The sequence below is a fragment of the Staurois parvus genome, unplaced genomic scaffold (genome assembly GCF_062004578.1).
Source record: "Staurois parvus isolate SC_StPar_1 unplaced genomic scaffold, SC_StPar_1.0 ptg000095l, whole genome shotgun sequence".
Taxonomy (NCBI): Eukaryota; Metazoa; Chordata; class Amphibia; order Anura; family Ranidae; genus Staurois; species Staurois parvus.
In genome coordinates, this window is record NW_028317891.1 from 307875 (window position 1) to 379963 (window position 72089).

Sequence of the window (72089 nt, forward strand, 5' to 3'; positions counted from 1 at the left end):
CGGGCTTTCAATGGGTTAAAAATATCTAGTAGCTAACGACACTCCCTACGAAGACCAGCACCAGATGGACGTTGCCAAAAAGTTTCAGTCGGAACTTTGCTGATTTTGGTCAACTTCCAAACTGCTTAAATATTATTTTATTTTATTTTTTTATATTTGTTGCAAGAAACAAATAACTACATATTCCCCGTGTTTTACAAAGGGAAAAAGTGCAATGCCTTATTATTAGCACACAAATAAAAAAATTAAAGGAGACGCCGACAAGCTAATAACTCACGTAAAAAAAAAAAAAAAGACTTCCCCGCTCGAGAAGACCGAGAAGGGGAGATGTAAACGACAGCAAGCAGTAAGCTGGAGCCGTGTTTGGGTAAGTTTTGTATGATTTTTCCGGTTTTTTAAGTCAGATACTGGCCAGATGGTGGGTGCAAAAATGGAAATTATACGGTGGGGGAGGGGCGTGGCAAAATCGGAACCTCTCACTCCCCCCCAACATCACTGATCTACTTCTTTTTTGCCACTCGATCCAGTTTGTGTGCGTTCTCGTTATCGTCAGCTCCAGGCGAAAGTAAATTTTTTTTATTTTTTTTTAAATTTCTCAGTCTAGTGCAAATATAAACTAATCACAGCATTGCGGGCGTGTAAACCCCACCTCTTCAGGCTTGTACGTTTTTTGTTTTTTTTGTTTTTTTAGCCTGAATTTCAGTAGGATTTTGCAGCAAGCAGGCATTGAATAACTGAATATGTGAGTTTAACGTTCCAAGAAAAGCGTAAGGCTGAGACAATTCTACTTCATCGTCCTCATCACTTGCAGCCTGGACTTCTCATGGTTCAAGGACCAGCTTGTTCGTCCTTTTTTTTTTTTTTTTTCCAGAACCGGTGGAAAAATATTCTACGACAAGACGTGACCGATGTCCCCTTCCACAGGCACAACTCAACCGTGAAAAAAAAAGCCTATCATAGACTACCCACTGCGGAGTGACTTGTCCGGCTATGCTGGACAGACCATTAATTATTGGCTATTTAGTCTCTGGATCCGCCCCCTTGCCCCTAATCCAACTGACCAATGAGTTACAGTATTGGACAGACATCATTTATCACTGACCACATCATTTTCAGGAAGCACAGTTGCAGTTTCGTATCCTAGAATACAATTTTTTCTCTTTTTCTTTTTTTAATCAGTCTCCATCTGAAGAGTTTGGTGTAGTTGTACATGCGAGTACGCAAGTTGTAAACGGTCACTTTTTTTTTTTTTTAATTCAGCCCTTGGGCTGAACGTCATTAGTGGTAGCGACACCTCAATAAACACCCTTTAAAGTCTTCTGACTGGATGATGTGTTGTAATATCTAGCTGGCTCTATTGTTCACAAAGTACAGACCCAACAAGTAGGGAGAAAGGTAGGAAGGCAATCAACTGTGGTTACATCTAGGAAGATCAACTTATTAAAAGTGGGTTAGACCCATTCCAGCTTTCTTTATATTTTTTTTTTATTTTTAGCTAGTTCTCACCGCCATCGAACTTGGTTCTGCTTTCTATCTCTCCGCCTGTGCAATGACTTGTCAGTAGTGCAATGCAGTGCAGTCAAACTTAGTGCAATAATTAACAACACAAAGCAACAAAGGCAAAAGAGCAAGACTTTGCAATCCAGGACGAAAACGTGACGGAAGAAAGTTGGCTGCAATACTCAAAAGAAAAAAAGAAAAGAAAAAAACAAAAAAAAAAAAACATAAATCACAAGTGCTCCCCCGTTCCCCTCCCCTCCCAGAACAAAAATCCAGAACAGTTGTTCCATGCACAGCGTCTCGAATTGTTTTAAACAAGGGACACTGATCCTTAGGACTGTGCTTGGACCATATTCAGCTTGCTCACCTCTATTTGCAATGGGGTTCGTATGTACGGGAAGCAGTCTAAATCGATTTGCAGATAGGGCTAACTTAGGAAACGCGTTCACAAATGCTCCCCCCGACCCCCATCCCCCCCGCAGAACAAAAATCCAAGACAGTTGTTCCATGAACAACATCTCAAAAAGGTCTTCAACAAGGGACAGTGATCCTTACAACTGTGCTTTGGACCATATTCAGCTTGCTCACCTCCAAATGCAATGGGGTTCGAATGAACAGGAAGCAGTTTTAATCAATTTGCAGATAGGACTTACCTACAAAATGCGTTTCACAAGTGCTCCCCCCCACAGAACAAAAATCCAGGACAGTTGTTCCATGCACAACATCTCAAAAAGGTCTTAAACAAGGGACAGTGATCCTTACAACTGTGCTTTGGACCATATTCAGCTTGCTCACCTCTACATGCAATGGGGTTCGTATGTACAGGAAGCAGTTTTAATCAATTTGCAGATAGGACTTACCTACGAAACGCGTTTCACAAGTGCTCCCCCCCACAGAACAAAAATCCAAGACAGTTGTTCTATGAACAACATCTCAAAAAGTCTTCAACAAGGGACAGCGATCCTTACAACTGTGCTTGGACCATATTCAGCTTGCTCACTTCTAAATGCAATGGGGTTCATATGTACAGGAAGCAGTCTAAATCGATTTGCAGATAGGACCTACTTAAGAAACGTGTTTCACAAGTGCTCCCCCCCACAGAACAAAAATCCAAGACAGTTGTTCCATGAACAACATCTCAAAAAGTCTTAAACAAGGGACAGTGATCCTTACAACTGTGCTTTGGACCATATTCAGCTTGCTCACCTCCAAATGCAATGGGGTTCGTATGTACAGGAAGCAGTCTAAATCAATTTTCAGATAGGACCTACCTACGAAACGCGTTTCACAAGCTCTCCTTTTTGTAAATACTATTGCCTAAATAAGAAGTAAGGTCAGGTGACTAAACTGGCATTGTATTCAGTGATGTCCTGGGGGTTTTTTTCGTCATGCCCCTGCACCATCCCTTTCGGACATTTACTCCTAGGTGACTATTTACGCAATACTCTTTTTTTCGTGGGTAATATGCAATATTGATCGCGGTAAAGATATCAGCTTTCATATTAACTGCATGCTGGGTGAAGCAAGGCCATCTTGGGAATTAAAATGCCTTTACAGAGGCAAGGCAAATACAGAAGCCTGGGTACGTCTATCTCTGCTACACCGGCCTAGATGTGGAAAGACAATGTAAGCAAAGAAAGGATAGAGATGTCGGGGTGGGGGATAATTTCTAGTTGATTATATGCTGTGCTCATGTGTCAGAAATTAATTCTCCTTTCTTCTTATTGCAAACGTGAGACAATGGAATAATTCAGTCTGAACTGTCACATTTAAAGCAGAGATAAAGGTCTGTACCGAAGCCCGCACCTGCTCCACGGTGGAAGACGCGCACACATCTTAATATTCTTTTCTATTAAAGTGAATCTCAAATGCCAAGCTCAGAAGAAACCGGAGACAGTATGCATTCAATATCTGCTATTGGGATTTAGCGTAGTATAGGTGATGCTTTTCGATGCTAGTGTTGGGCTGGCCAAACACAGGGGCATGGGGTTGTCCAACACATCTCCTACATGACACAATTTGCAACATTAAGGCGTCCAAAATGATGTCCAGTTTTGGATGCTCAAAGAGGGTTCTCAATGTTCATGTTATATGGAGGATAATGGAGGATAAATAGGCAACCGTGTAGCCTTCATGGGATCCCATCTTGAATGAAAGGAATTTGATTTCCAAGAGAATATCTGTGGACCTTGAAAGTGGGAAGTGGTCCATACATAGGCCAGTTATGCTAGTGTTGGGCTGGCCAAACACAGGGGCATGGGGTTGTCCAACACATCTCCTACATGACACAATTTGCAACATTAAGGCATCCAAAATGATGTACAGTTTTGGATGCTCAAAGAGGGTTCCCAATGTTCATATTATATGGAGGATTTAGCGTAGTATAGGTGATGCCTTTCAATGCTAGTGTTGGGCTGGCCAAACACAGGGGCATGGGGTTGTCCAACACATCTCCTACATGACACAATCTGTAACATTAAGGCGTCAAAAATGATGTCCAGTTTTGGATGCTCAAAGAGGGTTCCCAATGTTCATATTATATGGAGGATAATGGAAGCAAGAAATAGGCAACCATGTAGCCTTCATGGGATCCCATCTTGAATGAAAGGAATTTGATTTCCAAGAGAATATCTGTAGACCTTGAAAGTGGGCAGTGGTCCATACATAGGCCAGTTATCAGCAGAGGAGGTTGAAAAAAAGAGCTTCAGGACAGGCACCTTTACAACTAAGGCAAAGCTAGACAGCCATGCCAAGACTAACCTTGGTCAAGTGTCAAGCGAAAGCCTTAACAGACTCAGAAGAAACCAGACACAGTATGCATTAAATATCTGCTATTGGGATTTAGCGTAGTATAGGTGATGCTTTTCAATGCTAGTGTTGGGCTGGCCAAACACAGGGGCATGGGGTTGTCCAACACATCTCCTACATGACACAATTTGTAACATTAAGGCGCCCAAAATCATGTCCAGTTTTGGATGATCAAAGAGGGTTCTCAATGTTCATGTTATATGGAGGATAATGGAGTATAAATAGGCAAACGTGTAGCCTTCATGGGATCCCATCTTGAATGAAAGGAATTTGATTTCCAAGAGAATATCTGTGGACCTTGAAAGTGGGAAGTGGTCCATACATAGGCCAGTTATGCTAGTGTTGGGTTGGACAAACACAGGAGCATGGGGTTGTCCAACACATCTCCTACATGACACAATTTGTAACATTAAGGCGTCCAAAATGATGTCCAGTTTTGGATGCTCAAAGAGGGTTCCCAATGTTCATATTATATGGAGGATAATGGAAGCAAGAAATAGGCAACAGTGTAGCCTTCATGGGATCCCATCTTGAATGAAAGGAATTTGATTTCCAAGAGAATATCTGTAGACCTTGAAAGTGGGCAGTGGTCCATACATAGGCCAGTTATCAGCAGAGGAGTTTGAAAAAAAGAGCTTCAGGACAGGCACCTTTACAACAAAGGCAAAGCTAGACAGCCATGCCAAGACTAGCCTTGGTCAAGTGTCAAGTGAAAGCCTTAACAGACTCAGAAGAAACCAGACACAGTATGCATTAATTATCTGCTATTGGGATTTAGCGTAGTATAGGTGATGCTTTTCAATGCTAGTGTTGGGCTGACCAAACACAGGAGCATGGGGTTGTCCAACACATCTCCTACATGACACAATTTGTAACATTAAGGCGTCCAAAATGATGTCCAGTTTTGGATGCTCAAAGAGGGTTCTCAATGTTCATATTATATGGAGGATAATGGAAGCAAGAAATAGGCAACAGTGTAGCCTTCATGGGATCCCATCTTGGATGAAAGGAATTTGATTTCCAAGAGAATATCTGTAGACCTTGAAAGTGGGAAGTGGTCCATACATAGGCCAGTTATCAGCAGAGGAGGTCAAAAAAAGAGCTTAAGGACAGGCACCTTTATAACAAAGGCAAAGCTAGACAGCCACGCCAAGACTAGCCTTGGTCATGTGTCAAGCGAAAGCCTAACAGACTCCTTAGAATTGTCACCAACAGTTAACAGCCCAGTTAGGCAAATGTAAATTAGCAACTACGACCTTAAACTGGTGTAGATGTCTGCATTTCTCAGAATGTTCCTCACAAGGTGTTTGCCAGGTAAAAGCGGAATGATAAATGATCAAAGTAATCTACTCTAAAACAATTGTGGGTTGCTGTTGATTAATCTGGTGGATAAGTCAAAATGGAGCAAAGCTCTACCAGGCATAGACAGGATTTTATTCAATAGAAAGGTAGCCTAAGGTTTAATTTACAGGAAGAGTTCTCATAGAAAAAAAAAACATTCTTGTGTGACTACAGCAAGACAAAAATCTTGTATGCAAACAATAAAAACATATAAAAAGGGAAGGCTGCACCTTGTATGCTCGGCTCATGGTTGCTGTGCTCCCCTTGAACTCAACAGGTGAGTTTGGTTTGGTGCCCAAGTTACAAATGCAGTGGCATTTGTACAGCCCTGTCAGGATGTAATGTTAACATTTAGGTGGGTGGCCGGAGGGGGGAATTTGGTAAAACCACAGCTCAGCCACTTGTTTTTTTTTCTACCACCCCTTCGCCATCCATGTGAAAGAGCCCTGATAGTGTAAAGTGCAGCCTTCCTATGTAGTTAGGGTATGTGTACACATTTTTGAATTTTTTTGTCGTGTTGTAGATACATAAGGAGGGGTTTGATTTATTTTGACTGAATAAGTGACTTTTTTTTAAATGTGTTAGCCTCTCTTTTCTTGTGTATTTGTGTAATCCAGGAAGGCAATACCCACATAAAATAAATCAGCCTAGGGTTGAATTTGCAGCAGAGAATGAAAAACCTCAGACAGCCTATGTTTTATTTTACAGGAAGGAAATAAAAGGCTCATTTAGCACAGGCTTTACTTTGATATCACAAATGAACACTTTTTGTGCCTATGCTTAGATATTTATCTATGATATAAGAATTTATGAGGGTTCAATTCCTCTTTAAAGGCATATCAGGGATTTTTTGGCCTCCTGGCCAATGAGGAGAGAGCGGGGGGTGAGGCTGAGACCTGCTGTGTGTGTCTTAGGAAGCAAACATGCACTAGTGCCCCCATAGCAAGCGGCTTGTTATGGGGTCACTCAGCAGCGGGGAGGAGCCAGGAGCGCTGGCGGGGGACCTGAGAACAGAAGGATCGGGACTGCTTTGTGAAAAACCATTACACAGAGCAGGTAAGTATGACGTGTTTGTTATTAAAAAAAAAAGAATTGACTTTAATATCTTTTTAAGGGTGCAATTCCTTGCTAAAGGCATATCAGGGATTTTTTGGCCTCCTGGCCAGTGAGGAGGGAACGGGGGGCGAGGCTGAGACCTGCTGTGTGTGTCTTAGAAAGTGAACACGCACTAGTGCCCCCATAGCAAGCGGCTTGTTATGGGGTCACTCAGCAGCGGGGAGGAGCCAGGAGCGCTGGCGGGGGACCTGAGAAGAGAAGGATCGGGACTGCTCTGTGAAAAACCATTACACAGAGCAGGTAAGTATGATATGTTTGTTATTAAAAAAAAAGAATTGCCTTTAATATAATTTTAAGGGTACAATTCCTTGCTAAAGGCATATCAGGGATTTTTTGGCCTCTTGGCCAATGAGGAGAAAGTGGGGAGCAGGGCGGAGCCACGCTCTGTGTGTCATAGCGACTTGCTATGTGGGCATTCAGCAGGGGGAAGAAGCCAGGAGCACTGGCGGGGGACCTGAGAAGAGGAGGAGCAGATCCTGCTTTCTCTGTTCCCTGTGTGGCTGCCTGACACCCAACCCTGATAACACCTGAGAGCCATGAGATTACATAGCCCTGCTGGACTGTGAAAAAGAGAAAAACACAAAGTCGCAAAGACCCCATAGTGTAGTATTAAATAAAATCTTTCAAATTTTTGGAATAAAGAAATGTACTTACAAGGGTGGACCCAGGGGCGGACTGACAACTCATAGGGCCCCCGGGCAATAGGGGATCATGGGGCCCCTGTGTATTTGCCCCCACACCCAAAAAAGCCTATGAAAAAGCCAATGAAAGGTACCAGAGGCATCTTATAGGGCCCCCTACTGACCCCGGGCCCTTGGGAAGTGCCCGAGTGCTCGAATGGTCAGTCCGCCCTTGGATGGACCATAGATAGGGATCAAGGAAGCATGCACAGATCGAGGGCCTGATAAAGGGGCAAGCATGCCTGGAAATGCGTACCAGCTGCGCAAGCTCAGGAAATGTGGACGTAGCTTGGTTTCCTTCACACTGGTACCCAGCGCCTTGTTCCATTCACTGTGACCCAGTCCTGCTATCCACCACCAGGGACTTCCAGTCTGTGTATGCCTCCTTGATCCACGCTCTATGGTCCACCCTTGTGAGTGCATGTCTTCATTCAATAAATGTGCACGATTTTCTTCAATACTACACTACGGGGGGGTCTTTGAACCTTTGTGTTCTTCTCTTGTTTGCACTATAGATGGAGTGCCCTCTCCTAGTCCCATTGGCTGCATCACCTTTTTTTTTAGTCCGCCTAGATAGATTTTAATGAGTTTTGGCTCCCCACGCATTTTATGAGACATTGTTCATTCATTCATCCCTCCTTATTCTATTTGTTTATTGCATTTTATTTCTATGGACACAATACATATTGTGACCTTGTTGCTACATTTATGGGATTGGGAAACTGAGCGTTGTTGCTCCTAGTGGTGAGCCAAACGTGGCTCTTCTGGTGTCTCCAACCATTTTAAAAAAACGTGGCCACTCTGCAGCATTAGGGTTCCACTGAACCCTAATGTTAGGTCAGGCCATTCAGGTCAATGATACATTGAAAAAAAATCCAAATCATATATATATATATATATATATATATATATACGGGCGGCACAGTGGCTTAGCGGTTAGGACGTTTGCCTTGCAATAATTGGGTCATGGGCTTGATTGCTGACCATGGTGCCTCCTGCATGGAGTTTGCATGTTCTCCCTGTGTTCGCATGGGTTTCCTCTGGGTACTCTGGGTTCCTCCTACACTCCAAAGACATGCTGGTAGGTTAATTGGCTCTTGTCTAAATTGTCCTAGATTCATCCCTGGCCATGTGGGATCTCCTGCATGGTGGGGGTTGGGGAAAGACCTGGCAACCTACCCGGTAAAAATAATTGCTAAGAGAATTCATGGAAAAAGTCGCTTACGAGTGACATTCCATGCAATCACCAAGGGTTGAATACGACTGAATATATATATATATATATATATATCAGTATATTTATGTGTGATATATTGTATGGTTTCGCTTTCTGTTGACACCACCAAGCCTACGCTATGTTATTTCCTATTCAAATATTATCTGTTTCTCTGACACTGAAATACGCCACCACTGTTGCAAACATTATGATTTTTGGGCAAAGCTCACCATAGTCTCCTTGAACATAATTTGCAGTTAGCTGGTGGATTCTAATGGGTAATGATGGCGGGCTGATGGCCAGCAGGCAGCAGTTCAGAATACATTATTTTATCATTACAGCCAATGATTCCGAATCTGTAATAGTGGAAAAGTCTGAGAAATGCAGAGACATCTAGCGGAGAAAAACCAGAAGGCAGCCTGGGATATTTTGGTAAAGTTACACAGGGGGAGATTTAGTAAAACTGGAGCACTCAGAATCTGGGAGCCAATCAGCTTCTAGCATCAGCATGTTCAATTAAGCTTTGACAATAAAACCTGGAAGCTGATTGGTTTCTGTGCAGAGCTGCATCAGAATTTGCACTTGCCATTTTTAGTAAATAATCGCCATTATGTCCTTACGTAAAATAAAATGGTGTGTAGATCTTCCTGTCCCCCTTGCGTCAGCTTTGCTCCATATTGGGCAACTGACAGCTCAGAGTCCGAGAAGCTCAGGATGCCCCACTTCTTCTGGTTGGCTGCTGCCATTTTGCCAGGATTTGTCAAACTCCTTAGCAAACTGGTGGGATGGGCACATGCTGCAGCCTTCAGGGCAGGGGCGGACTGACCGTTTGGAAACTCGGGCACTGCCCGAGGGCCCAGGGTCAGTAGGGGGCCCCATGAGATGACCCTGGTACCTTTTTCATAGGCTTTTTTGAGTTTGAGCAAGGACACAGGGGCCCCATTATCCCCAATTGCCCGGGGGCCCCATGAGTTGTCAGTCCGCCCTTGCTCCAGGGATCCCCTTCTGTGGCAAACAAGGGAGGGTAAGGGTTCCTGCAAGTGGCTTAGAAATACATCACTTAATATTAAGGGTATAGTGTTCTTCTAAAGTGTTTCTCCAGGAAACTAGTCAAAATGGATGACTTATATCTTCCAGGTCAGGAACTTCTGAGGACTGTGTGGGGTCTGAGCCTGTATCTGAAATCAGCCAATGATGCGAATGGGAGGTGTAGAAGGACCAGGAGGATAAAGTCCTAGAGGGGGAGTTGGACTTTACCAACTGCGACACATCTGGCTTCAGGTAAGGGTTCCTGCTTATCATAGTCTTAATATCTCCTGTGGAAATGAAGAAATAATTTTACTCTATGCTAGAGCTCCTGGTTTACACTGTATGCCCTTATCCCCTTTTCACTTTCATTAAGATGGTGTACCGGAAGATATTACAAGGATGGGTGCTGCCGATATTGATTAATTTGATTTGGCAGATTGATAATTTAGCTGTTAACAAATTGTGTCACATTAGTAAATCCCAAGGAAGTCCTAGTAGGTCCAGATGAAGGGGATATTACAAAGCCATATGATGGTGTCACTCTGGCCCTATGAATCTTCCATAACATGGATGGAGTAAGGCTGTGAGAGAGCGAAACTGTTTTTATGGCCTTGTGATTTGGCAGATTGATAATTTAGCTGTTAACAAATTGTGTCACATTGGTAAATCCCAAGGAAGTCCTAGTAGGTCCATATGAAGGGGATATTACAAAGCGATATGATGGTGTCACACTGGCCCTATGAATCCTCCATAACATGGATGGAGTAAGGTTGTTGGAGGGCAAAACTGTTATTATGACCTTGTGATTTGGCAGATTGATAATTTAGCTGTTAACAAATTGTGTCACATTGGTAAATCCCAAGGAAGTCCTAGTAGGTCCAGATGAAGGGGATATTACAAAGCCATATGATGGTGTCACACTGGCCCAATGAATCTTCCATAACATGGATGGAGTAAGATTGTGAGAGAGCGAAACTGTTAATATGGCCTTGTGATTTGGCAGATTGATAATTTAGCTGTTAACAAATTGTGTCACGTTGGTAAATCCCAAGGAAGTTCTAGTAGGTCCATATGAAGGGGATATTACAAAGCCATATGATGGTGTCACTCTGGCCCTATGAATCCTCCATAACATGGATGGAGTAAGGTTGTGAAAGAGCGAAAGTGTTTTTATGACCTTGTGATTTGGCAGATTGATAATTTAGCTGTTAACAAATTGTGTCACGTTGGTAAATCCAAAGGAAGTCCTAGTAGGTCCAGATGAAGGGGATATTACAAAGCCATATGATGGTGTCACTCTGGCCCTATGAATCCTCCATAACATGGATGGAGTAAGGTTGTGAGAGAGCGAAATAGTTATTATGGCCTTGTGGAAGGGTTGGACAAAAAAACTACAGCAGGAAAACCTCAACCTCATCTCTGAAGGATATCTCTGAAGGATAAGTATCTGGAGGGAAGGGGGACGCAAGCTACCTGTGCCCATCCAAAACTGAAATCTCCATCTTGGGTTGGAATTTACAGAAAGTCACAGACATTTAAACACAATCTTGTAGAGGTTTAATTAATGGCCATCAGGTGTTGGGAAGCATCGGTAACACGGACTTAGACTGCCAATACCGGTACTCAGTAGCGGGACAGGTTCATCCAACACCCAAAGCAAGGATGTGTAACTGCCCCACACTCCTCCACTGCTAATGCATGATACAGAATGGGTTTACCGCCTTGTACCCATTCTCTTTGCTCTGGATCCCCATGTTTGGCATAGAGTGTGCCAATTGCTTGCTCTCTAGCAGTTAGATGGTAGCAGCTCATGTACAGTATGTTTCATGTCAGCTGTGGGTGGATGGGGTGGAGAGTGGGCATGTTGGAGCATGGCGTGGCAGCAGATCTGCAGCATGCAGTGAGGGTGCACCCTCTCTACCACTACGCCCTGGGCGGCTGACCCTCTCGCCCACCCCTTGTCCCGGCCCTGCCGGTACTTCTGTATCATGACTGGAGTGCAGGTTTGCTTAGTTGTTAGCAATTTAATTATTGGGCTCTGCCATCCTGAACTCTATTTCGAAAGCTTTGGTACATTTGGCTAGCTCAGAACCAGCATTGGGGATGTTTTAATCCGTCCTGTAGTGCAAACTCCAATGATACTGACACTTGGCTACATCTTCAATGGCACTTTCACATTACACGTACTTGCGCAAAATTATACAGCAAGTTCAAGAGTTTGTATTTCTGCAAATTTAGCATATAGGAACACTAAGTAGATCAGACATTTAGAATTAAAGCAGAGCTCCAGCCAAACAGCTAAACGCACAGCTGAAATACAAACATACATGTACTGTTTTACCTGCTGAAATATATTAAGTTCTATTCAGCCAGTCTTGTGATTCATACTTCCCACTCAATACATAGGCCAGGACACCACTATCCTCGAATGCCGCACTGACTCCCTGCTAGGTGACAGTCCAATGAGCAGGTAGGTGACAAAGGAAGCTGCAACAGTGAATGGTGTCACTAACCTCCTGCCATTGCCGTGTGGCGGATATATATCACAGGACTGGCTGAATGGAATTATACAAAATTAGGTTCAATATGACTGCATTTCATATGTGGATGTCGCAGCGGCTGAAGTTCTTCTTTAAGATCCAATCTGGCTTATGATTTAGCCAGCATTGCCCAAGATGGGGATTTTAGTGCCCAACATTAATGATCCTTCCTATTCCCGTTACAAAATGCAAACCAGTGCAAGCAGGGGCGGACTGACAACTCATGGGGCCCCCGGGCAATCGGAGATCATGGGGCCCCTGTGTCCTCGCCCACATTTAAACCAAACCCAAAAAAGCCTATGAAAGGTACCAGGGGCATTTCATGGGGCCCCCCACTGACCCCGGGCCCTCGGGCAGCGCCCGAATGGTCAGTCCGCCCCTGAGTGCAAGAACGGCTGTATATTGGAGCTGCATTTCACAATTCAATGCTCAAGGCTGCCTCCACCACCAATCTATAGGCCTTGATATTGCCACGTGTGGGGGTGGGCCTATGCTCTAATGCTTTTAGGGGGTTTGTAATGGATCAGCATTTTGGGAGCCCCTGACAGGTCTCTAGGGGTCAGAATGTAAGACTAAAGTTATGTCCTGACACTGTTGCCTGTTTTCCTGGTGATGCCTATTTTGGATTAAAGTGGACCTGTCACCTTTCACGGGCTGCTTATTCAAGTTGCCTTTTCTCACCCCCTCCAAACCCCTGCACTTGGGGGGGGGGGTAAAATATAGATCAAACATTTATCTTTCCTTGACTCCCTCTCCGCCCTTCCGTCCCGAGAGCGCAGAGAATGTTGAGTAGCCCAAATAACGCAAGCAGGTGATCTTGCAATGTGCATCTTCTCTTCTTGGGCTACTGAGCATTCCCAGGATCTTGTTGGCAGAAGGATGATGTCACCCACTGCACTATGGACTTTGGGAAAAGGTGAATAGGTGACTATATTATCTAACCCCCCAACCCCCCCCCAGATATTTATGCAGCATTTTAGGGAGGGGGAGGGAGGCTCCTTGAATAAGTGGGGAAAGGTGAATAGGTGAATCTATTATTTAACCCCCCAAACCCCCCCATAGATGCTTATGCAGAATTTTAGGGAGGGGGAGGGAGGCTCCTTGAATAAGTGGGGAACGCTGAATCTATTATTTAACCCCCCAAACCCCCCCATAGATACTTAAGCAGCTTTTTAGAGAGGGGGAAGGAGGCTCCTTGAATAAGTGGGGAAAGGTGAATAGGTGAATCTATTATTTAACCCCCCAAACCCCCCCATAGATACTTATGCAGCATTTTAGGGAGGGGGAGGGAGGCTCCTTGAATAAGTAGGGAAAGGTGAATAGGTAAATCTATTATTTAACCCCCAAACCCCCCCCCCATAGATACTTAAGCAGCATTTTAGGGAGGGGGAGGGAGGCTGCTTGAATAAGTGGGGAATGGTGAATCTATTATTTAACCCCCCAAACCCCCCCCCCATACATACTTAAGCAGCATTTTAGGGAGGGGGAGGGAGGCTCCTTGAATAAGTGGGAAAAGGTGAATAGGTGAATCTATTATTTAACCCCTCATCCCCCCCCCCCAGATATTTATGCAGCATTTTAGGGAGGGGGAAGGAGGCTCTTTGAATAAGTGGGGAAAGGTGAATAGGTGAATCTATTATTTAACCCCCCCCACAGATACTTATGCAGCATTTTAGGGAGGGGGAGGGGGAGAGAGGCTCCTTGAATAAGTGGACCTTGCAACTAAGGTGGAAGGTCCGCTTTATTGAGCTTAGACTTAAAGGGTAACTCTGGTTATATTTGAGGAACAGTGTAAAAGATTCTTGGCCTCGCCTATTTTTCCACTCCCCACCCAGCACAGCCTATCCAATCAGCTCATTAATTATTTTTATTTGAATATGAAGCATATTGAATTTGCCTTGTTAATTCCCATGTATATTCCATCAATGCCTTGGAGCAGCCATGTGCTTCTTGGTCAATTCCAATATTCAGTGCATATGGTGTTGTACAGATGAGAGCGCCATACTAGTTGGATAAGCCCAGTATGAATGTTTACTTGACACAGTACAAAGGTGGTCAAACATTCATAATGGACTTGCCCAACTAGTGTGGCGCTCTCATCCTTACAACACCCTATGGACTGTTTCTGGGGACCCCATGTGATACCCCTGCTGATACATATTAGCCTATATAGATCTTACCCATCAGATCTCAGATTCCCAATCATTCTGAAGTTCAGTGCTCCTACAGCACACATTGGAATCCAGTATTCAGTCCATAGGGTTTTGTACAGATGAGAGCGCCACACTAGTTGGATTAGTCCAGTACAATTGTTTACTTGACACAATACAAAGGCAGTCAAACATTTATATTGGACTTGACCAACTAGTGTGGCGTCCTCATCCTTATAACACCCAATAGATTGTATCTGGGGACCCCATGTGTACCCCTGCCGATAAAGAGCAGCCTATAAAGATCTTACCCACCAGATCTCTGATTCCCAAACATTCTGGGGTTCAGTGCTCCTACAGAACACATCGAAATCCAATATTCACTCCATTAGAGTGTTGTAAGGATGAGAGAACCACGCTAGTTGGATCTGTGCAGTACAAATATTTATTTGATACAATACAAAGGTGGTCAAACGTTCATACTGGACTTGCCCAACTAGTTTGGAGCTCTCATCCTTACAACACCCAGTGGATTGTTTCTGGGGATCCCTTGTTATACCCTTGTGAATAAATAGCAGCCTATAAAGATCTTACCCTTCAAATCTATGATTATTATTGAGTTCAGTGCACCTACAGCACACGTTGAAATCCAATATTCAGTCCATAGGGTGTTGTAAGGATGAGAGTGCCACACTAGCTGGATACCTCCTGTACGAATGTTTATTTGACACAATATTCAACGTGGTCAAACATTCATAATGGGCTTGCCCAAGTAGTGTGGCGCTCTCATCCTTACACCTCCTATATCAAAATCCAATATTCAGGGAACAAAAACTTGAAATCCAATATTTGGGAATCAAAAACTTTACAAAAACATCTTCTGATGGTGAACCCCATTACATGGCTCCTCAGGCCCCATTCTACCGAGTCTTCTCAAAGTTTCATAATTTGAACTGTGTAGGAAACAAATATAGTCTACAGCACTGTCCCTTGTTTCTACGGTATAAAATACAGGAGGATTCACTGACTTTCCAATGCATACAAGATAATAACAGTCGAGACACAAAACAGGAACTAAAGACATGACAGGCTGAATACAAAACTAAGCCCTAAAAAGCCACAGAGTGGAGTAGGTGTCTGGACTGTCACCGCTAAATCCACAGACTTCATTTTGTAGCCATTATGCAGGCCATACCCATAACAATATAATTGTTTAATATAAGGATGGTTCGGATGAAAGATTCAGATCTTTCAAGAACGGACTACTCGAAACAATTGTTCCTCTCAAAGGAACGATTGCTCCTGGACGACAATCCAGTAAAGTTGGACCAAATCAAACTTTTTTACTATTGTGTCGAACGATTGATCAAATTTCTATTTAAAATGATTGAATCTATGATTGATAAATAGGTTACAGTGTTGTTACATTTATTGCCAGCATAAAAGGCAAAATGGCCATTGGTTGAAAAGTATTCAGAAGCGGATTCAGACACTTTAGTCTGTTGGAGTAAATTCTCTACAAAGACTATTTAAACTCTTTGAATATCTTGCAGCTCAACAGTCATTAGATGTGGCAGTTGCCTTAGTTTTCTTCTTTTTTTTTTTTTGCAGACTTCAGCATTTATTTTCAATTGGTGCCAGTAACACACATTGAATGGTATATTTACCAGACCAAAAAGGAGAAATTAGCATTAGCAGGTCTGTTTTAATTTTGATGAAGAGGTACATTTTTTTTTGGATGTGGTCGCCAATTTTTAGAAAATCGCATAAGATTTGATGCGAATACATATTTGTATTGTAAAGAGAGGTCCATATATGTTTTCCAATTGAACTACTACCATAACTGCTAGCTGCAGTTGAACTTACGCCAAACACCATCGCAGATGTCAACACCATGCATCACAACCTATAGTGCCAGATGCTTCAAAGATGGCACCAGATCCTAAACCTTGGTTCCCAGGACACCATATCTACCTTCATCCTGCTTGTGTAACAATTCAGTTTTTGACAACAGAACGCCAAACCCTTCCCATTCGTAAACGTTTTTAAATGTCTCCTTAGAATTGAAACTGCAAACCTAACGTACTTGATGAGCTTAGACTTCAGGAGCCGTCACAGATAAAACTATACAATCAACCAATGGTCATTAGCCTTGTTTGGCCATTTAGAATTTCCAGTAATCTGTTAAAGGTCTTCTTTGAAGGGTTGGACAGATTGAACGCAGAACAAAGTATAGTATGAGCACCAAGGACCTAGGAATGGATTCTATACATTGCATTGTTTTCTAAAATTTTAAAAACTACAACAAAATCAGCATGAAGCAGCATCTGGATTCAAATGTTCACTCTGAATTTCACTCACTTATTCCCTTTTGCTCAGAAGACGCATAATAAACTCCCATACCCTTCCATAAACACCAGTCCTAGTTTAATCCCTGTACATTCAGTTTGAGCCTTGCTTATTATTCCTTTAGTCTTCAATAACGATTCGATAATTTACTTCATACCCATTCTACGAAGACAATCGCTCCATAAAACTGTTAAAATGTCATACAGATTAGTAGTGATGTTGGGGCTCCTTTCAGAGAACTGTCACAAACAGAGAGGGATGCTGTTGGTCAGGGCAACCAGTTGTATCCCACTATATTCTTTTCATCTTAGTAAATGCAAGCAAATATTTTGCTTTCTATGTTCATCACCACTATTTTTTTTTTGCTCTAGTTTTCATGAAGGAGCCCCAATTTGCAGAAGTATTCATGTTCTTTTCTGTTGAAATAACAGATTACAATTTTCCAAACCCATACAGAAAATGATCTTCAGGAACATCAAGATCTCTGATAGAGTGTCCCTCAGAACTCAACCACCTGTTATAATTGTAGTTGCCCACTCCGTAGATGGTGCTTACCATCAAACAATGCTTTCGTTCCATCAGTATTTGAGGTTTACTTATCGACTTATAATGATCTCCAAGTGTTTTGTAATACTTTTAGGAGTAATATAACTAGACTTCCTACTGAAACATCTACTTGAAGGATCTGAAGAACTTGTAGTATGGATTTAGAAAATCTTTTCACCCTATCACCTTCCAAAGACATTTTGGAACCTTCACTGAATATGAAACTTTACAACCATTTAAGTGAATAAAAACAGACTGTTCCTTACTTGTGGCTTTCCAAACCCATACAGAAAAAAATGATCTTCATGAACAACAAGATGTCTGATAGATGGTACCTCAGAACTCAACCATCATAAGCTGTGATAATTGTAGTTGCCCACCCCATAGATGGTGCTCACCGTCAAACAATACTTTCTTTCCATCAGTATTTAAGGTCGACTTATCTACTTATAATGATCTCCAAGTGTTTTGTAATTCTTTTATGAATGTTATAGTATTAAACTAGTCTTCCTACTACTTGAAGCACCTGAAGAACTTGTAGTATGGGTTTAGAAAATCCTTTAACCTTACCACCTTCCAAAGACATTTTGGAACCTTCGTTGAATATGAAACTTTACTTGAACAAGTAGACTGAAATGTCTACTTGAAGGACCTGAAGAACTTGTAGTATGGGTTTAGAAGACCTTTTGACTTTACCACCTTCTAAAGACATTTTGGAAACTTCATTGAATATGAAACTTTACAATCATTTAAGTGAATGAAAACAGACTGTTTCTAACTTCAGGGAAAATTGTGGCTTTCCAAACCCATACGGAAAATGATCTTCAGGAACAGCAAGATGTCTGATAGATTGTACCTCAGAACTCAACCATCATGAGCTGTGATAATTGTAGCTGTTCATCCCATAGATGGTGCTTACCATCAAACAATGCATTTTTTTTCATTTGAGGTTGATTTCTACTTATAATGATCTCCAAGTATTTTTGCAATTCTTTTATGAATATTAAATATTAAACTAGACATCCAGTAAACTGAAACAAGTAGACTGAAAAATCTACTTGAACAAGTAGATTGAAATGTCTACTTGAAGGACCTGAAGAACTTGTAGTATGGGTTTAGAAGACCTTTTGACTTTACCACCTTCCAAAGACATTTTGGAAACTTCATTGAATATGAAACTTTACAACCATTTAAGTGAAGTGAAAACAGACTGTTTCTAACTTTGTGGAAAACTGTGGCGTTGAAACTTAGAACAGTGGCTCTAAGACAGACTTGGAAACACAAAGTTTTTGGAAACAACAAACGAGAACCTCAACATTAGAATGTTACCTATGATTCAGAAGCGGTGGCAGCTGCTTTGAAAGACATCCCAAATGGTTAGATCAACACAAGAAGACAATACAACCCTCTTCCCCCCTTTTGGTATGCCCTCTCATACTTCATTGAAGAGTTGTGCCATGCCGCAGGGCGTCACTGTACACTTGATGTTTGAGTGAAGGTGCCGAAATGTAAAGATATTTTTTTCTTCAATATCTCAGGTGTTCGTCTGTGAAATTGGTTCCGTAGACACAGTATTTGTGGGCTGTGCCCGCCTCTCTTAATCCTTGTCCTGTACTGCATCAGGAACTCCGAAAATGACATGAATAAACAAGGTGTGTTGAAGTGCTGATTTCGTCACTGCAGATTTGCTGATTTTCGAGAAAAAAAAATATAACAGCCAAGTATTTTTGCCCTTTTGTATTTCATGTTGCTCTAACAGTTCCTTCTTGTCCTCAAAGCTGCAAAATAAATTCATGGACGGGTAGGAGGTGAAGAGAGGGGGAGTTATGGGTATCCAGGCAGAGCAGAAAACACATTGGACCTTGCTGAACCCAGAACAGGATACTATTCAGTGACGGTACTAAATCCTTCCTTGGGTCCTCTCATCTCAGCTTTTAACAACTGCCATTAACAACTACCCACTTCCCCCCCATCCCACCCTCCAAAAAAAAAAAAGAAAACCAAAATTACATGTTTAATGCCGCAGAAACCAACAAAGAAACAAAAAGAAGTGCTCAGTTTTTATCCTCCAGATACCGTGAAATCTGGGCGGCTAAATGCGGGGAAAAAATGTCCACCAGAATGAAGTTTAAGAAAAATAAAAGCCACAAAGGAACAAAAACACTGTAAGCGGCATGTTAAGAGACAGTAGGCCTTCTGTAATATTTTGTTATATTATTTTCTTTGTAGTGCTCTACACAAGTGGAAAAATGGTTCATGTTTTATTTTTGTAGCTTTTTCATGAACTTTTTTTAAAATTTTTTTTTTACGTGTCTTTTTTGTCATTTTTTTCCTTTTTTTTTAAGAAGGGTTGTATATTTAGAGGCCAGTAGCATGAATTCCAACCAGTGGAATCCAGGTATATCTACCAGGCCTTAAGGCCACCATCTGAGGGAGACTGGATAAAATATATATGCAGGTTATATATCTTGATATATATATATTCACCCACTCTCCGGAAATGTAATGTACCAGCAGGCAATAAAGTTCTTCATGTAGTACAAAATGTCAAAAAAAAAAAAACCTAAAAATAAAAAGAAAACTCTTAAATTCTAGTGCCATAGCTTTTGTTTTTGTTTTTTTAATTTGTTCGTAAGAATGAATGGTATTTATCCGTCTGAAACGTGCATTCTCATGTGGTCGTTAAACTGCTCGATTTGGTCAAACTTAGCTGGACAGACTGAGCAAACGTACGTTGTGCCCTCGGAACATACTGGGCCCACACTATTTGGAGGCCCGGGACGAGGGACTAGAACCGGGCCAGGAGTAGGAGCAGCGCTGGGGGGTGGAGCCAGTGATGGTGCCGGTGCTAAGGCAGAAACCAAAATTGGAGCTGGAACTAAGGCTGGAGTCGGAGCCAAAACTGGAGCAGGTGCCAAGACAGGTGTCGGAGGCAAGACCGGTGCTGGAGCCATGGTGGGAGCTGAAGGCAATCCTTGGCCTGGAGTGGAGGCAGGAGCCTGCGCTGATCCTGGAGCAGAGTTCAGAGGTGGACCGGGGACTGGGATGCTGGCAGTGCCATTGGTGGCGCTATGAAGGGCCACGTGCCTCTCCAGCAGCGTCTTGTGAGAAAACTTCTTCTTGCACATGTAGCACTCATAAGACTTTTCCCCCCGATGCAGGCGCATGTGCACGTTGAGGGAACTCTTTTGGGTGAAACGCTTGTTGCAGATGCTGCATTGGTAAGCCCTGACGCCTGTGTGCGTCACCATGTGTTTGATTAGGTAATCCTTTAATGAAAATGACCTCCAGCAGATGCTACACTGGTGCGGTTTCTCACCTGCGGCACACCAAGGAGAAAAGGAAAGAAAAAGACAAAATGTTAGGAAAGCTTAAACATAGTAACAATGCAGGGTGTTGTTAAAGTCTACCTAAAGCTAAAACTTTTTTAGTTTTAAATAAAGTGTGGATGGCTTAGAGCCCCACTGCGATTTTTACAGCTGTCTATGGTTTCACTCTATGGGGTTGATTGACTAAAGCTATAGAGTGCAAAATCTGGTGCATAGAAACCAATCAGCTTCCAATTTTTTTCTTGTCAATGCCTAACTGAACGAAGGGTTAGCCCAGAGGATGTCACGTGACTAACGTGACGCAATGCGTAGGCACGCGGTGACGCACTTCCGGTTTGGACGCCATCTTTGTACACCCATGCAACTACACCCAGAACATGAGGTTTTTTCTATCAATGCTCTAACCAAGTTGTATTGAAATATAACTGGCCACATCTTACGTATCTGCCTGGAGAGGAGGTTTACCACCACTTAGCCTGTCCTTGAAGGGGAGACCACTACGAAGAGAGGGGCGTGATTCCAGAGGAGTCTCATGCATGGAGGATCCAGTGTAGTGATCCTAAAAGTGTTTTGGCCCTTTGCGGGTCGAGGCAAGGAGGTGAGCGTGCATTACAGCCATTTGTGAATATGGCGGCCAGACTCATGCACCTTACCAACCGCTCCGTTTCCGCCACCCCCCTCTGCCAATCCCTCCACTTGCTTCCGATTGCCCAACGGATCAAATTCAAACTGCTAACACTGACGTACAAAGCTGTTCATAATTCTGCCCCAAACTACATCACCGACCTAATATCCAAATTCCACCCAAAACGCACTCTCCGCTCTTCACAAGACCTCCTTCTCTCTAGTTCCCTGGTCTCCTCCTCCCATGCCCGCCTCCAGGACTTCTCCAGGGCATCACCCATCCTCTGGAACTCCCTGCCCCAATCCATCAGACTATCACCCACTCTCCTCTCCTTTAGGCGCACCCTAAAAACCCACTTCTTCAGGGAAGCCTACCCCACCCTCTGCTAACTGCCGAACACCTCCACTCTTCCTACCACTCCATCCCCCACAGCTTTTCCTCCTGTACCACCATCCCCTCCCTCCTAGATTGTAAGCTCCAAGGAGCAGGGCCCTCGAACCCCACGTGTATCACATTGTATTGTTATTGTACTGTCACATTTACTGGCCTCCATTGTAATGTACAGAGCTGAGCGAACTGTTGGCGCTTTATAAATACTGTATAATAATAATAATAATAAGTTGCATTTATATATCTTCCACTCATATTTGTGTATTTTACATATGCAATTTTGTTATTAGCGCTACATCATTTATTGTGCTAATTGAACGAGCTGCAGTTAGAAGCTGATTGGCTCCCATGCACAGATCCACCAGATTTTGCACTCTCCGGTTTTAGTAAATCAACCCCAATATGTTTGCGGAATCCAAAATTATTAAGCTGCGACCACATTAGGAATACAAGGGAAATCTTCCAATTCAAGCACCTGTTGCAGTGCTAGAGGGATTACGCTCACTTTGGGGGGGTTTCATCTCATTTCCTGTTGTGTCTACATGACTAGTGAACAAGAGATAGGCTAGTCAAGACCCCCTACACCACCATCTCAATCTCTCACATACCCCCTTTAACCTATCATTAAAGAAAAACATAACACCGATTGGAGTAAAATGGCCATCATGGCCTTTTATTAACACTTCAACTTCAATACACAAAACATTCCTTAAAACAGAAACATATAGGAGAAGTTGTTGGTCTTCGAAGGCACCAAACCAGAACCGATATTCACCTGCGGAACCAATACTATAACTAGGCCTCTAGCCACAACGCACCGGCTCGGAGACCAAATATACCATCCACAGTGCAGAACCACCACCTTCCAGTTAAACCTTGGTTAACTGGAATGCCCCCGGGCACACCATACTGCCGATGGGTCCCACACCATTATCTTTAGCTTCAAAATAAGTGCCGCCTCCAAAGACCAACAACCGCCCCCGGAACCTGAACAAAAACCACGGGGAGTGACAAAACACCCACACAACCCAAGGGAGGGTGGGAGGTAAGCTCGCTCTCCACTGTCTGCTCCTGCACTGAATTGACGATCGTCCCAAACCACACCCAAAGGTGTCGAAGACCCCACCCTACAACCCCCCAGTTACCAATCAGGTAACTTTCCCATATCCTAACTCCCAACTTTTCTTTTTTTTTTAACCCTTTCCTGTCTTTTTTAACCGCCTCTTATCTTAGTCATGTCTGCTCAGCGCTGTTTTCTTTTCCTTCCTTTCGCTACGGGCATCTCTGGACAGGAAGTAAAAGCTCACCAATGGGACAAAGATGGCAAAAAAAACCTGACAGGTGTTCTCACCTTTCCCTACTCTATCAAAAACTAACCAAAAGGTGTTGGCTTTGGATATAATCTAAGTGTTATGGCCTGAATCTGAACCCAGGATCTCTGCTGGGTCTAGTATTAACTCTCCTTGCTTAGCCACCTAGAAGACTGGACATTTCCCTGGACAATTCCTTGAATGACCGTTCCTTGAACCTTGTTTGTCTTAAACTTGAACCCTATGCTGCTCCCATGAGCTTCCTATTAAAGCCATGCTTTTGCACTTCCTGTTTGCCAGATTATTGTGCTCTCTCCAGCTAATATCTCGCTCTTATCACTCCTGCTGCCATCTGTGTCCTCGATAAAACTCGAAACCAACCGTTGGCTTGTTCTTTAAATACGGTTCTGCTTGATCCCATTCTGCAGCTACTTGTTACTGACCTTTGACTTGTTTACTGACTACTTTTCTGTTTGATCCCTACTTGCTATATCTCTTACTTGACCCTGGCTTGTTCACCCCCTGGTGGGGCAATCCTGAGGACCACAACCTGATACTAACATGCAGCTAAACCCATCTCCACCATCAGATGAATGCTAGTTAGTGCTTAGAACCCGCACCTTGGGTGAACCCGTGTCATCCGCCAGGGTGACCTTCTTGTATACCTATCCTGCTGGTCATTGGCAGTCTCTCTACTGGTCTCCAAGCCTGACCCCTGACTGTGACACTATGGAAGATCTGCTCCTCAACTCTCTCTGTAGTAACCCAAAACTAGACTGAGATATGGGAGTCTTGTTTTCTAAGTGCAAGCTCTTGGGATCGTATCTTAAAACGTACTTCACTACATAGCGAGCCCCTGCCTATTGTTAGAGGTTAACACTATTCAACACCGTTGGATTATATTATAATGTATTTTACATTATGGAGAAAGTTAAAGGATCAGCTGGGGACAGTCAAAGCTCCCATGTAGGCAGGAAGTTGGGAATTATGGCAGAGAGATCTCACTGTTGGACTATCCATGAAATGTAACAAGACTCGTTTAACTGGACTCCACTCATAGCTTAAATGTCTCCTTTGTTCCTGCCAATACTGTCCTCTCTGTGTCCTCTGTTCCTGCCAATACTGTCCTCTCTGTGTCCTCTGTTCCTGCCAATACTGTCCTCTCTGTGTCCTCTGTTCCTGCCTATACCGTCCTCTCTGTGTCCTCTGTTCCTGCCAATACTGTCCTCTCTGTGTCCTCTGTTCCTGCCTGTACTGTCCTCTCTGTGTGCTCTATTCCTGCCTGTACTGTTCTCTCTGTACTCTGTTCCTGTCTATACTGTCCTCTCTGTGTGCTCTATTCCTGCCTGTACTGTCCTCATTGTGTACTCTGTTCCTGCCTATACTGTCCTCTCTGTGTACACTGTTCCTCCCTCTCTGTGTACTCTGTTCCTGCCTATACTGTCCTCTCTGTGTGCTCTATTCCTGCCTGTACCGTCCTCTCTGTGTCCTCTATTCCTGCCTATACCATCCTCTCTGTGTACTCTGTTCCTGCCTATACCGTCCTCTCTGTGTCCTCTGTTCCTGCCTATACCGTCCTCTCTGTGTCCTCTGTTCCTGCCTGTACCGTCCTCTCTGTGTCCTCTGTTTCTGCCTATACCATCCTCTCTGTGTACTCTGTTCCTGCCTATACCGTCCTCTCTGTGTCCTCTGTTCCTGCCTATACCGTCCTCTCTGTGTGCTCTGTTCCTGCCTATACCGTCCTCTCTGTGTCCTCTGTTCCTGCCTGTACCGTCCTCTCTGTGTACTCTGTTCCTCCCTCTCTGTGTACTCTGTTCCTGCCTATACTGTCCTCTCTGTGTACTCTGTTCCTGCCTATACCGTCCTCTCTGTGTACTCTGTTCCTGCCTATACCGTCCTCTCTGTGTCCTCTGTTCCTGCCTATACCGTCCTCTCTGTGTCCTCTGTTCCTGTCTATACCGTCCTCTCTGTGTGCTCTGTTCCTGCCTATACCGTCCTCTCTGTGTACTCTGTTCCTGCCTATACTGTCCTCTCTGTGTCCTCTGTTCCTGCCTATACTGTCCTCTCTGTGTACACTGTTCCTCCCTCTCTGTGTACTCTGTTCCTGCCTATACTGTCCTCTCTGTGTACTCTGTTCCTGCCTATACCGTCCTCTCTGTGTCCTCTGTGCCTGCCTATACCGTCCTCTCTGTGTGCTCTATTCCTGCCTGTACTGTTCTCTCTGTCCTCTGTTCCTGCCTATACCGTCCTCTCTGTGTCCTCTGTTCCTGTCTATACCGTCCTCTCTGTGTCCTCTGTTCCTGCCTATACCGTCCTCTCTGTGTCCTCTGTTCCTGCCTATACTGTCCTCTCTGTGTACTCTGTTCCTGCCTATACCGTCCTCTCTCTGTGTCCTCTGTTCCTGCCTATACCGTCCTGTCTCTGTACACTGCTCCTGCCTTTGCCATTCTCAGTTTGTGAGAGTACCCCAGCATCTGTTATCTCAGGTAGCCGGAGACAGCTCAGCACTCAAAGTTTGGAGCATGGTGCAAAGGCTGCTAGCTGAGGCCTCAGCAATCTGAAAGCCAATCTGAATGAATGCAAGAAGCAATGCTTTGATGGTCCCACCACATCTTCACCTGTTCATGGTGGGAACTGTGGTGGTGATGTGTAGGAATACACAGCCAATCCCTCTCTTTCCCTTTTCATCATCAACAAAAGATAATACAGGCTTTGTGCATGAGCTGCAAGAACAGATGTTAAATTGTTTAGAGATACCACTCCTTAATAACAGCACCCCAGGGGGACGCAAAAATTATTGTTATAAGAAGGGTGGCTTCCGAAAAAAACACCATTATTCCCTTAAAAAGAATAACACCACATTGTGTATGGGGTATGCTGTGACATCCTGTCTAATTAGACATTTATGGCTGGACTGGGAGCTCGCAGCCTGTTATTACGTCATACAGCCAGCAGTGTGGCATCCCAACACTTGCACAAGATCTGGAAACTAGCCAGATTACTTAAAGGGGAGATACAAGACGTCTTCCAGATACAAAGACAGAAATATTAATTTGGAAAAAAAGGGATAGATAGATAGATAGATAGATAGATAGATAGATAGATAGACAGACAGACAGACAGACAGACAGACAGACAGACAGATAGATAGACAGACAGATAGATAGATAGATAGATAGATAGATAGATAGATAGATAGATAGATAGATAATAGATAGATAGATAGATAGATAGATAGATAATAGATAGATAGATAGATAGATAGATAGATAGATAATAGATAGATAGATAGATAGATAATAGATAGATAGATAGATAGATAGATAGATAGATAGATAGATAGATAGATAGATAGATAATAGATAATAGATAGATAGATAGATAGATAGATAGATAGATAGATAGATAGATAGATAATAGATAGATAGATAGATAGATAGATAGATAATAGATAGATAGATAGATAGATAGATAATGAATAGATAGATAGATAGATAGATAGATAGATAGATAGATGGATAGATAGATGGATAGATAGATATTAGATAGATAGATAGATAGATAGATAGATAGATAGATAGATAATAGATAGATAGATAGATAGATAGATAGATAGATAGATAATAGATAGATAGATAGATAGATAGATAATAGATAGATAGATAGATAGATAGATAGATAGATAGATAGATAGATGGATAGATAATAGATAGATAGATAGATAGATAGATAATAGATAGATAAATAGATAGATAGATAGATAATAGATAGATAGATAGATAATAGATAGATAAATAGATAGATAATGAATAGATAGATAGATAGATAGATAGATAGATAGATAATGAATAGATAGATAATTAATAGATAGATAGATAGATAGATAGATAGATAATGAATAGATAGATAATTAATAGATAGATAGATAGATAGATAGATAGATAGATAGATGGACAGATAGATAATAGATAGATAGATAGATAGATAAATAATAGATAGATAGATAGATAGATAGATAGATAGATAGATAATAGATAGATAGATAGATAGATAGATAATAGATAGATAGATAATAGATAGATAGATAGATAATAGATAGATAGATAGATAGATAGATAGATAGATAGATAATGAATAGATAGGTAATTAATAGATAGATAGATAGATAGATAGATAGATAATAGATAGATAGATAGATAGATAGATAGATAGATAGATAATAGACAGATAGATAGATAGATAGATAGATAGATAGATAGATAGATAATAGATAGATAATTAATAGATAGATAGATAGATAGATAGATAGATAGATAGATAGATGGATAGATAATTAATAGATAGATTATTGATATGAATGAATGACAGACACTTGCATTTGTGCTCAAATGTTTGCATCCCCTGGCAGAATTCGTGAAATGTTGACATTGATATTGAAAATATGACTAATCATGCCAAAAAACTGACTTTTATTTAACTATAGTGAGCTGCAAAAGCCCAGTTACAAAATACCCGACAACACCTTGACACACCTCACAGCTTCTGGCACACTGTAATCTTCAGTGACAAGACCAAAATAGGGCTTTATGGTCACAGCATAAGCGCTATGTTTGGAGAGAGGTCAACAAGGCCTATAGCGACAAGAATACCATCCCCACTGTGAAGCATGGTGGTGACTCACTGATGTTTTGGGGTTGTGTGAGCTCTAAAGGCACAGGGAATCTTGTGAAAATTGATTGGAAGATGAATGCAATATGTTATCATAAAAAATAGTGGCAGACAATTTGCACTCTTCTGCACGAAAGCTGCGCATGGGACTCTCTTGAGCTTTCCAGCGCAGCAATAACTCTATGCACAAGGCCAAGTTGACCCTCCAGCGGTTACAGCAGAAAGAGGTGAAGGTTCTGGAGCAGGAGTGGACTGACATCTCATGGGGCCCCCAGGCAATAGGGGTCATGGGGCCCCTGTGTCCTTGCCCAAACTCAAAAAAGCCTATGAAAAAGGTACCTGGGGCATCTCATGGGGCCCCCCACGGACCCCGGGCCCTCAGGCAGTGCCTGAGTTTCCAAATGGTCAGTCCGCGCCTGTTCTGGAGTGGCCATCACAGTCTCCGGACCTTACTACCATGGAACCACTCTGGGGAGATCTCAAACGTGCGATTCATGGAAGACAACCAAAGACTTTGCATGACCTGGAGGCATTTTGCCAAGCTGAATGGGCGGCTCCACCACCGGCAAGAATTTAGGGCCTCATAGACAACTATTACAAAAGACTGCATGCTGCCATTGATACTAAAGGGAGCAATACACGGGATTAACAACTTGCAGACTTGTGAACAGGAGGCAAGTCATTGGTTTACTTGTTGCCATGCTTTGTTTTATGATTGGTCCATTCTGCTATGACCTACAGCTACAGAATATGGATCCCTTAAGAAATAAAAGAAATGTGTTTTGACGGCTCTGTTTTTTTTTTTGTAAATGGTACATATTGTAAATTACCACTTCTCCATGGGTATGCAAACTTTTGAGCACAACTGTAGATACCTAAAATTAATTTATACAGAAAGACTGAATAACAGACAAATTAATCAATAGGTCCGTTGAATTAAATAAATAAAAACCAAAAAGGTTTTTTGGCCATACATCTTCTGTGGGCTACAGCAGTACACCTACTCCTGCTCTCCTGTGACCCAGGGTCGGCTTATAATGGGCTATAGCCTGCTCTCAGCTGATGTCACAGAGTCTCTCCAGGCTCTGGTAGATCCCGACTATATTGTCAGTATCCACCTGGTTCCCTGATTGACAGCTGGCTCCAGCTCTAAGCGCTTGTTAGACAGCCAAAGCTAGCTATGCCCATCCCCTCTCCAGCCCGGCAAGAAGACTGAGAAGACTTAAGCACTACCAGGAAATGCCAAAGCTTTAGCTGTCAGTATCTGGCTGGGAGGTTTCTTCGAGTATGTGTACTTCTAGGATGTCTGTGTATGGAGACATCTCCACCATCAGTTTCTGTTATCTTAAGGAAATGATCATGACTGTCTATACTCCGACTCAGGCAATCAAATCTCTTTCCCCAAGAACCCTGGGCTGGGTGTCTCTTATCATAAAGGTAAGGACAGCAATAAATAATCAAAATGAGCAAAAAGGATGTACATATACACCACATGGCCAAAAGTATTTGAAAACAGCTCCAGATAACTGACATGTTAGAGTACTGTATGCTGTACCTCAGACAGTTTGGTGAAGGCCTTTTTTCTGTTCCAGCATGACTGTGCCCCTTCGCACAAACTCAGAACCATAAAGACATGGTTTGATCAGTTTGCTGTGAAGGAACTTAACTGACCGCAACCCTACTAAAAAATCTTCGGGATGAATTGGAACTCTGATTGTGGTCTAGATTGTATCCAACATCAGAACCTGAACTCACAAATGTTCCTCTGGTTGAATGGGCACAAATTCCCACAGATTCATTCCAAAATGTTTTGGAAAGCCTTCTCAGAAAAGTGTAGGCTTTTACAGCCACCAAAGGGGGGCTGACTCCATATGAATGGCCATGGTTTTGGAAAGCGATGTCTAACAAGCTCATATAGGTGTGATGGTCAGGTGTCCACAGACTTTCAACCATATAGTGATGCATTTCAAAAATACAAGGAGCAAAACTCAATAAAAGACTTGAACTTACCTGTATGTACAAACATGTGCTTCACATAGTTTTGTTTGGCGGTGAATGTTTTGTTGCAGAGAGTGCACTCATAAGGCTTTTTCTCTCCCTGCCCACCGCCTGTGCTATGTCCTCCTTGGGGTTGTTGGTTTTGGATTTGGGAAGGGTACGATGGTATTCCTCCCTGGGAAACAGACACAAACTGGGGCTGCTGACCAGCCAGGGGTTGGGGCAGACTGAAGAGAAAAGGCTTGGGCCCAGTGCCAGCTGCCTGCGTTGTGAAGAGGGCCGGAAGGTAGGTATTGCCCGCCGTGCCGATGACCTGGGTGTTGCTGGTCAGAGTGAGCGGCATCCTCAGGTTGCTGGTGAGGGTTTCAGTCTGGCGTAAGTACAGCTGAGTGGTTGGCAAAGCTTGCGCTAGGGACTGGGTGACAGAAGTCTGTAGAACCCCTTTCTCGGTGCTATTGCTAACACTGATGACTGTGCTGTCCATTTTAATGTCGTTGCTCCTCTCCGGAGAAGACGAGCTGGTTTCTAGGTGCTGTTGGTTCTGGTTCTCAACGCATTCGGTGGACAAGGCGTTAGACTCTGGTTGAGAGGGATCCTGTTGACCCTCCCGTACAAGGTTAGGCATATACTGCTGCTCCACCGTGTCGGGCTCCGTGCCAATGGATGAGCTCACTCCAGAGTCAAAGCTCTCCCCTTTTGGTTCGCTCTCCGTGCCTTCGGCTTGATCGGTGTCTTCAGTGCACTCTTCGGACTCATTGCGTTCGAGGCCCTGCGGCCTTTGCTGACCGTAGTAGTCATAATCGTCGTCCACCTCCTGCTTGATGTGTATGTTTCCCATCAATGTCTGAATCCGGACGGGGCGCGGTTGCTTGCGGCAGTGGGTGGTTTCTGGAGTGGTGCTGAGATACCGCTCCATCCTCTGAGAGCGTTGGTGGATCCTTGTGATCCAGCTAGGCTCTTCCATGTGATGTTGTCTAGGCAGCCCCAAGGCAGTTTCGTGATGGCTGACCAGGGCTCCGCTGTAAAACGAGCGTTCCCCGCTGCCATTTTGCATGGAACACGTGTATAAGGCAGAGTAGATCCTGTCCACGCTATGCTGACGGTGGCTCTGCAGAAAGCCAGATTCGGTGTCACTACTTTGCCCAGAGGTTCCAGATTCCGGAGTTCCCCTGGGCGTCTCTTGACCAGAGTCCGGTATGAGAGGATAAACCCCACCCACATTTTGTGAGACAATTCGCGTGCATTCGTCTATGACGGTTTTTATCTGCAGGATGCTGGCAGCAGTAAGGATTTGGAGGGCCTCCGACTGGGAGACGCGCAGCACTCCACTGTACATAAAGTCAATGAGCTTCTGGACTGCGTGGACCGACACCACCGACGGGATCTCGATGTCGCTGTAGCCGAGCAGCAGCTTGTCCTGGAAGAATGGGCTGCCAGCGGCCAGCACGCAGCGGTGTGCCCGCAGCATGCTCCCGTGGATTCGCACCGTCACGTCACAGAAGTGGCCACGGTTGCGCTGCTCGTTTAGCGTCTCGAGCACGGAATTGCTGAAGTTGTGAAGATTGATGCTGTGAGTGCGCTCTGTCATCCCCTTGCAACTGAGGTCACCTGGGAGGAGACACAAAATGGCCAACGAAATGTCAATATCAGAGACTGAAACAGGACAATTATTGAAAACATCTCTACATAAAAACTGAAAACCTTTTAGCTTGTATCTGTTCCAATGCACATTACATGCTTGAGTGATGCTGAAGGAGACTTATTGCATTTAAACTATAGGTCTCAAAACTTTCTAAGCAAAGGGCCAGTTTACTGTCCTTCAGGCTTTTGGGGAGACCAGACTGTGGCCAGTGGGAGTAGAAGATGCCCCGGCATCAGTTGGAGTCAACAATGCACCATTTTTGGTATCAGTGGGAGAAATAGTGTCCCAGGGATGGAGTCAGTGGGAGGAATAGTACCCCATGGATGGAGTCAGTGGGAGGAATAGTGCCCCATGGATGGAGTCAGTGGGAGGAATAGTACCCCATGGATGGAGTCAGTGGTAGGAATAGTACCCCATGGACGGAGTCAGTGGGAGGAATAGTACCCCATGGATGGAGTCAGTGGGAGGAATAATACCCCATGGACGGAGTCAGTGGGAGGAATAGTACCCCTTGGATGGAGTCAGTGGGAGGAATAGTACCCCTTGGATGGAGTCAGTGGGAGGAATAGTACCCCTTGGATGGAGTCAGTGGGAGGAATAGTACCGCATGGATAGAGTCAGTGGGAGGAATAGTACCCCATGGATGGAGTCAGTGGGAGGAATAGTACCCCATGGATGGAGTCAGTGGGAGGAATAGTACCCCATGGATGGAGTCAGTGGGAGGAATAGTACCCCATGGATGGAGTCAGTGGGAGGAATAGTACCCCATGGATGGAGTCAGTGGGAGGAATAGTACCCCATGGATGGAGTCAGTGGGAGGAATAGTACCCCTTGGATGGAGTCAGTGGGAGGAATAGTACCCCATGGATGGAGTCAGTGGGAGGAATAGTACCCCATGGATGGAGTCAGTGGGAGAAATAGTACCCCATGGATGGAGTCAGTAGGAGAAATAGTACACCATGGATGGAGTCAGTGGGAGGAATAGTACCCCATCAATGTTGTCAGTGGGAGAAATAGTGCACCATCGATGGAGACAGTGACAGGAATATTACCCCATCTATGGTGTCAGTGGGAGGAATAGTGATTCCAAGTGTCTGGCGGCCCCTTATGTAAGTGAGCACACAGCGGTTTCTTTGTCTTTAATTGGCTACTTTATCTGTGTATATATCAGGGGTGGACTGACAACTCATGGGGTCCCCGGGCAATAGGGGATCATGGGGCCCATGTGTCCTTGCCCAAACTCAAAAAAGCCTATGAAAAAGGTACCAGGGGCATCTCATGGGGCCCCCTACTGACCCCGGGCCCTCGGGCAGTGCCCTAGTTTCCAAATGGGCAGTCCGCCCCTGGTATGACCTATTTGATAGGTCAGGGAAGAAGGTGAGTGCATGGTGCACCTACTCGGTGATGGGAAACACTACGGTGTAAATGGCACGATTGAGCAATGCAAGTTATTGATTACTACACTTCGGAACACATTTTGTTTTTTCCTTAACCCCTTGACGCCGATCGCACGCAAATATGCGGCCTCTTGGCATCTGGGCCTTGACGTCGAGTGGCCGCATATCTGTGCGCAATTAAAAATTACATATGTGCTGAACGCACGCTCCCTGCATTCTCCCAGTACATATGTCCGCGACTCCCGGAAAGGTCCCGATCTCCCCTTTCAATCAAGACCTCTTCCGATCATGTGACCCCCATGACGGCAAATCACGGCGGTCACATGACCCTAAAACCCCGCCTCCCGGCTTCTGAAACTGTTAAAGGGCCGGGAGACACGAGGTTAATGTCAGTGTATATTGAGGTGCGCTAAATTTGTAATTTTACAAAACGATGTTGCACTACGGAATATTTTGCACAGATTCGGAGCCAAAGGCCCTATGGAGACATAGCACGTGGAAGGAAAGGTTTATGGATTTGAAAGTTGGAGGTCACAGAGTCCTCTAAAAGCGTGGTTGGCCAATTATAACAATTATTGAAAACATCTCTACATAAAACTGAAGGTCACCTGGGAGGAGACACAAAATGGCCAACGAAATGTCAATATCAGAGACTGAAACGGGACAATTATTGAAAACATCTCTACATAAAAACAGAAAACCTTTTAGCTTGTATCTGTTCCAATGCACATTACATGCTTGAGTGATGCTGAAGGGAGACTTACTGCATTTAAACTATAGGTATCAAAACTTTCTAAGCAAAGGGCCAGTTTACTGTCCTTCAGGTTTTGGGGGGACCAGACTGTGGACAGTGGGAGTAGAAAATGCCCCGGCATCAGTGGGAGTCAACAATGCACCATTCTTGGTATCAGTGGGAGAAATAGTGTCCCATGGATGGAGTCAGTGGGAGGAATAGTACCCCATGGATGGAGTCAGTGGGAGGAATAGTACCCCATGGATGGAGTCAGTGGGAGGAATAGTACCCCATGGATGGAGTCAGTGGGAGGAATAGTACCCCATGGATGGAGTCAGTGGGAGAAATAGTGTCCCATGGATGGAGTCAGTGGGAGGAATAGTGTCCCATGGATGGAGTCAGTGGGAGGAATAGTGTCCCATGGATGGAGTCAGTGGGAGGAATAGTGCCCCATGGATGGAGTCAGTGGGAGAAATAGTGTCCCATGGATGGAGTCAGTGGGAGGAATAGTGCCCCATGGATGGAGTCAGTGGGAGGAATAGTACCCCATGGATGGAGTCAATGGGAGGAATAGTGTCCCATGGATGGAGTCAGTGGGAGAAATAGTATCCCATGGATGGAGTCAGTGGGAGAAATAGTGTCCCATGGATGGAGTCAGTGGGAGGAATAGTACCCCATGGATGGAGTCAGTGGGAGGAATAGTGTCCCATGGATGGAGTCAGTGGGAGGAATAGTACCCCATGGATGGAGTCAGTGGAAGGAATAGTGCCCCATGGATGGAGTCAGTGGGAGGAATAGTGTCCCATGGATGGAGTCAGTGGGAGGAATACTACCCCATGGTTGGAGTCAGTGGGAGAAATAGTACCCCATGGATGGAGTCAGTGGGAGGAATAGTACCCCATGGATGGAGTCAGTGGGAGAAATAGTGTCCCATGGATGCAGTCAGTGGGAGAAATAGTGTCCCATGGATGGAGTCAGTGGGAGGAATAGTACCCCATGGATGGAGTCAGTGGGAGAAATAGTACCCCATGGATGGAGTCAGTGGGAGGAATAGTACCCCATGGATGGAGTCAGTGGGAGAAATAATACCCCATGGTTGGAGCCAGTGGGAGAAATAGTACCCCATGGTTGGAGTCAGTGGGAGGAATAGTGCCCCATGGATGGAGTCAGTGGGAGGAATAGTACCCCATGGATGGAGTCAGTGGGAGGAATAGTACCCCATGGAAGGAGTCAGTGGGAGGAATAGTACCCCATGGATGGAGTCAGTGGGAGAAATAATACCCCATGGTTGGAGTCAGTGGGAGAAATAGTACCCCATGGTTGGAGTCAGTGGGAGGAATAGTACCCCATCAATGTTGTCAGTGGGAGAAACAGTGCCCCTTCGATGGAGACAGTGACAGGAATAGTGCCCCATCGATGGTGTCAGTGGGAGGAATAGTGATTCCAAGTGTCTGGTGGCCCCTTATGTAAGTGAACACACAGCGGTTTCTTTGTCTTTAATTGGCTACTTTATCTGTGTATAGATACAGTATATGCATTTTATTAAAATTACTACACTATGAGAGATTTGTTTTGTTTTAGAGATTTGTTTTTACAAAACGATGTTGCACTACGGAATATTTTGCACAGATTTGGAGCCAAAGGTCCTATGGAGACATAGCACGTGGAAGGAAAGATTTATGGATTTGAAAGTTGGAGATCACTATTATAATTTATAGGTCAACATTCAAGGTGAGCAGGGAGTGGGGCCACATTTCAAGCATGGCGTTGAATATTGCTGGTTGATAGCACAACTTATGTTGGATTGGACTGTTATTTTCGCACGATTTTGGAAGGTTTTTTTTGGACTGTCACTGAATGTTTTTTAGAGCATATGTTTTCAATTCCTGATGGGGTATCGCATCACAATTTTGCTTAACCACCTTCCACCCTCCATATAGTAATATGACGGACGCAAGGTGGTTCTCTCGTTCTGGGAGGACGTTATATGACGTCCTCCCATTCTCACCGAGCATGAGCGGCTCCCGGAGCGCGCAGCATGGCGATTGGCGGTGCGCTGTGTCCCTCGGAAAGAGCCGAAGAGATGTCGGCTCAGACACGTGATCAGCTGTGTCAGGGAAATGTCGGTTCATTTCTCTCCCCTCGAGCTGTCATGCTGACAGAAGAGAGGAGAGCCATTAATCGGCATTCCTCAGAGGGGACATGTACACTGATCATCAGAGCACTGATGATTAGTGTGTTCTGATGATCTGTGTAGCCCCAGCAGCGCCACCTGTCAGTGTCCATCAGTGCCAGCTCTCAGTGCTCATCCATGCCACCTGCCAGTGCCCATCAGTGCCACATCAGTGCCACATTTCAGTGCCCATCTGAGCTGCCTTTCAGTATCACCCATCAGTGCCACTCAGTGCCAGCTATCAATGCCAGTCAGTGCCACCTAGCAGTGCTGCCAATCAGTGCCACCTATCAATGCCAGTCAGTGCCACCTAGCAGTGCTGCCAATCAGTGCCACCTATCAGTGCCAGTCAGTGCTGCCTGTCAGTGCCAGTCAGTGCCACCTATCAGTGCCCATCAGTGCTACCTATCAGTGCCGCCTCACAGTGCCAGTCAGTGCCGCCTATCAGTGCCAGTCAGTGGCGCCTATCAGTGCCAGTCAGTGCCGCCTATCAGTGCCAGTCAGTGCCGCCTATCAGTGCCACCTATCAGTGCCATATATGAGTGCTGCCTTTCAGTGCCCATCAGTGATGCCTGTCAATGCCCATCAGTGGCACCTACCAGTGCCTCCTCATCAGCGCCCATCAGTGCCACCTATCAGTGTCCATCAGTGCAGCCTATCAGTGCCAATCACTGCAGCCTCATTAGTGCACATCAGTGAAGGAGAAAAATCAGTTATTTACAAACTTTTATACCAAAAACTAAGAAAAACCGTTTTTTTTTTACATTTTCAGTGGTTTTTGGTTTGATTAAGAAAAAATAAAAACCCAGAGGTGATTAAATACCACCAAAATAAAGCTCTATTTGTCACAAAAAAAATGATAAAAAATTCATATGGGTACAGTGTTGCATGACCGCGCAATTGTCATTCAAAGTGCGACGGCGCTGAAAGCTGGAAATTGGCCTGGACAGGAAGGGGGTAGAAGTGCCCAGTAGGCAGGAAGGGGGTAGAAGAGCCCTGTAGGCAGGAAGGGGGTAGAAGTGTCCTGTAGGCAGGAAGGGGGTAGAAGTGCCCTGTAGGCAGGAAGGGGGTAGAAGTGCCCGGTAGGCAGGAAGGGGGTAGAAGTGCCCTGTAGGCAGGAAGGGGGTAGAAGTGTCCTGTAGGCAGGAAGGGGGTAGAAGTGTCCTGTAGGCAGGAAGGGGGTAGAAGTGCCCTGTAGGCAGGAAGGGGGTAGAAGTGCCCGGTGGGCAGGAAGGGGGTAGAAGTGCCCTGTAGGCAGGAAGGGGGTAGAAGAGCCCTGTAGGCAGGAAGGGGGTAGAAGTGCCCGGTGGGCAGGAAGGGGGTAGAAGTGTCCTGTAGGCAGGAAGGGGGTAGAAGTGCCCTGTAGGCAGGAAGGGGGTAGAAGTGTCCTGTAGGCAGGAAGGGGGTAGAAGTGCCCTGTAGGCAGGAAGGGTGTAGAAGTGTCCTGTAGGCAGGAAGGGGGTAGAAGTGTCCTGTAGGCAGGAAGGGGGTAGAAGTGTCCTGTAGGCAGGAAGGGGGTAGAAGTGCCCTGTAGGCAGGAAGGGGGTAGAAGTGCCCTGTAGGTGAGGGGTTAAATTATTTAATTTGAGTGTGAGTACACTCGATCAGTGAGTGCAGCAATCTCCTCCTTCCCTTATCACACTTGTATTATAGCAGCGCACAAGCCTCTACCAGGGGCGGACTGACCATTCGGGCTCTCGGGCACTGCCCGAGGGCCCGGGGTCAGTAGGGGGCCCCATGAGATGCCCCTGGTACCTTTCATAGGCTTTTTTTGGGTGTGGTTTGACTGTGGGCGAGGACACAGGGGCCCCATTATCCCCTATTGCCCGGGGGCCCCATGAGTTTTCAGTCTGCCCCTGGCCTGTACTATTTGTAAACATCTTAAATTGCCACTCTTGTCCCAAAACTCATTTGACACAACATATATCTGCAATGCTGAAATGAGTCACGTGGGGGCAGCAGAGACCCTGGTTTAGCTTGGTCCATGCGTTTATAGTTCAGGAAAAGCTGCACTAGGAGGAAATGAGGCTTTATGATGTGTAAAGCAGTGAACATATGAAGTCGGGAAAACTTCAATAAGACCTTAAAGTATCAGCACACACTCATCTGATATTTCGGTTAAAAGCAAAGTCTGCTAGGCTGAGACATTTCTTGGCTTCATGGGGACACTAGTGTCAAGATCTCCCTGACTTATTTCCTGGCTCTGTTGACAAGCAACATGAAGCCTTGGTGTCCCTGCCCATCTTGAAGTGTCTACAGCTGAATTCCCCATAATTTAATCCCCCCCCCCACCCATAATGGTTCCAGCAGGTGTACAAATCAGAGAATTTACCACTGGAGTAGGCATGGTGCTACCAGGGGCGGACTGACCATTTGGAAACTCGGGCACTGCCCGAGGGCCCGGGGTCAGTAGGGGGCCCCATGAGATGCCCCTGGTACCTTTTTCATAGGCTTTTTTGAGTTTGGGCAAGGACACAGGGGCCCCATGATCCCCTATTGCCCAGGGGCCCCATGAGTTGTCAGTCCGCCCCTGGGTGCTACCTCCTTCTACAACTCATTATTGGTCAGTGAGCCTGGTCATCATACCAATAGACTAATAATGACATCGAAAAGGCAAGAGGAGCAGGGCCAAAGTGCAACTTGAAGAGGTGAAGTCCAGATTTGCATTACTGAAGGGGTTACCGGGCTCCCAGGTCACTCATGAACACGGCTGAAAGGTACGTATCAGTCAATGCTGAAGGCATGCAGAACAGCATATCATGGCGTTTACTGTGACTCTGCGCTGTCTACCTATGGAGAGAGTCAGCTAACCACCCACTAGACACATGGGGGTTTATTTACTAAAGCTGGAGAGTCCAAAATCAGACTCCCTTCTGCATAGAAACCAATCAGCTTCTAACCTCAGCTTGTTCAATGAAGCTTTGGCAATGAAACCTGGAAGCTGATTGGTTTCTATGCAGAAGGGAGTCTGATTTTGGACTCTCCAGCTTTAGTAAATAAACCCCATGGGGTCAGAGGTGGTGGCTGAGGCTGGACTCAAATTAGACACCTACAGTTGGGGAGAGAGGTCAGAGAATGCAGTGTGGGAGGTGAGACATCCCCTGTGGAGGAGGGAGGAGAGACACTTGCATTGAGGGAGGATGGTGGGTCACCTTAAATGAAGAAGGTGAGACATCTGTAGTATGGGAGGAAGGTAGGACCCCAGAAGCAGTAAGGGAGAATGGTGGGACAACTGCACTAACGGGGGTGAAACACCAGCAGTGTGTACCTGCAGTGAAGAAGTAAGGTGGGACATTTGCGCTACGGAGGTGTAAGACACCTACAGTGAGGGAGGAAGGTGGGTCACCTGAACTGAAGAAGGTAAGACATCTGCAGTATGGGAGGAAGGTGGGTCAACGCACAGTGGATAAGTGGTTACCACATCCGCCTGGCAGTACTAGGGTCGCTGGTTCGGGTTCAACCATGGCACCACCTGCCTGGAGTTTGCAAGTTCTCCCTGTGCCTGAGTGGGTTTCCTCCAGGTTCTCCGGTTTCCTCCTACACTCCATAGACATGCTGGTAGGTTCATTGGCTCCTGTCTAGATTGGCCCTAGTATGTGTATGTATGAATGTGAGTTAGGGACCTTAGATTGTACACCCCTTGAGGGTTAGGGACTGATGGGAATGTACAATATATATGTAAAGTGCTGCATACATTGATGGCACTATATAAGTACCTGAAATAAATAAACGTGAACTTAAGAAGGTGAAACACCTGTAGTATGGGAGGAAAGTAGGGCCTGCACAGCAGTGAGGAAGGAAGGTAAGAGATTTGCAGAGAGGGAGGAAGGAGATACACCTGTAGTGAAGGAGGAAGGTGAGACACCTGTAGTGATGGCGGAAGGTGAGACTCCTGTAGTGATGGAGGAAGGGGAGACTCCTGTAGTGATGGAGGAAGGGGAGACACCTGTAGTGATGGAGGAAGGGGAGACACCTGCAGTGATGGAGGAAGGTGAGACACCTGTAGTGATGGAGGAAGTTGCGACTCCTGTAGCGAGAGAGGAAGGCGAGACACCTGCAGTGAGGAAGGAAGGCGATACACCTGCAGTAATGGAGGAAGGTGAGACTCCTGTAGCAAGAAAGGAAGGTGAGACACCTGCAGTGATGGAGGAAAGTGAGACACCTGCAGTGATGGAGGAAGGTGAGACACCTGCAGTGATGGAGGAAGGTGAGACACCTGTAGTGATGGAAGAAGGTGAGACACCTGCAGTGATGGAGGAAGGTGAGACACCTGCAGTGATGGAGGAAGGCGAGACACCTGTATTGATGGAAGAAGGTGAGACACCTGCAGTGATGGAGGAAGGCGAGACACCTGTAATGATGGAGGAAGGTGAGACACCTGTAGTGATGGAGGAAGGCGAGACACCTGTAATGATGGAGGAAGGTGAGACACCTGTAATGATGGAGGAAGGTGAGACACCTGCAGTGATGGAGGAAGGCAAGACACCTGCAGTGATGGAGGAAGGGGAGACACCTGTAGTGATGGAGGAAGGCAAGACACCTGTAATGAAGGAAGAAGGTGAGACACCTGCAGTGATGGAGGAAGGCGAGACACCTGTAATGATGGAGGAAGGTGAGACACCTGCAGTGATGGAGGAAGGTGAGACACCTGTAGTGATGGAGGAAGGCGAGACACCTGTAATGATGGAGGAAGGTGAGACACCTGTAGTGATGGAGGAAGGCGAGACACCTGTAATGATGGAGGAAGGTGAGACACCTGTAATGATGGAGGAAGGCGAGACACCTGTAATGATGGAAGAAGGTGAGACACCTGCAGTGATGGAGGAAGGCGAGACACCTGTAATGATGGAGGAAGGTGAGACACCTGCAGTGATGGAGGAAGGTGAGACACCTGTAGTGATGGAGGAAGGCGAGACACCTGTAATGATGGAGGAAGGTGAGACACCTGTAGTGATGGAGGAAGGCGAGACACCTGTAATGATGGAGGAAGGTGAGACACCTGTAATGATGGAGGAAGGCGAGACACCTGTAATGATGGAAGAAGGTGAGACACCTGCAGTGATGGAGGAAGGCGAGACACCTGTAATGATGGAGGAAGGTGAGACACCTGTAGTGATGGAGGAAGGCGAGACACCTGTAATGATGGAGGAAGGTGAGACACCTGTAATGATGGAGGAAGGCGAGACACCTGTAATGATGGAAGAAGGTGAGACACCTGCAGTGATGGAGGAAGGCGAGACACCTGTAATGATGGAGGAAGGTGAGACACCTGTAGTGATGGAGGAAGGCGAGACACCTGTAATGATGGAGGAAGGTGAGACACCTGTAATGATGGAGGAAGGCGAGACACCTGTAATGATGGAAGAAGGTGAGACACCTGCAGTGATGGAGGAAGGCGAGACACCTGCAATGATGGAGGAAGGTGAGACACCTGCAGTGATGGAGGAAAGCGAGACATCTTCAGTGAGGGAGGAAGGTGAGACACCTGTAGTGATGGAGGAAAGCGAGACATCTTCAGTGAGGGAGGAAGGTGAGACACCTGTAGTGATGGAGGAAAGCGAGACATCTTCAGTGAGGGAGGAAGGTGAGACACTTGAAGTGAGGGAGGAAGGTGAGACACCTGTAATGAGAGAGGAAGGGGAGACACCTACAGCGAGGGTGGCAGGTGGGATACCTGTACTACGGGAAGTGAGACACCTGCAGAAAGGAAGGAATGTGAGACACCTGCAATGGGTGTTGGGAGGGGGGGGAGTGCACTGAGGGAGGTAAGACACCTGCAGCTGTTAGCTGCAATATTTGGTAGATGGGTATATATTGTGCTGTAGGTATTACACATACACCTACAGCCAGGGAAGAAGGTGAGACACCTGCAGAAAGGGAGGTGAGACTTCTGCAGTGAGGAAGGTGAGACACCTGCAGCAAGGGAGGTGAGACACCTGCAGCAAGGGAGGTGAGACATCTGCAGCAAGGGAGGTGAGACATCTGCATTGAGAAAGGTAAGACACCAGCAGCCAAGGAGGATAGACACATTCAATAAAGGAGGAAGGTCGGACACCTGCAGCAAGGGAGGTGAGACTTCTGCAGTGAGAAAGGTGAGACACCTGCAGCAAGGAAGGTGAGACACCTGCAGCAAGGAAGGTGAGACATCTGCAGTGAGGAAGGTGAGACATCTGCAGTGAGGAAGGTGAGACATCTGCAGTGTGGAAGGTGAGACATCTGCAGGGGGAAGGTGAGACATCTGCAGTGAGGAAGGTGAGACATCTGCAGTGGGGAAGGTGAGACATCTGCAGTGAGGAAGGTGAGACATCTGCAGTGAGGAAGGTGAGACATCTGCAGTGAGGAAGGTGAGACACCTGCAGTGGGGAAAGTGAGACATCTGCCATGAGGAAGGTGAGACACCTGCAGCAAGGGAGGTGAGACATCTGCAGTGGGGAAGGTGAGACATCTGCAGTGAGGAAGGTGAGACACCTGCAGTGGGGAAGGTGAGACATCTGCAATGAGGAAGGTGAGACACCTGCATCAAGGGAGGTGAGACATCTGAAATGGGGAAGGAGACACACCAGCAGCTGAGGAGGATAGACACATTCAATGATGGAGGAAGGTGGGACACCTGCAGCAAGGGAGGTGAGACATCTGCAGTAGGGAAGGTGAGACATCTGCTGTGGGGAAGGTGAGACATCTGCAGTGGGGAAGGAGACACACCAGCAGCCGAGGAGGATAGACACATTCAATGATAGAGGAAGGTGGGACACCTGCAGCAAGGGAGGTGAGACATCTGCAGTGGGGAAGGTGAGACATCTGCAGTGGGGAAGGTGAAACATCTGCAGTGGGGAAGGTGAGACACCAGCAGCCGAGGAGGATAGACACATTCAATGATGGAGGAAGGTGGGACACCTGCAGTGGGGAAGGTCAGACACCTGGAGTGAGGAAGTCGAGGTACCTGCAGTAAAGTCTGACATTTGCAGTGAGAAACTTGTGAATGAGACCAGAAACCTGTAGTGACTGAAACCAGCCATCTACACTGATTGAGGCCAGAACCCTGGGGTAAGGGAAGCTGGGCACCTGAAGGTCATGAGATCTCATACCTATAGGGAGGTAATACATAAATACAGACAAAGCAGGGCAGCACAGCTAAAGCTTGACAGAAGCGAATGGGGCCAGACATCTAGAGGGAGTGAGACCAGACACCTTGAGTGAGTGAGACCAGACCCCCGGAACGAGTGAGTCCAGCCACTGGAGTGAAGCTGCATGGCAGGATATTGGGTTTATTGAGACCATGGATACACCTGAACTGTGTAAGGCCGGAAATGGCAGCCTATAGTTGAGATCTGGATAGCAGATTAGAGCAGCTTGTCTTTAGTGGGCACAACCAGCATGTTGTTTAATGTGTGCCAGGAGCCTGATGTACAGGCCCTGTCATTCTCTGTACATTAATTAGCAGCGCACCATTGCCTGGCATGACAGAAGACATGGCAGCGGCTCAGTGTATAAGGGGAATTTGGCTCATGGCCACGGTGTCTTAGTACTCACAATCAGACGACTTTGTGTGTGCACACGTGCTGATTGGTTGCTTGATGTCTGTATGTGTTGAGTGGATATGGCTGGGCACCGCAACAGGACAGCTACAAAGTTCTGGCAGAGGTGGCAAGGCTTGGCGCTGCTTTCTCTCGGCTGAGTAATCTCATTCTCCACAGACGCCTTCTGGTTTTCAGCTGTCCGGAGTCTCTTCCTGTGAACAGACAAAGGAGCCTTTGAGGGGAGCGGACTGGAGGTTTGGGGGGAAAACAAGGAATTTTTAGAATATGCTAACGATAACCTCCGTCTATTCTGAGCAAGAGGCTTCCATTGTGTACTATGATCAGACAAAGGTCTTGCCATCAGTGACCGTACACCCTCAAATCCTCTACATGCCTGCTGTACGGAGCCCCTGGTCACAGGCTCCCTCTATTAAAGAAGAAGAAGAAAAAAAAAAAAGAACCTCTCCCCATTGTTCTCATAATTAGTCTTATTCCTAGGTGCTCTATTATTCGGCAAGACTGACACACAATGCTGTTAATTAGCTAATTGACATAAGGCAGAAGTGAAGTTTATTCATTGTGTGACATCTAAAGAATGTATGTGAAAAAAGGGGGCTGTTTCTGTTCTTCAGACTTTAAAGAGAATGGAGAATCTTCATAAAAGTGTTTTACATATATATAGAAATTAGTGTGAAGCTTTGCTCCAGCTTCAACTTTTATCCAGTACAATTTGGATAGAGTGAGGGAAGGGTTGGAGGCTCAGTCTAATCTTTATTGCTGTCTGTGTCCCATTTGGAAGATTACATTCACTTCCGATTTGACAGTACAGGAAGTAAGGGAAAATCTCCCCACTTCCCCTTTATTAGATTGATGTGAGATGGAACAGGAAGTGGGGCCTGAACGTTAAACAACTGCTGATCATATCTTTAAAGCAGCCTTTCTCAACCAGGGTTTCATGGAATCCTAGGGTTCCTCCAGATGGTTGCTAGGAGTTCCTTGAGAAATGAGTAACCACTGATACAAATATCTTTCTAGCTATCTTTAAGGGAGATGTTCTTCCTATTGACAATCAATGTAAAAGACATTCTTCCCACTAACCACTAATGCAATGGGTCCCTCTCCTAATGACCACAAATGTAAGGTGGTCCTTCGCCCACTGACCACCAACCTAAGCAGGCCCTTCTCCACAAATCATCAATGTAAGGGAGCTTCTCACTGACCATCAATGTAAAGTTGCTTCTCAATGACCGTCAATGTAAGGGTGCTTCATCGTGTTAATTTCATCACCACATTCTTCCCACTAACCACTAATGCAATGGTTCCCTCTCCTAATGACCACAAATGTAAGGTGGTCCTTCTCCCACTGACCACCAACCTAAGCAGGCCCTTCTCCACTAATCATCAATGTAAGGGAGCTTCTCACTGACCATCAATGTAAAGTTGCTTCTCAATGACCGTCAATGTAAGGGTGCTTCATCGTGTAATTTCATCACCACATTCTTCCCACTAACCACTAATGCAATGGGTCCCTCTCCTAATGACCACAAATGTAAGGTGGTACTTCTGCTGCTGACCACCAACCTAAGCAGGCCCTTCTCCACTAATCATCAATGTAAAGGAGCTTCTCACTGACCATCAATGTAAAGTTGCTTCTCAATGACCGTCAATGTAAGGGAGCATCTCAATGACCGTCTATGTAAGGGAGCTTCTCACTGACCATTAATGTAAGGGTGGTTCTCACTGACCATCAATGTAAAGGTGCTTCATCGTGTTAATTTCATCACCACATTCTTCCCACTAACCACTAATGCAATGGTTCCCTCTCCTAATGACCACAAATGTAAGGTGGTCCTTCTCTCACTGACCACCAACCTAAGCAGGCCCTTCTCCACTAATCACCAATGTAAGGGAGCTTCTCACTGACCATCAATGTAAAGTTGCTTCGTAGTGTTAATTTCGTTGCCACATTCTTCCCACTAACCACTAATGCAATGGGTCCCTCTCCTAATGACCACAAATGTAAGGTGGTCCTTCTCCTACTGACCACCAACCTAAGCAGGCCCTTCTCCACTAATCATCAATGTAAGGGAGCTTCTCACTGGCCATCAATGTAAAGTTGCTTCTCAATGACCGTCAATGTAAGGGAGCATCTCAATGACCATCAATGTAAGGGAGCTTCTCACTGACCATCAATGTAAGGAAGCTTCTCACTGACCATCAATGTAAAGGTGCTTCATCGTGTTAATTTCATCGCCACATTCTTCCCACTAACCACTTATGCAATGGGTCCCTCTCCTAATGACCACAAATGTAAGGTGGTCCTTCTCCCACTGACCACCAATCTAAGCAGGCCCTTCTCCACTAATCACCAATGTAAGGGAGCTTCTCACTGACCATCAATGTAAAGATGCTTCATCGTGTTAATTTCATCGCCACATTCTTCTCACTAACCACTAATGCAATGAGTCCCTCTCCTAATGACCACAAATGTAAGGTGGTCCTTCTCCTACTGACCACCAACCTAAGCAGGCCCTTCTCCACTAATCATCAATGTAAGGGAGCTTCTCACTGGCCATCAATGTAAAGTTGCTTCTCAATGACCGTCAATGTAAGGGAGCATCTCAATGACCATCAATGTAAGGGAGCTTCTCACTGACCATCAATGTAAGGAAGCTTCTCACTGACCATCAATGTAAAGGTGCTTCATCGTGTTAATTTCATCGCCACATTCTTCCCACTAACCACTTATGCAATGGGTCCCTCTCCTAATGACCACAAATGTAAGGTGGTCCTTCTCCCACTGACCACCAATCTAAGCAGGCCCTTCTCCACTAATCACCAATGTAAGGGAGCTTCTCACTGACCATCAATGTAAAGATGCTTCGTGTTAATTTCATCGCCACATTCTTCTCACTAACCACTAATGCAGTTGGTCCCTCTCCAAATGACCACAAATGTAAGGTGGTCCTTCTCCCACTGACTACCAATCTAAGCAGGCCCTTCTCCACTAATCACCAATGTAAGGGAGCTTCTCACTGACCATCAATGTAAGGGAGCTTCTCACTGACCATCAATGTAAGGGAGCTTCTCACTGACCATCAATGTAAGGGAGCTTCTCACTGACCATCAATGTAAGGGAGCTTCTCACTGACCATCAATGTAAGGGAGCTTCTCACTGACCATCAAAGTAAGGGAGCTTCTCACTGACCATCAATGTAAAGGTGCCTCATCGTGTTAATTTAGTCGCCGAAAATATTTTCATCATAATTCTCACAATACGCTACATTTTCGTCACCGATGTGTTTCCAGTGATGAAAACTAAATGAAAATTACTATGAATTTTCATCGATTGATGCAAAATATGACGAAAATCAGTTCCAATTTTCGTCACCAAACAAAAACGGAACGAAAAGGTGAGTGAGTGACGTTTTACTTATAAAGATGTATAACGGCTAAATCTGCGTGTGTAGAGTTTGTTTAAACTTTGATACCATAAATAATAACATGTTATTAGATTTTGTTTTACTTCAGGAGTATATAACAAGTTTGGAAATTCTAGACAGAAACAATTGACTACTGTCCGTGATACTTTTTTTATTTGCACTAACATACAATTTTATATTTATACGGCTACAATTACCTCAAGCAAAATGGAAATTCTAATAATCTATTACAATTTACTAAACCCATTAGATTTTAGTAAATAAAATGATTTTAGTCAACTAAAATGTAATGGAGATTTTAGCCAACTAAAATATGACTAAAACTAAAACAATTCAGATGACTAAAATACGACTAAAACTAAAATAGCATTTTGTATTCAAAAGACTATCACTAAAACTACATCGAAATTTGATGTCAAAATTTACACTGCTATTAATGTTAGGGAGCTTCTCACTATTAATGTAAGGGAGTATCTCAATGACCATCACTGTAGAGAACTTCTCAATGACCATCAATGTAAGGGAGCTTCTCACTGACCATCAATGTAAGGGGGCACTTCACTGACCATCAATGTAAGGGGGCACTTCACTGACCATCAATGTAAGGGGGCACTTCACTGACCATCAATGTAAGGGAGTTTCTCACCGACTATTGATGTAAGGGAGCTTCTCAATGACCGTCAATGTAAGGGAGCTTCTTAATGACCATCGATGTAAGGGAGCTTCTCAATGACCATCAATGTAAGGGAGCTTCTCAATGACCATCAATGTAAGGGAGCTTCTTAATGACCATCAATGTAAGGAGGCATTTCACTGACCTTCAATATAAGGGAGCTTTTCCCTGACATTCAATGTAAGGAAGCTCTTCACTGACCAAAAGTGTAAGGGAGCTTCTCAATGACCACCAATGTAAGGGAGCTTCTCACTGACCATCGATGTAAGGGAGCTTCTCAATGACCGTCAATGTAAGGGAGCGTCTCATTGACCATCAATGTAAGGGGGCAATTCACTAGCCATCAATGTAAGGGAGCTTCTCAATGACCATTAATGTAAGGGGGCACTTCACTGACCATCAATGTAAGGGAGCTTCTCACTGGCCATCAATGTAAGGGAGCTTCTCACTGGCCATCAATGTAAGGGAACTTCTCACTGACCATCAATGTAAGGTAGCTTCTCAATGTCCATCAATGTAAGGGAGCTCTTCACTGACCATCAATGTAAGGGAGTCTCTCAATGACCATCAATGTAAGGGAGCTTCTCACTGACCATCAATGTAAGGGAGCTTCTCAATGACCATCAATGTAAGGGAGCTTTTCCCTGACATTCAATGTAAGGAAGCTCTTCACTGACCAAAAGTGTAAGGGAGCTTCTCAATGACCATCAATGTAAAGGAGCTTCTCAATGATCATCAATGTAAGGAGGCATTTCATTGACCTTAAATGTAAGGGAGCTCTTCACTGACCAAAAGTGTAAGGGAGCTTCTCAAGGACCATCAATGTAAGGGAGCTCTTAACTGACCATCAATGTAAGGTAACACTTTTGCATGGACCACCAATGCCAGGGAACAGTAAAATTTTCACTGTCTGTATTTCTTTTGGGTCATTATTATTTGTTTCTTTAAATTAATATAACTGGAAATAATGTTATTTTATAGAGCAGCCCTGAATGTCACATACTGTGGGAATGTATTTAATTGTTCACACCAATGTTCCCTGAGTTGTAGATAAAGTAATAATTATCAGGGGTTCCCTGGGACCCAAGCATTCTTGCTAGGGTTCCTTAATATTAAAAATATTCAGAAAGGTTGCTTTAAAGTATATCCAAAACTTACAAGCTTTGGATTTGGATACATTTAAAAAGTTGCTGAAGCACCCCTTAAAATTTGGGACTCCATAATGCCAATCTTGTTTTTAGTGTAGATTGTCAACTTCCAGCCTTACTACACGGCGGCCGTTTCCAGAATCCTCCCCTTCTGGCTCTAGGTATATTTAGGGTTGCCTCTCTAACAGCATGAATGGCACTGCTCATCTCTTTGAGGGCGGCGGTCGTCCATGCTGTCGTATGGACCACTTGGTGATTCTATGAGAGGTCAGATATGTTACATTTTCGCTAATTAGTTTACATATTGGTTTATTTATTTATTTTTTGGGGTTTTCTTTTTGTTTTTTTTGTTTTTCTTCATTTTTTGTTTTTGATTTGGGTTTTTCCGTCTTGTTTTTTTATTTTGTCTTTTTGCTTTTGGTGTCTTTTGGTTTATTTCATTTTGTTTTTTGGTTTTGGTTTTGTTTTCCATTTTTTGCAGTTGTGGTTTGTCTAATTTAATTTGTTGTTCTTTACAAGGAAAAAATATATTTTTTTAATTTTTATTTTATTTTATTATCTTTATAGTTGGTTATATTTTTTATATAAATTCCATTACCTCTGCGATCTCTGCATTGGCTTTGGCCCCGCCTTCCTTGGCTCTCTTCTTGCCTCCATCGAATTGAGCAGAAGAATGGTTTTTATTCTTTAATTACAGGCCACATCCTCACATTTGCTTCATTGCTTTTTTGTCGCATCCTGGGGTGTTGTAAGTAGTTAACCCTTTGTGGGTTTGCTTTTTGTGTTTTTTACACACTTTAGGTTTGTGCTTATTTTTTGCCTATTTTCAATTTCAATGTCGTTTAGATTGTCCCTGAAGAATAGCATGTCTCAAAATGCGTTGGACAATTGGACATTACTCACTGCATTCAAGCACTATCTACATCTTCCCTGCTCTCCTTCTACCATGATGGGGGGGTTGAGACATGTGATTTCTGTGAAAGTAAGTTTCTTTGGCTTTTATGCTATATGATATATATGTCAGATACAACATTTTAGGCCTGTATCTGTTTTAATCTAATAAAGTTTTGTTATATTATATTTGTATATTTTTCTTGGGCTCTTAAAGTGTTACTAAACCCCGGACCCTGCATCATTCACTACTGTATATCTGGTCTCCCTCATTACACAGAACATTGAAATGCTATTATGTTAGTAAATATAAACTGGTAAATACCTTTTTTCATCAGCAGTTTAGAGCAGTCTTGTGACTTCTATCAGTGTCCAGCTGAGCACTGGTTAAAGCTTGTAGGAGGAGTTTTCCTTCTCCCCTGACTGTCCTATGAAGCTGCAGGACCCCTGACCCTCTGTCTGGACAGTGCTGATTGGCCCTGTGCTGATCAAATGCACTCATCCAAAGAAAAAAAAAAAAACCTCTCTAGCAATACACACCAAACTGAGCATGTGCAGCATGTCCCCAAGTCTCTGTTCTACCAAGAGATGGATTGGGGACAATAGAAGGGGAGGATCAGAGAAGAGAGGAACAAACAGCCTTTTTACACAATGCAGAGGATTAACCCCTTAGGTTCCACAGTGAGTATAACAAGCATGCGTTACTGCATATACAGACTGATTGTACTGTTGTGGGTTTAGTAATACTTTAAAGTCCCTTACTCCCTATATATTTTTTCTTTACCACACCTTATTAATCATACTCATTACTCTAGAGCAGCGGTTCTCAACCTGTGGGTTGCGACCCCTTTGAGGGTCGAACGACCCTTTCACAGGGGTCGCCTAAGACCATCGGAAAACACATATTTCCGATGTGTAAAGAGCAGCTACTGTGTAGAAAGCAGCTTCTGTGTTGAAAGCAGCTACTCTCTTAAAAGCAGCTACTGTGTTGAAAGCAGCAGTATTGGAGGTAAAACGACACTCATGAATTATAATTACTTGGTAAAAAAATTTTATGGTTGGGGGTCACCACAACATGAGGAACTGTATTAAAGGGTCACGGCATTAGGAAGGTTGAGAACCACTGCTCTAGAGGGACCAACAGTAAGCGGTAGGAGGGTTGGGGGCAGGGGTGTATTTACCACAAGGCAAACAAGGCATTTACCTAGGGCGGCATTCTTCAGGAGGGGCAGCACTGCTCCTCAGAAGAAGGGACAGAAGAAGGGACACATGTGGCATGGAGACCTGGTGGGTTCTGAGAGAGGCTGCGGGTTTCATGACGGTGTATGCACAGCCTGACTCTCGTTCCCGGGGATGTCCAGAGCTGTGAAGATGAGTGTCTTTCTCTCTCTCGCCATGGGGGATGGTGGCTGGTGTATGGAGGGCAGTGGTAGTGGAAGGCTTTCTTGGGTGGGAGGCTGGGGTGTTGTTGGTCAATGTCAGGCTCTCTCTGCGGTGGGGCAGCTATCTCTCATTTTGTTGCATATTTCTTGTTGGTGGCCACTATCGTTTGTCTAACAATAAACCAGAACCAGCTTCCACACCCTACCTCTCTCTTCCAAACAAGACTAAAAGTTAGAGTACCCTACAGCAGTGGGACTGGATGCTATGCAACACGTTATGGGGCACTGCCGGAAACTGAGAGGAACTATGGGAAGTTTGGGGGCTGAGAGCTCTCAGGGGGCATTGTGGGAGTTTGAAGGCCATGATGGACCACTATGGTAGATTGGGTGGCATTATGGGAGTTGAGAAGCACTGTGGGAGGCTAGGGTATCTGCAGGTGGCTGGAGACCCAGGAGGAGGGAGGCCACAGGCTGGAAGTGGGCCACGGCCCAAGGGATGAGATCCACTGCTCTACAGAGCTCTAGCGAAAGTTTACCCTCTGGGTAGTTGGAAAAGGACTGTCTACAAGCATGCTTATTTGTTGGCCTCAGAGAGGTCTAGAAAAAATGTATTTTTTATTTTTTGTTAAAGTGGGGAATAGTTAATCCTTATTTATTGCTCTTTTCCTATGAAGGGAGATTTTCCTTCACTTCTCGTCCTGGTGACACTTCCCAGGTAATCACTAGGACAGGAAGTCAAGGAAAAGCTCTTCAATAGGGAAAGATAACCGTCTACGATTTTGTGACATTTTGTCGCTTCTGCCCTATGGTGGAGGTATGTTTTTCTCACTTCCTGTCCCTGAATTTATATAAGCTTCTCCTTTATATGCTGAGCTTGCCATGAGCAGGAGCGGACCGACTATTTGGAAACTCGGGCACTGCCCGAGGGCCCGGGGTCAAAAACGTGCATGCAGAAACGCATCTGGAACGCATCTAGACTGCGTTTCTATAGTGTGAACTGGCCCTAGAACAAAATGCAAAACTTTGGAGGGGGGTGGGTGGGTCATTTTGGATGAACCTTCTTGGGTTTTTCTTTTGCCCTTGGGGAAATTCTTCACTTCCTGTCCCATAGCCAAAACAGGAAGTGAGAGGAAGTCTTTCCAAAGTGAGGGAATCCCCAGTTGTCACCAGAACTGGTGTCCCCATTGGAAGATTTCCCCTCTGTTCCTGTTCTGGTGACAACCCAAGATTTGGCATCTTCTTTCACATTCGGTGATAATGATCACCAAGGTGCAGGGGCGGACTGACCATTTAGAAACCGGGGTCAGTAAGGGGCCCCATGAGATGCCCCTGGTACCTTTTTCATAGGCTTTTTTGAGTTTGGGCAAGGACACAGGGGCCCCATGATCCCCTATTGGCTGGGGGCCCCATGAGTTGTCAGTCCGCCCCTGGCCATGAGGCTCCATATCTCCATATCATAAGGGAGACCAAGTGTAAGGCCTAGCCAGAGCCAAGTTTGACTTTTACAGGAAAAGTCAAGATCTGCATATACTGTACACTATATTGGCAAAAAATATTGGGACACCTGCCTTTACATGAAGTTTAATGGCCCCCCAGTCTTAGTCCGTAGGGTTCAATATTAAGTTGACCTGCCCTTTGCAGCTATAACAGCTTCAACTCTTCTGGGAAGGCCGTCCACAAGGTTTAGGAGGGTGTCTATGGGAATGTTTGACCATTCTTCCAGAAGAGCATTTGTGAGGTCAGGCACTGATGTCGGGGAGGAGGCCTGGCTCACAGTCTCCGCTCTGATTCATCCCAAAGGTGTTCTATGGGGTTGAGGTCAGGACTCTGTGCAGGACAGTCAAGTTCCTCCACCCCAAACTGGCTCCTCCATGTCTTTATGGACCTTGCTTTGTGCACTGGTGCGCAGTCATGTTTGAACAGGAAGGAGCCATCCCCAAACTCTTCCCACAAAGTTGGGAGGATATGAAATTGTCCAAAATGTCTCGGTATTCTGATGCCTTAAGAGTTCACTTCACTCGAACTAAAGGGCCAAGCCCAACCCCTGAAAAACAACCCCACACCATAATCCCCCCTCCACCAAACTTTACACTTGGCACAATGTTGTCAGGCAAGTACCATTCTCATGGAACCCACCAAACCCAGACACGTCCATCGGATTGCCAGACAGAGAAGCGTGATTGGTCACTCCAGAGAACACGTCTCCACTGCTCTAGAGTCCAGTGGCGGCGTGCTTTACACCACGGCATCCAACTATTTGCATTGCACTTAGTGATGTAAGGCTTGGATACAGCTGCTCGGCCATGGAAACCCATTCCATGAAGCTCTCTACGCACTGTTGTTGTGCTAATCTGAAGGCAAAACAAAGTTTGAAGGTCTTTAGCTATTGACTCTGCAGACAGTTGGCGACTTTTGCGCACTGTGCACTTCAGCATGCGCTGTTCCCACTCTGTCATTTTATGTGGTCTACCACTTTGTGGCTGAGATGTTGTTGTTCCTAGTTGCCTCCACTTTGTTATAATCCCACTAACAGTTGAGCGTGGAATATTTAGTAGCCAGGAAATGTCACGGATGGACTTGTTGCACAGGTGACCACCTATCACGGGACCACGCTTGGAGTCATTGAGCTCCTGAGAGCGACCCATTCTTTCACCAATGTTTGTAGAAGCCGTCTGCATGCCTAGGGGCTTGATTGTATACCACTGTGGCCATAGAGGTGATTGGAACATCTGAATCCAATGATTTGAAGGGCTGGCACAATACTTTTGACAATATAGTGTATCTCCGTATCTGCTGGTCATTGTGACATGCTGTATTTACTGAAGGCAGCCTCTGCTTATGTATTTTTTCATTATATGTTCAGTTTGAAATGCCAGGTTTATCACAGAGAACAGCGTAGGCATATTTCTGCACCAAAAGAAAACAGGTTACACATGCCTAGGCCAAAAGGGAAGAACGCTAGCCCACCTCCCTGCCAAACAGAATAGCATAGGGCCACCTCAAAGCCAAAGAGAACAGCATAGGCCCGCCACTCAGCCAAAATATAATCATATAGGTCCACCTCTCAGCCAATAGAGAACATTGTAGGCCTGCCACTCATCCAAAAGAGAGATGTATAGGCCTTCCTTAGCCAAAAGAGAACAGATTAGTTCCTCCTTTCAGCCAAAAAGGGTCAGCATAGGCCCAACTCTTAGTCAATAGAGACGAGTGTAAGCTCCTCTCTTAGTCAAAAGAGAACAGTAAAAGCCCATCTCTTATCCATAAGAAAACAGCACAGGTCCACCTCTCCACCAATAGAGCATAGTGTAGGTTCACCTACGAACTGCAAAAGAGCTGCAAACTGCAAACGAACTGTGTAGGCCGGCCTCAGCTAAAAGGGAACAGCATAGGCCCACTTCTCAGCCACTAGAGCACAGTGTAGGATCACCTACACACCAAAGCAGAACAGCATAGGCTTGCCTTTCAACCGAAAGAGAACTACGCAGGCCTACCTCAGCCAACTGAGACTAGCGTAGGTCAACCTTTCAGCTAAAAGAGAACAGTGAAGGTCTTCTTGTCAGCCAATAGAGAACATTAAATGGAAAGGCAAACGCCAATGAAAATAATACTTCAGCATGGCATGTTTGTATATCTTTTGGGGTCTCTCCATCTGAATCCATTTGTCCGCCCAACTACTGAAGCGACCGGCAAAGCCCGATTATCACCATGCTCCACAATGGATTCTCCATAAAGTGGAAAAGTCAGGGAGTCTGGCTATGAGTGACAACAAGACCCCAATGAGGGAGTACAGACCCAAAGTGCTGTGCAGAAATCTGGCCCAGTCCCCAGGGTCTCCAAAAAATGTGCAGCTAAATTGGATCTAACATTAGGTATATTTTATATCAGTGTTTCTCAACCTTTTTTTCAGTCAAGGCACCTTTTAAAATTATGGACTGTCCTGAGGTACTCTTTAAAAATATGGACAGTCTTGAGGCACCCCATTCTAAAATAGGGTGTCTCAAGACTGTCCATAATTTTAAAAGGGCACCCCATTCTAAAATGTTTTATATAACACAGCAACATCCACACATGTAGGACACCCAACATTAGAGGTGATTTATTCTTGCAAAGCAAATACACTTTTGCAAACTAGTACTGAGTAGTATTCCCATGTTTCTCTTCTCCCTCAGTTTTTCTGCATCGCTGAGCTAATGTGACCCCAGCACTGATGGAGAGGAGCAGGAGGGGGTCAAACTAGGATGCTGTGCAGGCAGCTGACAACCTCCTTATCAACAGATGATGTCATTGGTTGTTAGGACACTGGAGGCTAGAAGGTGGTAATGGTGCACAATGAAATCCTGTGGCTTTGTGTAACAAAAAGGCAGACTTGTCCATCTGCTGGCTTGCATACAAGGTTTTGTCAATCTTTAGACATTTTGCCAAGGCACCCCTGAAGAAACCTCAAGTCACCCTTGAAGAAACCTCAAGGCACACTGGTTGGGAAAGGCTGTTTTATATGTCTAGCACAGGCATGAAGAAACCTCAAGGTACCCCTGAAGAAACCTCAAGGCACCCCTGAAAAAACCTCAAGGCACCCTGGTTGGGAAAGGCTGTTTTATATGTCTAGCACAGGCATGAAGAAACTTCAAGGCACCCTTGAAGAAACCTCAAGGCACCCTGGTTGGGAAAGGCTGTTTCATATGTCTAGCACAGGCATGAAGAAACTTCAAGGCACCCCTGAAGAAACCTCAAGGCACCCTGGTTGGGAAAGGCTGTTTTATATATCTAGCACAGGCATGAAGAAACCTCAAGGCACCCTTGAAGAAACCTCAAGGCAGCCCTGAAGAAACCTCAAGGCACCCTGGTTGGGAAAGGCTGTTTTATATGTCTAGCACAAGCATGAAGAAACTTCAAGGCACCCCTGAAGAAACCTCAAGGCACCCTGGTTGCAAAAGGCTGTTTTATATATCTAGCACAGGCAAGAAGAAACCTCAAGGCACCCCTGAAGAAACCTCAAGGCACCCCTGAAGAAACCTCAAGGCACCCCTGAAGAAACCTCAAGGCACCCCTGAAGAAACCTCAAGGCACCCTGGTTGGGAAAGGCTGTTTTATATGTCTAGCACATGCATGCTTAATAATGTGTGAGTAGAGCACCTGTAGGTACATATCACCTCCCACGGAGATCACAGTACGCTCCCCTGACAATCACTTCATTTTGTTTTTTTATCTTCTAAAAGGTGGCATCGTCTTTGTTCAGGCCTCATCAGGGGCGTATTTACCACAAGGCAAACAAGGCATTTGCCTTGGGCGGCATTATTCAAGGGGGCAGCAGCATCTTTCAGGGGGGCAGCGGCACCTTTCAGGGGGGCAGCGCTGCCCCCCAAAAGAAAGGATGGCAGAAGAGATGCAAACAACATGGGGACCGGGTGGGATCTGAGAGAGCCTGCGGGCTGCATGATGGTGTATGTAGAGCCTGACTCTTGTTCCTGGGGATGTCCGGAGCTGTGAAGGTGAGTGTCTGCCCTCTCACTGGGGTAGGGGGGGTTGCCAGTGTATGGGTGGCAATGGTAGTGGAAGGCTCTCTCGGGTGGGGGGGGGCTGAGTTGCTGTTGGTCAATGTCAGGCTCTCTTTGGGGGGGGAGGGGGGTGTTGGTCAGTGTCAGGGTCTCTCCTTGGGGGGGGGGGTGATTTTTGTGTTACCTAGGGCAGCATGAATCCTACACACATCACTGGGTCTCCTCCAGGGTCACCATACTTCCTGGACTGAGATGGTGGCTCATAGATTTCTAAATCATGTAAATCATGGTGCCTGTGCAGTTCTTGGTTGTATTCACAAAACACAGATCAGCCCTCTACTGCAGCCTCTCATCTTCCGACGTGCTACAAAGTTATAATGTTGCAGTCTAAGGACTGGGTGGAGAGGAGACTTATGCAGGCCATACATGGGTCGAATTCCGAACAAATTTTCTTTAGAAAGTCAGAAATTTTGTGCTTTTTGTAATCCGATGGTGCCGCCATTGATTTTGAAATTCAACCAACCAAGCCTTCAATTTCTCGTCATGTGGCTACAGAAAAGAATTTTCGTGGCCAAGAATTTTCTTTTCTTTCCAGGTCACAGCTGCATATTTCTCGCACGATTCTCCCATCATTGATTCGAAATTCGTTGGTTTTTCAAAATATTTCCAACATGCCTGATCACTCAGATTCGATGGTCACACGAAAATCGTCCATTTCTGTGACCCGCTAATGGTGCGAAATTCGAACAAAAATTCTTAGAAAAGATTTTCAAAAGAAAATTCTTTCAGTATTCGACCAGTGTATGGCCGACTTAAAGAAATGCTTCCTGCTGCCTCCAGCAGATTGATGACATTATCTCAGCCTAGGCGAAGTCACTGCACTGGGGTTCAAGGATGGCTTTTTAATGATGAACAGTGGGGATTATTTGAAAAATGATGCTGTAAATTGTGATATGTCAGGAATTTATTTGTGCAGACCAGGGCGGACTGACAACTCATGGGGCCCCCGGGCAATAGGGGATCATGGGGCCCCTGTGTCCTTGCCCAAACTCAAAAAAGCCTATGAAAAAGGTACCAGGGGCATCTCATGGGGCCCCTAACTGACCCCGGGCCCTCGGGCAGTGCCCGAGTTTCCAAATGGTCAGTCCGCCCCTGGTGCAGACTTATATAGTTACTGAAAAATCCAGACAAGTGTTTCTGCTGCCTGTGCACTCAGTGGGGTGATTTCCTTCCTGGTGACAACAAGACATGAAATGAATGGTGCAGATATCACTGGGAAAGGAAGACACAGACAACAATGAGAACTAGAGATGAGCGAATCGAACATGGCGAAGTGGAATTCGTTCCGAAGATTTGGAAAAATTCTATTTGCGACGAATCCGAAGATTAGTAAACTTCGGATGCACGAATCGAATTTTCCCAAAAATGGCGGCGACATGTGTGGCGACGGAGAAAATGGACAGAGAAGATGGGGCGGGGATCTCTGGGAAGGCGCGCAGACAAGGCGCGCTGACCCATAATGCATCATGACATGTGATCGCATTAGCCAATCAGCAGCCAGCCAGCACTGTGTAATGGTGGAGCTATAAATCGCGGCCATCTTAGAATTCTCCATTAGCCTCCGGTCATTCAAGAGAGACAGACCTGTGTGTATTAAGGGACAGAGTTAGGGCCACAGAGACTTTAGGGCCACAGAATCGTTACTCAGGGACACAGAATCGTTACTCAGGGACACAGAATCGTTACTCAGGGACACAGAATCGTTACTTAGGGCCACAGCTATCAAAGAATCGAAAATTTAAAGTGACATACACCCTTTTTTTTTTTGGTGGCTGTCGTGCACAGTTGGTGCTGCAGTTTGCCGATTGTGCAAAATAAACTGACTTTCTGCTTCACAACCACTATTGTACGTTCAAAGAGTTAAATCCATATACACGCCGGCTGGCGGTAATATTTTTTGGGTGATTAGTGCATTCCAGTGACATAAACGTACAGTTTCCAGCCAACGGCAAGCTGCAATTGACCGATTGTGTACAATAAACTGACTTTCTGCTTCACAACCACTATTGTACGTTCAAAGAGTTAAATCCGTTTTTATTTTTGGGGTGCTTATTGAATTAAAGAGTATGTCAGACAACACGCAGAGGAGTGGCAGAGGAGGCAATGTTTCAGGAGCGAGCAGACGTGGCAGCAGAGGAAGGGGTCGAGGCAGCACTAGTCGCAGCCAGAGGCCAGTGCTCCCGGTGTCATCCAGCGGTCGTGTCTCCACCGACAACCCTGCCGTCATCGATTGGTTGACTCGGTCGTCTTCCTCTTCCCAGGTCACCTCTGACACCTACAGCCAACGGTCGGTGGGTACGTCAGACACAACCGTTAGTTGGCATGGCCCGGGAGCAAGCCCACTGAAATCACGTGTCCTCGACCTGCCCCTGTCCTTTGGTGTTCCCTCACCAAGCGAAGTATCGCATGCTGTGGGCTCAGCCCCACTGTACAGTGAGGAAGAGCTAACAGAGGGCGGTCAGGAACGGGGGGAGACATCCGCCTCTTCAGCAGCCAGGCGAAGAAGTAGTGGCGAGGAGAGTGGCTCGGTAGCCGGTCTAGAGACAGGTCTGTCTCCTGACCGAGGCGGAGACCCTAATTGATGATGATGAGGCTGATCGCACTTGGCAGCCTCGTCGTCATCAGGCTATTGCTTCCGCATCATCAGGAGAAGAGGGTGCCAGCTTGGCAGCGAGCAAAACAGTCGGTGGGTTGCCCAGGAGGCAGCAGGGTCGCAGCAGTGTCAGTGGAGGCAAACGGCCACGGAGTAGAGCACCAGCTGCCATGTGCCACTTTCAGGTCTCCTCACACTGCTGGTGGGTTCCATTTTGTCATAGGGTGCTGTATGGCCTCCCATTGCTGCTGCCTCCACCGCCACACTGTGGCTCCACACTCTGGTTTTGGCCCCGTGACTGCCCAAATGAGTGAAGTGTGCGGTGATTCTAAGATCGACGGCTCTCATCTGCATGTCATACTGACTGACAGTATTATTTCTCTTCCCCAGCAGACTCCAAGGGCATTTAAATTAAAGGTACAGTGTTCTGCACTAATATAAAGGCTCTCTGAAGCCTAGAAACACCCTTTTTATAAGTTAAATTTGCAGCGAATATATTCGGCTCGAAGCAAATTTATTCGGCGAATTCGGCGAATCAGCCGAACCGAATTTTTGAATAATTCGCTCATCTCTAATGAGAACCAGTAATGTAGTATTAGATGGATATCCCATCACTTGTTCCTGCACTTGTGACGGTTAAATTTCCCCAACAGGGGCACAGCCAGCACTTAAAAAAAAATATATATAAATAAAAAAATTTTGGTTGCAGTTGGGCTTTAATGCAGCCTAGCAATGCTTCTTCCCCCAATGGCTGAGCTACCAGTTTCATGGACAGCTGGCCGTTAAAGTGGCTGTAAACTTCAGACATGAAGTATGAACAAAGCATATCCATCTATAGTGTGTACTTGTCTCAGTTAGGAGTGTCATTTCTGCCTGCTGCCTCCTTCCTCTTCTATCAGCATGAGTCACTTCTGACAGGTTTTCCTGACACCAAGAAAAAAAAGGAGACAGGGGAGGGATCTCCGTAACCCTTTTTTAAATTTTCCTTTTTACTGACATGCGTTGCCCGGTTCACATAGTCCTTGCTTCATAAGCCAGTTATAGACCGGGGCGGGTGCCATGTTTTATTTTACTGTTGATTTTAAGGTGAGTGGGTGCACTGGACGCCCTGGCTGCCATTGTGCTGCATGCTGGGTGTCCTTTGCACTCCTGTACCTTTAAGAGGGATGGGCTCCCTGATGTGCACATGCCCTTGGTCTATCCTTTAAATGTATGTGCCTCTACTATGGGGGCTCTCAAATTTGTAAAGTTAGGACCACAGAATACCAGGGTGTCGTGACGTGGCTCTGTGGCTTACGTACAGTTGCAAGAAAAAGTATGTGAACTCCTTGGGATTACGTGGAGTTTTGCATGAATTGGGCATAAAATGTGCTCTGAACGTCATCTAAGTCACAACAATAGAAGAACACAGTCTGCTGAACATAATACTACACAAACATTAGATGTTGCCATGGTTTAATTGCACATAACATGTAAACATTCACAGCGCAGGGAGGAAAAAGTATGTGAGGCCCTAGCTTAATGACTTCTCCCAGAGCTAATTGGAGCCAGGAGTGAGCCAACCTTGACTCCAATCAGTGTGATGATATTGGATGTGTTGCTGACAGCTGTCCTGCCCTTAAAAAACACACAGCTGTTTTGGGTTTACTGGTTTCAAGAAGCACTGTCTGATGTGAACCATGCCTCGCAGAAAAGAGCTCTCAGAAGACCTACCATCAAGAATTGTTGACTTGCATGAAGCTGGAAAGGGTTACAAAAGTATCTCCAAAAGCCTTGATGTTCATGTGTCCACGGTAAGACAGACTGTCTACAAATGGAGAAAGTTTAGCACTGTTGCTACTCTCCCTAGGCGTGGTCGTCCTGTAAGAATGACTGCAAGAGCACAGCGCAGAATGCTGCATGAGGTAAAGAAGAACCCCAGAGTGTCAGCTAAAGACCTACAGAAATCTCTGGCTCATGCTAACATTTTTGTTGACACATCTACAATAAGGAAAACATTAAACAAGAATGGAGTACATGGGAGGACACCACGGAGGAAGCCATTGCTGTCCAAAAAGAATATTGCAGCATGTTTGAAGTTTGCAAAAGAGCACCCGGATGTTCCATAGCACTACTGGCAAAATATACTGTGCACAGATGAAACCAAGATTGAGTTGTTTGGGAAGAACACACAACACTATGTATGGAGAAAAAAAGGCCCAGCACACCAACATCAAAACCTCATCCCCACTGTGAAACATGGCGGAGGGAGCATCATGGTTTGGGGCTGCTTTGCTGCCTCAGGGCCTGGACGGATTGTTGTCATTGATGGGAAAATGAATTCCAGAGTTTATCAAGACATTTTGCAGGAAAACGTACGACCATCTGTCCGCCAACTGAAGCTCCGTAGAGGATGGGTGATGCAACAGGACAATGACCCAAAGCATACAAGTAATTCAACAAAACAATGGCTGCAACAGCACAGAATACGCCTTCTGGAGTGGCCCAGTCAGAGTCCTGACCTCAACCCGATTGAAATGCTGTGGCATGACCTTAAGAGAGTGATTCACACCAGACATCCCAAGAATATTGCTACACTGAAACAGTTTTGTGAAGAGGAGTGGTCCAAAATGACTCCAGATCGTTGTGCAGGTCTGATCTGCAACTACAGGAAACGTTTGGTTGAAGTTATTGCTGCCAAAGGAGAGTCAACCAGTTATTAAGTCCAAAGGTTCACATACTTTTTCCTCCCTGCACTGTGAATGTTTACATGTTATGTGCAATTAAACCACGGCAACATCTAATGTTTGTGTAGTATTATGTTCAGCAGACTGTGTTCTTCTATTGTTGTGACTTAGATGACGTTCAGAGCACATTTTATGCCCAATTCATGCAAAACTCCACGGAATCCCAAGGGGTTCACATACGTTTTCTTGCAACTGTATGTATTTGCAAATGTGTGCTAACTAAACCCCTGTTTTTAATGCATACTGTTAGACAGGCTAATTTGGTTGTTGGCAAGCTGGCTGGCGAGTTGATTTTTGAACCCTTTTTTTTTTATTTTCCTTTTTACTGAGATCTCCGTAACACAGCCTGTGATTGACAGCCTCAGCTCTGTTTCTGTGTGCTGTGTGAAGAGGGTGTCTCCCTTCCCTCCAATCAGCTCTCCTCACTAATCGCTGCAGAGTCATATATCAACCGACTTAAAATACACCCAGGGGCGGACTGACCATTTGGAAACTCGGGCACTGCCCGGGAGCCCGAGGTCAATAGGGGGCCCCATGAGATACCCCTGGTACCTTTTTCATAGGCTTTTTTGAGTTTGGGCAAGGACACAGGGGCCCCATGATACCCTATTTCCCGGGGGCCCCATGAGTTGTCAGTCCGCCCCTGAATACACCCAAAGTCCAAATAAATGTCCCAAATCGTGCACAATTGTCCCAATTACATCCAGATCTTGATAAATAGATACCCACTTCGTACAAACTGAAGATGAATCCCAGATGCTTTTCAAATACCTCAAAAAAAGAAAAAACTGGACATAGTGTATTATCTTAGGTCTCAGAGACAGTGCCACATGTGCACCATGCAAACACTATAGTGCTACAGCTGCAGAGTGCAACTTCAGCTCCCCCCCCCCCCCCGGTTTCTGACAGCTCAGACAAGCTTTATAAATTCAGCCCTTTGAATGGCTGTAGAATGAGAAGACTACAGATAAACAGGTACAACCAGGGGCGGACTGACAACTCATGGGGCCCCCGGGCAATAGGGGATCATGGGGCCCCTGTGTCCTTGCCCAAACTCAAAAAAGCCTATGAAAAAGGTACCAGGGTCATCTCATGGGGCCCCCTACTGACCCCGGACCGAGTTTCCAAATGGTCAGTCCGCCCCTGGGTACAACTCATGTAGGAGGATTTGTTTTATCTCTGTGTATCACCTGAGGCCGGTCACTTCACGGGGTATATGTAAGGGTTTACAACCACTGTAAGAAGTCTGTATTTGTGTGCGCAGTGACAGTGCGTCAGGACTCAGCAGCAGCCTATCGACAAATTTCCTGAGATGGACAGCTTGTCCCCCCCCCCCGCCCCGAGGTTTGCAGTCGCCTACGGAAGCCCCCCCGTCTTTGTGGATTTGTCTCCCAGCAGCCAAGCCTTGCCCAATCTATTTCAATCAATGGCGGGGACGCAGCTGATAAGCCGACCGCGCCGCACGCACCTGACAATCGCCCTGACCTTTCCCCGGGATGAATCTATTTGCTTAATACGTTTCTGGGGACGCGGCTGCGAATCTCATCCTATAGATTGGCTTCTATACAGGGAATACCCTGCAGACCGGCAGGCGAGCTTAGGCCAAATAATGTATTCCTATTACCCAAGGCGCGCAGTGGATTTCCTTTGTTTTCAAACAGCTCTGGCCTCTCTTTTACGGAGATATTTGTCATTCAAATAAAATCTTTTATTCTCGTAGCACGCCGTGCGGGGAGAAGACGGCGTAGCGGCTGTGCGAGAGCGCCGTAATCAAATCAAACACATTCAGATGGGTCGCTGTTTGGTGTCGGGGGCTTCCAGTTGTTGCTGAATAGTGATTACCTGAGGCTGCGGAAGGAAAGGGAAGAATCTGTACAATGCATTTATTTCACTCGTTTTATAGAACGCAGATCTGATGCGCCTTTACTGGGAACACAGGGCCATACTTGTCAGTGCCGGCCCGCAATGAAGCCTACAATCCAATGTTTCTTATACATATATTCAACTTATTTCACAGTTTATTCGTGGTTTTTTCGGTAGTTGTAGGAAACTCGAGCAAACATAGAACATACAAACGCCAAATGATGGTGGGAACTGACCCCAGGACCCCAGTGCTGTAGTGTGCAGGTAATACTATAAAGCTCAAGCTTTTTCTTTAGAAGAGTGATCTCCAAACTGTGGCCAAGGGGGCAGATGAGGCCCTTCACTAGTCTTTATCTGGTCCTTGGGGGACTATTCCTCCCACTCAGTGGACAGCAGGACATTTTCTACTCCCAATGGTCACAGTCTGGACCATGGGCGGACTGACCATTCAAGCACTCGGGCACAGCCCGAGGGCTCAGGGTCAGTAGGGGGCCCCATGAAATGCCTCTGGTACCTTTTTATAGGCTTTTTTGGGTGTGCTTTGAGTGTGGTCAAGGACACAGGGGTCCCATGATCCCCTATTGCCCGGGGGCCCCATGAGTTGTCAGTCCGCCCCTGCTCCCACTAACCCTTAAATGGGTCACTATTCCTCTCGATGACAAGGATGGGACAGTATTCCTCTCACTGACACCAACAAGGGGCACTATTTCTCCCAGTGACACCAACAACGGAGCACTATTCTTCCCAACAACAGCAGGACATTTTCTACTCCCAATGGCCACAATCTGGACCAGGGGTGGACTGACCATTCAAACACTCGGGCACTGCCTGAGGGCCCAGGGTCAGTAGGGGGCCCCAAGAAATGCCCCTGGTACCTTTTTATATGCTTTTTTGGGTGTGCTTTGAGTGTGGTCAAGGACACAGGGGCCCCATGATCTCCTATTGCCCGGGGGCCCCTTGAGTTGTCAGTCCGCCCCTGCTCCCACTAACCCTTAAATGGGTCACTATTCCTCTCGATGACAAGGATGGGACAGTATTCCTCTCACTGACACCATATCCCCCCTTATGTATTATACATGGAGATCATATCCCCCTTATGTATTATACACGGTGATCATATCCCCCCTTATGTATTATACATGGAGATCATATCCCCCCTTATGTATTATACATGGAGATCGTATCCCTCCTTATGTATTATACATGGAGATCATATCCCCCCCTTATGTATTATACATGGAGATCATATCCCCCTTATGTATTATACATGGTGATCATATCCCCCCTTATGTATTATACATGGAGATCATATCCCCCCCTATGTATTATACATGGAGATCATATCCCCCCTTATGTCTAATACATGGTGATCATATCCCCCCTTATGTATTATACATGGAGATCATATCCCCCTTATGTATTATACATGGAGATCATATCCCCCCTTATGTATTATACATGGAGATCATATCCCCCTTATGTATTATACATGGAGATCATATCCCCCCTTATGTATTATACATGGAGATCATATCCCCCCTTATGTATTATACATGGAGATCATATCCCCCCTTATGTATTATACATGGATATCATACCCCCCCTTATGTATTATACATGGAGATCATATCCCCCCTTATGAATTATACATGGAGATCATACCCCCCTTATGTATTATACATGGAGATCATATCCCCCCCTTATGTATTATACATGGAGATCATATCCCCCCCTTATGTATTATATATGGAGATCATATCCCCCCTTATGTATTATACATGGATATCATATCCCCCCTTATGTATTTATACATGGAGATCATACCCCCCTTATGTATTATACATGGAGATCATATCCCCCCTTATGTATTTATACATGGAGATCATATCCCCCCTTATGTATTATACATGGAGATCATATCCCCCCTTATGTATTATACATGGAGATCATATCCCCCCTTATGTATTATACATGGAGATCATATCCCCCCTTATGTATTATACATGGAGATCATATCCCCCCCCTTATGTATTATACATGGAGATCATACCCCCCTTATGTATTATACATGGAGATCATATCCCCTGTTATGTATTTATACATGGAGATCATATCCCCCCTTATGTATTATACATGGAGATCATATCCCCCCTTATGTATTTATACATGGCGATCATATCCTCCCTGATGTATTATACATGGAGATCATATCCCCCCTTATGTATTATACATGGAGATCATATCCCCCCTTATGTATTATACATGGAGATCATATCCCCCCTTATGTATTTATACATGGAGATCATATCCCCCCTGATGTATCATACATGGTGATCATATCCCTCCCTTATGTATTATACATGGAGATCATATCCCCCCTTATGTATTATACATGGAGATCATATCCCCCCTTATGTATTATACATGGAGATCATATCCCCCCTTATGTATTATACATGGTGATCATATCCCCCTTATGTATTATACATGGAGATCATACCCCCCTTATGTATTATACATGGTGATCATATCCCCCCTTATGTATTATACATGGAGATCATATCCCCCCTTATGTATTATACATGGAGATCATATCCCCCCTTATGTATTATACATGGAGATCATATCCCCCTTATGTATTATACATGGAGATCATATCCCCCCTTATGTATTATACATGGAGATCCTATCCCCCCCTTATGTATTATACATGGAGATCATATCCCCCCTTATGTATTATACATGGAGATCATATCCCCCCTATGTATTATACATGGAGATCATATCCCCCCTATGTATTATACATGGTGATCATATTCCCCCTTATGTATTATACATGGAGATCATACCCCCCTTATGTATTATACATGGAGATCATATCCCCCTTATGTATTATACATGGAGATCATATCCCCCTTATGTATTATACATGGAGATCATATCCCCCTTATGTATTATACATGGAGATCCTATCCCCCCCTTATGTATTATACATGGAGATCATATCCCTCCTTATGTATTATACATGGAGATCATATCCCCCTTATGTATTATACATGGAGATCATATCCCCCCCTTATGTATTATACATGGAGATCATACCCCCCTTATGTATTATACATGGAGATCATATCCCCCCTTATGTATTTTACATGGAGATCATATCCCCCCTTATGTATTATACATGGAGATCATATCCCCCTTTTATCTCCTCTTCTCCAGAGAGAATATATTCAGTTCCTCTAATCTTTCCTCATAGCTGAGCTCCTCCATGCCTATTATCAGTTTAGTTGCCCTTCTCTGTACTTCCTCCAGTTCCCCAATGTTCTTTTTGTGAATTGGTGCCCAAAACTATATCTCTCTCTGGAGTCTATACCTCTCCTATACAAGAGAGGATTTTGCTCGCTCTAGAACCCGCAGCTTGGCAATGCATGCCATTATTTAGCTTGTGATCTACCAGAACCCCCAGATCCTTTGTGTAGAGGGCAGAGCTGTGGAGGCCCCACCCACTATAGGCTGGCTGCAAAAAACTACAGGAGAGGCGGAGACAAGACCAGTCACCTTGCACAAAGAGAGAGAGCAGCAGTGACCGGTCTTTATTACAAGAAGCCAACATTTTCTCACTGGATTACTTCACAGATCTGGAAGAAATACATAAAGCACACCAAGAGTCAAGGAAGAATGCACATGACACATTCAGCATCATGGTCTACTTTATCTGGGCAGATATTTCTGATTACAGAAGGAACCGTGAAGTCTGACCACCATAGCTCTTGATGTTGTACCATTGGTCTTCATCGTAATCTTCTCCCTGACCTGTTTAACCAACATAAGTTGTGTGGAGGAGGTTGGACATTTTTCCCCAACAGAAAGGATCAGCAAACTGTTGGAACTGAGACTTTACAACATATAATAAAAGGCAATGATCGCTGATTCTGGAATTCAGTGCCACCCTTCGCTATCCAACGAGAGTGCCTAATCAGCACTCAGCGACCAAGCTCGGGATGAGAGGACACCTCCGAGACAGTTTACACACTTTACATGCCTGACAGGTTCTTTAACATAAAAAAGTCCTTTAGACTTTGTGATGGGAGTGACTTTGGGTGGGGGGCCCATGGAACACTGCTCACTTTAGAGAGGTGGGGAGACCCCTGTCTCAGCTCCCCATATCCCTCTTATGTTTAAGTCACCCTGTGCCTGTTAGGGGTGCAGGGTGAAATGTTCTACCATTGTGTAGACATCAGTGTAGACACTATTGTGTCCACCTCTGCCACCCCCCTCTGCCTCTCCCTCCACTGGCTCCCGATTGCCCAACGCATCAAATCTAAACTTCTAATCCTGACCTACAAAGCCGTTCATAACACTGCCCCTGACTACCTCACCAACCTGATCCCCAAGTACCACCCTACCCGTACCCTTCGCTCCTCACAGGATCTCCTTCTATCCTGCTCCCTGGTCTCCTCCTCCCATGCACGACTGCAGGACTTCTCCAGGTCCTCCCCTATTCTCTGGAACTCACTGCCCCAATCCATCCGACTGTCGCCTTCCCTCCCCACATTCAGGCGCTCCCTCAAAACCCATCTCTTCAGGGAAGCCTACCCCAACCTCACCTAACGGCCATTCTCCCTCATTCCTCCCACCACTTCATCCCCCTCAGCCACTTCCTATTGTTCCACTACCCCCTCCCTCCTAGATTGTAAGCTTGAAAGAGTAGGGCTCTCTTACCCCTCGTAGGCTGCCTGTTTTTGTTGTACTGTGCCATGTATTGTCCCCCCTATTGTACAGCGCTGAGCAAACCCTTTGGCGCTATATAAACTCGATGTAATAATAATAATAATAATAATAGACATGTCTAGGATATAGGTGGGGGTTGGTCATTGCTTAATGCCATGTGGTTTTTTCCCATTGTTCTACTGTGTGTCTTGCTTGGGAGCAAACTATTATGAGATGTATGTGTTTGTGTATTGGCTTGGTGGGGGGTGTTTCCGGCAGCCCTTCCCCCTGATGGGACTGTCTGCTGATGTGTTTCTTGTTGTTAGATTTGGTTTGCCCCACCCTGTGTCCTTATGCAGGGAGGTGGGTTGTTCCCTTGAATGTATATATCTTGTGTCTGTGTTAAAATAAAGCCGTCTATTTCCTGATTTATTTAAAAACTGGTCGTGTCTAGTCTTGTATGGCCAGCGGTGGGGTCCGTGGATGGTGTTTGGACAGGGAAGCAGGAGCCTAACGGAAATACCCAAGTGCAGTCAGGGTCCGGTTCCGTTACAGACTTCCATACATGTTCTTTTTTTTACTCCTGTTGCTGCTTGCCAGCTGTAAACTGCTTGGGTGTCAGGGCAGGAGCTGGGAAACAGACAGGCAGGCCTAATAACAATGTAACGCACAGGCTGACGACAACCACCACCCACAGACCGAAGTCCCTCAGGGCGTGGAGTCTAAGTCCCAGGCTGCCCTTCACCAGGGCCCCTGATGGTGGGGATGGACTTGACGCAGCCAGGAACCAGGTCGCGGCCCCCGAGGCACCCCAGCTGAGGTAATGGCCGCCGCCAATGGCGTGTAGCTTAGTGGTAAAGACAATAGAGTAGTCGGGCAGGCCGGGTCAACAACAACGAGACAAAATGGTACAGGACAGCAGACGAGAATCACAGGTCACGAGCCGGGTTCAACAACGGAGGGTCAGATCAAAGGAGAACACAAAGAATGGTCAGGTCACAAGCCGAGTCAGATTCCAGGAGAGTCACGAGAGTCAGAACAGAGAAACAGCAACACAAAGACACAAGACACAAGACACAAGTGCAAAGAGCATGTGCGGAACACAGGCTTATATGTCATCAGCCACACCCCTCTGGGGGATGGACCTCAGAGACCTGAAGGCATAAAAGATTCCCACCATGCTCTGCAGAAATCCAAGATGGATGCCAGCACATGGAGTAACATAACCTCTGGTAAAAAGGTAGGACCTTGACAGTGGGTAGCAGTTATATTCAAGTTTGTGTGATTCCACTAGGAATTTTGTGAAGGAGCACCTTGGGGCTTCACGCATCTACAACCCCAGTATTAATAAAATAGGAAACAGTGGGTGGAGCCAAGAGGACACGGCAAAATGAAGAACCCAAGAATTAGAGATAGACAAGTAATTATAGAGAAAAGGAGAAAATATATAAATAAAATCCATGGATGAGGTGAACATGGACTTTACGCCTTGGAGCAGGGAGAAAGAAGAGATCAGACCCAGGTAGACGGTGAGCAGGAAGCCGCTCTACGCAGCATACGGCCTAACCAGGGTGCAGATAAAAGACGAGGCATTGTGGAACCAATTTAGATATAGTTCTGAGAGCAGACTCTGCAAAGATAAGGGCACGCAAGGAAAAATCTAATTAGTCCATACATTACTGATTAAGCAAATGTAAGTGATGTTTATCACATAGAAAAAAGAGGGGGGGGTGTCCTCATTTCTCAAGGACTTCTTGTAGAAACAATACAAGAAAAATGAAGGCTGCGGTTAGATGTAACATCGTACTTTACTGCACATAAATGCAAAGCCAATCAAAGTGCTGTAGGGGCTTTTGGGTTCATTTTTGGGCCACTCACTGAGGCCAGTATAGCTTCACTCCCCATGTCCACTTCATAGAAGTTATGGGTTCAGGGGCGGACTGGCAACTCATGGGGCCCCCGGGTAATAGGGGATCACGGGGCCCCTGTGTCCTTGCCCACACTCAAAGAAGCCTATGAAAAAGGTACCAGGGGCATCTCATGGGGCTCCCTATTGACCCCAGGACCTCGGGCAGTGCCCAAGTTTCCAAATGGTCAGTCCGCCCCGTATGAGTTCCTTATCTGGAATAGCTGTGTGGAAGGTGAAAGAACATAACAGGGGTGTACAGTTGGCCGCAGAGGAGTAAGGGATTTATCTGCATGACCCAAGGCACCATCCTTAAAATTAATCTGTGCTTTGCCCAAGCTAGGCAAAACAACACCTTCTATGAAGACCTACATAGACCTACATAGACATGAACTTAACCTCTCTCCATAACCCTGTGTGCAGCACAGTGGCTAAGTGGTTAGCACTCCTGCCTGGCGGCACTAGGGTTGTTGGTTCAAATCCCAACCATGGCACCACCTGCCTGGTGTTTGCATGTTTTCCCTGTGCCTGCGTGGGTTTCATCTTGTACTCCGGTTTCCTCCCACACTCCAAAGATATGCTGATAGGTGAATTGGCTCCAGTCTAAATTGGCCCTAGTATGTGTATTTATTAACCACTTCCACTCCGGACACTTTCCCCCCCTTCCAGTCCGGACACTTTTACCCCTTTCCAGTCCGGACACTTTTACCCCCTTCCAGTCCGGACACTTTTACCCCCATCCAGTCCGGACACTTTTACCCCCTTCCAGCCCGGACACTTTTACCCCCTTCCAGTCCGGACACTTTTACCCCCTTCCAGTCCGGACACTTTCACCCCCTTCCAGTCCGGATACTTTTACCCCCTTCCAGTCCGGATACTTTCCCCCCCTTCCAGTCTGGACACTTTCCCCCCCTTCCAGTCCGGACACTTTCACCCCCTTCCAGTCTGGACACTTTCACCCCCTTCCAGTCCGGACACTTTTACCCCCTTCCAGTCCGGACACTTTTACCCCCTTCCAGTCCGGACACTTTCCCCCCCTTCCAGTCCGGACACTTTCCCCCCCTTCCAGTCCGGACACTTTCCCCCCCTTCCAGTCCGGACACTTCCCCCCCCTTCCAGTCCGGACACTTTCACCCACTTCCAGTCCGGACACTTTCACCCCCTTCCAGTCCGGACACTTTCACCCACTTCCAGTCCGGACACTTTCACCCACTTCCAGTCCGGACACTTTCCCCTCCTTCCCGTCCGGACACTTCCCCCCCTTCCCGTCCGGACACTTTCCCCCCCTTCCAGTCCGGACACTTTCACCCCCTTCCTGTTCGGACACTTTCACCCCCTTCCAGTCCGGACACTTTCACCCCCTTCCTGTCCAGGCCAATTTTCAGCTTTCAGTGCTATCACACTTTGAATGACAATTGTGCGGTCATGCAAGACTGTACCCATATGAATTTTTTAGCATTTTTTTGAGACAGATAAAGCTTTATTTTGGTGGTATTTTTTCACCACTGGGATTTTTATTTTTTTTTTTGCTATATAAATGAAAAAGTCCAAAAATTTTGAAAAAAAGTTTTTCTTATAAAATTTTGCAAATAAATAATATTTCATCATAAATCTTGGCCAACATTTATTCAGCTATCTTTTTAGTAAAAAAAAAATAACCAAAATTAGTTTATAACCAAAAATTATAATTTTTAAACTTTTTTGTACATTTTTATTTTAATTTTTTATATTATTATTTGTGTTTTTTTTTTTACATACTTTAAAAAACCATGGTGACACTGTACTACTTGTGGGGGGTGATGAAGATTTTTTTTTTTTTACACTGATTGCTTTTACACCCATAAAGGCTGTAATAGCAATCATTTCTCCTTCTCTCCGGCTGCATTCTTGCAGCCATTGAGAAATACTGTGAGAGCTGTGATTGGTCACAGCTTGTCACATGGTACAAGGCTATTGTGAATAGCCTTGTACCATGTGACTTCTGTGATCATTCACAGATTTCACACGTAGTAAGCAATGATGTCAGAAGTGACATCTTGTTGACTACTCTGCATGTGATCACTGATTGGTCAGTCAGTGATCACATGATCGGGACCTCGCACAGAGGTCCCGTACGACGATCGGTGTTCCACTGTGTCC

The 72089-nt window shown here is 45.4% G+C and overlaps 1 protein-coding gene across 1 annotated transcript; it reads right to left on the minus strand.

The window, feature by feature from the left end:
* Window positions 1–19460: 19460 nt before the first annotated feature.
* ZBTB20 (zinc finger and BTB domain containing 20) lies at window positions 19461–31187 on the minus strand. The gene is made up of 2 exons (XM_089670774.1): window positions 29608–31187; window positions 19461–20594 (listed from the first exon to the last, which is right to left on the minus strand). Exons 1-2 carry the CDS (start codon window positions 31181–31183, stop codon window positions 19924–19926), a joined length of 2247 nt encoding a protein of 748 aa, XP_089526900.1. The 5' UTR covers window positions 31184–31187; the 3' UTR covers window positions 19461–19923.
* Between the last annotated feature and the right edge of the window lie 40902 nt (window positions 31188–72089).

What these genes read in the sequence shown, in the direction of transcription:
- ZBTB20 (XM_089670774.1), bottom strand. Translation starts at nt 31,183, where the DNA reads ATGACAGAGCGCACTCACAGCATCAATCTTCACAACTTCAGCAATTCC. An exon ending in GCACATGTTTGTACATACAG is followed by an intron (nt 20,595 to 29,607) that starts GTAAGTTCAAGT and finishes GGTGTGCCGCAG; the next exon opens with GTGAGAAACCGCACCAGTGT.